We start from the raw sequence: 71,472 nt of genomic DNA, 5'->3' as shown, positions 1-71,472 counted from the left end.
TGGGAATTGTGATGGGTGTAATTCGGATGGCTCAATTAAAACAATGATTTAAATGTTTTTTTTTATGGTAAAAAAACATCAGTTTCAAACTCTACCCCTTGCAATGAATAACGTTCTCTGGGGAATTGTTTAGTTTGTTGAACCTTGTAATGACAAATTTTATTTATTTTGAATACTGAAATATAAACATTTATTAAATGAGATATCTACAATTTATAAACAATATTATTTAAAAGTTTTTAAAATGTACTTCTAAAGTAGTGTAAAATAAATAAAAAATCAAATTATAAACTTTATAGAAATATTGTTGATTTTAAAAATATAGCATGAAGTTCTAAATTTAACTTTTTGTGTTTATTAATGAGGTTTTAGCTCTAATCTGCATGCTAGTTTTACAAGTTGTATACAAAACATTTGTAATTAACTTTTTGTAAAGCTATTTTAATTATTAATTTTGATACCTCTATAGCTAATCCCCAACCTTATCCAAAAATAAATATCCAGAGTTAATAATGGCTGTTTAGATTTTGTTGAATTTTAATGTGGGTAAGTTCAATTTCTTAAATATGGGCTGATGGAGTAGGGGGGGGCATAATGATGGCTTTAAAAACTGTCTGAGTTGAATATTGCAAGATAGAAAATCATGGCAAACACATGTACAAAAATAAAACAGAAATTCTAAAAAAAATTAAAACTTTCACAGTTGATTATTAAAGGGTATTTTTATTCTAAATAATAAGCACTTGATTTTTGTAGGTTTAACTTAACTGAAATTAAAGTAATATTGGCAAAATATTAGTTTTTGTTATTTAAAATACTTGGACATTCTGAATTTCTTAAAGCTAACTTGAAATTAGTTTTTGTTTTAGTAGAATACTACTGTGAATTCAATTTAAATAAGCATTTGATTTTTGTAAGCAAAATGTTAAAATACTTTTCATTATTGGATATTTCTCAGTATTGGACAAGACATTTAAAGGTTTCCAAGTGGTGTGAGACTTGTTAACCAATAGGTTTTTTCATGCACCAGGTCCTAAGACCAAATGTTAGTAATTACCTTAGATGATGTTGCATCAATATCAAACTGAATTCTTAACTGTATTTCTTAACCATAATTATATGCTAAAAATCAATGTTTAAAGCCTAACACCTTTAATCTAAAAAGATACTTTGTTTTAAACAAGCCTTATGAATATATAATAACAATTAACTTAATTATGATAAACTAAGATATTTAATCTACTTTATTTTACAATATTATAATCAATATAAATTGTTGTATTGATGTAATCAATTTATATTGACAAATAAATGCAATTAAATGATAAGTTTTGTTAGTTTATGATAAATAAGTTTAATTTTGTTTATATATTTATAAAACACAAGTTTTCAGCCAAAAAATATGATTAAAAATGACATCGGATATAATATATTTTCAGTTTGATATTGGTGTGACATCATCTTATGTAATTACCCATATATTTTGAGCAATTTTATTTTTGTCATTTAATAAACAATTCTAATTAAGTAAAAATATGGAAAAATTTCTGTAAAAAAGAAAAGAAAATAGAGTTAGTTAGTCTTTTGTGTAGATTGTTAAATTGTTAATTTCTTATTATTTAAGTTATTTGGTTTTGCTTATTAGCAAAATGGATTGTTTGTAGGTAGTCTGCCTTTTTAAAGTAGAGATTGGACAGCTTTAAATATTAATGGTTACATGTAATAAACTTGGTTGAAAATCCATATGAAAAAACTGTATCAATTCTTTTACAAAAAAATAACAGCAGATACAGTGATCTTTTGTTTGTTATTTAAAACTTTTCGATTGTTATTTAAATACAGACTCATTACAGTTATTTAATTATTATTAATTAAATCTATTAATTTATGCTATTAATTAAAATTTATTAATCTAATCCTGAAATTTCTACTACCAAAATACAAAAAATTTTTACTTAAAAACATGTAAGAAAACAAGAAAACCTAAAAGAAACTTCTAAAAAACCAATGGCAACCTTGTTTAATGCTTAAGTTTTTATAAATGTAACGCTAACTTTTTTATTATACTGAACTCTTTTTTATATATCAAGAGTGGCAACTTTCTGAAATATGATAGATATTTTTAGTACTAAACACTTTTCAAAATTATTTTACAATATATACCAAACAATGAACAAAAATTATTTTTTTTTTCACAATTTGATCTTATTTTATAGAGTTTTAACTAAGCTACAAGATACTTTTTACAGATTTTTAACTCAAACTAGTTTTTGAGATATAGCCAGTCAAAGTAGGAGACTACAATAGGTTCCTTATGGAAGATACAAATTAAAACGGCAAAAAAAGACCATTTCACTAAAAATCTATCTTCTACGTTTTTTTAGATTAATACCTCAAACTTTCAGGAAATATTCCTTGCAGTATTTAGAAAAATTCTGTCAAAACAGAATTAAAAAAAAAAGTAAAAATTTTATAAAAAAACAAACATAAAAAACAGTTTTATTTTTGGTTTTTGTCATAAATTTTTAATTATCCTTTTTTTTTAATTTTCTTCCAACAAAATTTTTTTAATATTGCTAGGAACATTTCCTGAAAGTTAGAAGTTGTTTTCTCAAAAAACGTAGGAGGAGATAGTTTTTTAGTTATTTCTAGTTATTTGCTGTTTTAATTTGCGCCTCCCATAAGGAACCTATTTTAGAGTCTTACTTTGACCGGCTATATCTCAAAAATTATTTTGAGTTTTAAAAATCTGTAGAAGTCAACTTGTTGCTTAGTAAAAACTCAATAAAAATAGTGTCCTATTTCTATCATAAACTTAAACACCTTGAAGCCTAAACCAGTAATTCAAAATAAATATAAATTATTGTCCCATTGTGCAACCCTGGTCTAAACTTAATATATTTATTTGTACTAGTTAGAATTTCTTATTAACCTCAGTTTATATCAATATAAGTTTGAGATTTATTTTCAATTAAGTAGTTTCATAGTGATATTTAAGGCTTGTTGTTTAAATTTATAAAATCTAACTTTTAAATAAGGAGAATAGGTATGATAAAAATACAAATAATAGAATTAATTTCTAGTAACTATTTCACAGGTTTATTTTAGTTTATCACAAAGCAAGCAATATGACAACAGCCCACAGAGCAACATTTTCATCTGCCAAAGGAGGCAACATGCGTGGTGAGTCTGACTTGGGCAAGTTGTCAAAGCAGTACTCAAGCAAGGACATGCCTTCGCACACTAAGCTGAAGTACAGGCAGATTGGACAGAACGCCCCTGAAGAAATTAGAAGCAGAGATTTGCACAGAGAGCTTCATGACAGAGAAAGGTCTGCCAGGTCTGATAAAAGATCTTCTGATTCAAGCAGGTATTGTTTTAATTATAAACTTTTAAAGATTTTAAGCTTTGAAATGCTGCTAAGCTTTATTTGAAATTTATATAATAAAAGTATTTGTATAATGAACATTTTTAATTTCATAGATTGTTGTTGCATTTTTTAAGAATAGAGGTTTAAAAAGGCTTACTAAATGTTTAGTCCTTAGATTTTGTGATGATGAAGTTTTATAAGGGTCCTAATATGTTTTTACAACTTTGTCAAAGTTATTGTCAAGATAATTTATTTTTTTTGTTTTGATATATAAATATATATTTAAGTCAAATTAAAGTAAAATGTTTTGGTAATAATCCTTTTTTAATCAACTTTAAATCATCTGTTTAAATCATTACATTATAGTATTCAAATCCTTAATAAAATTGTGGATGTTTATTATATTTTTAAGATGTCAAAGTTAACTTACTTTGTTTTTGAGATTTTTTTTTTGTGAACTGATTAATAATAGTACTTAAAGTCTTATGCAAAGTTTTCTAAAAAGTTTTGGTACTTACCTAGTTAGAAAGGTTTTGTAGTGAGTTCCAGCTTATATATATCTAATACAAGTTTGTATTTAATTAGTATTTTGTTATGAGATGAATAGTAATCTAGAAAACTTTATATGTCCAGCAATTATTAATGTCAAATTTCAAACTTCATAACAAATCACGAAGAACAACACACAACCAAGGGAAGATTTGAGATACTTAAAACTATAATATTCTTACTGAAACTTCATAACTAAAACTAATAATTAAAAAAAGTTTCATGTTAAAATAAATTTAAAAGAAAAAGAACTAGTTTTTTAAAATACTAACAAAAGTTTTTAAATTTGTGCAAATAATCTATAAATCAGTTAATCAGGTTTAAATAAAAAAAACTTTTGATAGAATTGCTAGAAATTTTTTTGAATTTATTTGAAGTACAGTTAGAAGCTTTGTTCAAGTAGGTTTGAACTATAATTTACTGCATATATATGTATACTTAACATTTTAAAAAATCAAAATTAATCTAAACGATCGTCGATTAAACATTGTAAATTTTAAAATATTTGAAATAACTTTTTTAAATTCTATACAAAGTTAATTTATTTGTTGTTCATAGTTCTGAACTATTTAAGTAAATAAACACCAGTATGTGCACAGAAACAAATATTTTTTTGTAAAACAATTTAAGTTTTTTAAATGCTGGAGTCTTTTGACATAAAAAAAGTTGTTTAACATTACATAAACAATTTGTTTTGTAAAGCAAAGAACACTAAAAAAACTAACCCTTTTGTATAAAAAACATTACATACTAAAATAAAGCAAGAATAATTATTACCAATATATTATTTAAGTGCTGGTAAAGAGTTGCAACTGTTAAAAAAATCTTAGTAGATTATAAAATAGTAATTATTTGTTTTAATGTGGCAGATACATAATAGTTGTGGAATACCTAATATGTTTTATATAGCAATTCAATGTTTGTTCTGTACATAACATTTTTTCCTATAAAATGAAAAATTTAAGTTTAATTAAAGAAACACATAATTCACAAAAATTAATAACCACCAGGGGCGTAGCGTGGGGAGGGACACTGGCGCATGCTTGCCACCCAAAAAAAGAAAAATGTCAAAAAAAAGAATGTAATATCTTTATCCTTTATAGTTTATTTTTTCTGCTTAATTTGCCTTTTTTCAACTATGTTTATCTAGTATTCAAAAAGTTAAACGAAATTTTGAATACCAAATAGTGACAAGTTAGGAAAGTACATGTAATTACTCAATAAACTGATTCGGTGCGTAATTGCAAAAAAATTTTATAAGTTCATTAACTTCATAAGGCCATAGGGGGGGGGGGGGGTCCAACATTTTTTTTTACTAAAATTAACTTTGGCTTTTATATGAAAGCTTAAAGTACAAACTATAAGCCAGTTTTTATAGAATTCAAAAATATCATTTATCTTTTGAGATATTTAATTTTTTGTAAAAATTTTCCAATATAAACGTATGGACCGCAAATTTTTTGGGGTCAATTTTCTCGGAAATTTTAAAATTCACTAAATTCACCTAGAAACTTCAAATTTTCAGGAAATGTTCCTTTTAATATTTTGAAGAATCTGAATGTTGGAATTTTTGAAATTTTGAAAAATAAAAATTTTATCCACAAAAAACTAAAAAAAAGGGTAGTTTTTTGACAATATTTTTTTTTTTACTCGAAATTAAAAAAATTCCTACAATAGATCTCTTTAAAGTTTAATGATACACATTCTGTAAAAATTTGAGAAAGATTACTCAAAAAATGAAGGAGGAGATAGATTTTTAGTGAAATAGTCTTTTTTTGCATTTTTAGTTTTTGCCTTCCATAAGGAACCTATTGAACGCCCTTTCTTTGATCGCTTATATCTCAAAAGTTACTTTGAGTTTTTTTAAGCGGTTAAAAGTGTCTGATAGCTCAGATTAAATTCTACAAAATAAGATCAAGTTGTAAAAAACAAAGTGGACCCCCCCTATGGCCTCAAAAAGTACGCAACTAACCTAGCGCACCGCTGTAGTATAACCTTATGGCAGATTATTTTTCTACAAAAAGTTTACAAAAATACGTCAAGCTTAAAGAAAAATTGAACAATTTTACTAATTTTTTTTTATGCTACATTGTTAAGATTACCGCTAGTTTTCTGAAATTTATTTTTGTAAACATACAAGATAAGCGTGTCAGTCTATGAGAAATAAACTTAGTTTGTGGTTTCTATTTTAAACAAATACAATCAAATGAATTAAATTTAAAAAGTATACTTTTAACTATTTTACAAAGTTGTAATATACTGTAATAACAGTTATAAAGTTGGTCTATTTTAACTTCTGTGTAACTTTATTAAGATTATGTGCAATGAGGTGTTGTTATCACTGTTGTATTGTATATTAAAGAGATTGATATTTTTTTCGTAAATAAAACAGATACTTTCCTTTTATTGTATATATTAATTTTTAAAGATATTAAGTTTACTATAAGTAATAAAAACAATTTCTATTTAGTAAGTTTACATTTTTGCAAGTATAAGTAATTCTAATGGAATTTATACTTTTATTTAATTTTTTAATTTTGTAATATATAAATACTTTTTAAAACAGTTAATTCGAACTTATTTTATTTAATAAATTTATTTCAATTGTATTACTTATAAAAGGCTTTTATAGCTAATTACAAAAGTTTTAATTCAAAAGACTTTTTGAGAAAAAAATTTGCGCACCCCCTGACCAAAATACCACGCTACGCCACTGATAACCACCCTGATTATACTGTATGTAGTGTTGAAATTTATAAAGTACATTCTCTGTTAGTTTCATTTTGAGTAAAATTTCCAGTAAAAAATAAAACATTATTTTAGATCATCACGTGATGTAGGAAGTTCAAAGAGGTCACGAATGGAAGCGCTGACAAATTTGGACAAAGACGATCCAATGGAGCCTCTGTCTGACTCTTCTGATTCGGACTCTTCTGATGATGACGACGAGGAACTGCAAAGAGAACTCTCCAAGGTAAAATATTACAAATTTAATACAATTAAATACTTATTAAATTGTATCAGAATTTTCAATTGAAAGTTATTATTTGAAATGTATATATTTTTTACTAAAAGTTTGTTTTCAAATGAGTGCCAATTAGTGCAGTAAATCTATAAAGTATTAATTTCCTTACATTTTTAAATATTGACTTCATTTTGTGTACATTATAATATATGGTTTTAGTATCAGGAACTAATCTTATATCTTTTATTTGTATAAACTACTTAAAAATGTTTTTAAACCTAATACATTGTGAAATATTTCTATTTTATTACATCACAAAATATTTTAACACTCCGTGAATTTTTTTTTATCATTCATTTTTCGTTCTTTAGATCCGACAAGAGAGAGCTCAGGAAGCGGAGAAGGCCGAAGCGGAGCGGCAGGTCGAAGAAGAGCGAATCAGGGCGGAGAACATTTTGAGGGGAAACCCCTTGATAAAGAACCCAGGCGGGGGCGGCAGCAGCAACTTTGCGGTTAAGCGGAGGTGGGACGACGACGTGATCTTTAAGAACTGCGCCAGGGGCTTGGAAGACAAGCCGCGGCAGAAGTTCATCAACGACACTCTGAGAAGCGAGTTTCACAAGAAGTTCATGGACAAATACGTGAAGTGAACATTTCATACTGAGGGCATTATTTTTGTTTTAACATAAAAAATAGAATATTGGAACTAGATAGACATTTTTTGTTTGTGAAATATAAAGCTATTGTTTTTCTGCGGTTATTTTTTTAGATGCTAAACTTATGCTTTACAACTTTCTAGTGCTTTTTCTTAAAAAAAAAACGTTCAAGAGTATGTAATGAATAAATTTTTACTAAATTGTTTATAAACAATGTGTTTTTTATCTACGAAGTTGATGTAGTAATTACTAAATTATATAGTTGTATTTATTTTTCTTAGTAAACAGATTACATTATGAGGTTTATAACGAGTAAACAATAAAAGATTTTGTGTTATATTTAAATAAACTATTATACCATCTAGAAATTTGTTGCAATTACAAGGTATATAAATGATTATTTTAGCTAATAATATTAAAATTTTTTAGCTTTGTATCTTTCAAAATTAAAACATGCTAGCATAAAATTAGGACTTGAACTGATCACTATAAAAAGAGATAGAATTTAAAATACTTTTAATTTTCGCTGATATACAGTTCTAATAAAGCAAATGGAATTGAATTTGTTAAATTTGAAAAAATCCATAAACTTAAATACTTATCATTTAACAGCAATGTAACCATTAAATATGTGCGCATTATGTTATAGTTGTTACAATATTTTGTATTTAGTAACATTCTCGAACTGGGTTTTATAACTGTAACATTCTAATATTTTGTTTTTTGATAGAGATTTTACTAAAATAAAAAAGTTAAAGATAGCCATAAGTCTTGTGTAAGAATTTTTAAAGCGCATGACAAAAATGAAGGAAGACGTAGTTAAATCGAAAAGATCTGCGGAAGGTGATGCTGAAATCCAAGCGAAAAAATTGAAAAGCTGCGGGTTGCAGTCGTTTGAGGCCGCCAAGTTCGTAGAAGTCTTGAACGAAAACGTCGAAGATAAAATTTTGTTTCTCCTCGCCAAAATGCCATCTTCAAACGAGGGAGAGTTCGACGACGCGGTGGTGATCCTCGAAAAGAAAAAGTTTCCGCGGGGAGCGGGTGAAAAAATTTTAAACGCTGAAATCAAGCTGGACGCTGTGCAGCTGAACGATGTCTTCAGCACCTACTCCACCTTATTACCTTCCGATTATTGCCAGGCGAAAGTGACGATGATCTGCCCCGCCACCCAGAAGCACATTGACAAGTACCGCCAGTGTAAGAAGGTGGCCGTCTCGGAAACCAGCGGGGACTACCTGCGAATCACCAGGCCCATGCTTGAGGAGAATCTTGAAAAGAAGGTGTTCAACCTGCAGTGGATCTACAACATACTGGAGGGAAAGTCGGAAGTGGAAAAGGTGCTCGCGAGGGTGGAGGGGGAAACGGCGGGCTTTGTCGTTGTCATGGACTACAAGTGGCAGGGCGAGGACCCGGATACCATGCACTGCCTCGGGCTGCCCCTCAGAAGGGACTTAAGGTCGCTGAGGGACCTGAGGCGGGAGCACGTGCCGATGCTAGAGGAAATGAGGAGTTCGGCGCTAAAGGCCGTGCATGAAAAGTGCGGTTTGTCGGAAGGTGAGGTCAGGGCGTACCTTCACTACCAACCCTCGTTCTACCACCTTCACGTCCATTTCGCCAACGTCGGCTGCAGCAACCCGGGCACCGACTCGTTGCGCGCCCACCCTCTACACACGGTCGTTGAAAATTTGAAGATGGACGATTTGTATTACCACAAGATGACGCTCCGGTTCGTCTTGAGCGAGCGCGACCCTTTGCATTTGGAGTTTAAAAAGGCGGGAAAAGTTTAAACTGTATTTAGTTTAGTTAATTCAATTATAAAGTCAGTAATTACCTTGGAAGTCTACTGAACACATACATATCTTTCGTTTAAAAAAAAAATTATAAGTTAAAACTATCATTGAAATGTTTTTTAGCAAAAATTACCGAGGGAAAATCTAGTTTCAATCAAACTTTTGAAATTTTAATAAAGCTATCTTTCAACTTAGTTTCAAAATAAAAGAAGTCTGTAAAAGTAAGCCTGTAAGTTTTAAAGACTTCGTTTTGTTGACTTATTTGAGTAACTACTCCTTTTAACTGTCGGCGATCAGTACTGTGTATTTTATTTTTAAAATTTTGTTAAGTTTTTATAATTGCTGCTTTAAATTTTAATAAAGTTTAAGTAAAGTTAACTATTAAAAAAAAAATTAGGCACATCTTTTAGAACTATTTTGTATAAAAATGTTTTTATATGTTTTTTAAATGTTTACCATTGTACAAATAATTTCTAAAAAAATCTATTGTGAAATAATGTTTCAATCTATGAAAAATCTTCAATTAAAGTAGAATTTCAGTTAAAAAAAATCAAATAGAGTTGTTTAATATGGTCTTAAGTTGAGGTTTTATTCTTAAATTATTCAAACAACAAAATTGTTTACCAAAGTTTTGTTTAGGAAGTTTTGACATAAAAAAAAAGCTTTATCACGTTTTTACAGTTTGTGAATAATTAATGATATAGTTGTAAACTTTTATTTAACTTGAATAAAAAATACAAGCTCTTTTTTATAATTTGTGCTTTTTTAAAGTCAACAAACGAACAGTTGACCAACTTGACAGCAACTTTTAAACGCGAAATGAACAAGATAAAAAGTCACTTGATGGAGAAGGTGTGCGGTCAGGTGGGAGCCGTTCCGATCCGGGAGGACTTGCTGGAGTTGGAGGAGTACCTCGGAGGCATGGTGAGGAGGCTTGCCGAGTTCGGAGAACCCAACTCGCTGCTGATAGTCGGTCCACAGGGCAGCGGCAAGACGTTCCTCGTGGAAAAGTGCCTGGCCGAAGCGAACTTGAAAGAGGTTTTGGTGGTGAGGCTCGACGGAATTTTGCAAACGGATGATAGGTGAAATTTTTTTGTGATACTTTTTTCAAACACGTCATTTATTATATTTAAGAAAAAAAGAGTATAATTGATTGAGATTTGATTTATTTTTTAATCATTGTATACATTTTACATCTACACCTCTCGTAAATCTAGGCACATTGTGTTCACAGCAAAAGTGCGTAACTAAGCGAGAGAACGTAACTAAACGAAAGAGGTAGCAAATAACCTACTTTATTAGCTGCTTTTTTATTATGCATTTTGATAAAATACAGTTTAGAGACTTTCTCTCTTTTTGTGGTTACAAAAATATTTTTAATTTAAATTGTACAATCTACATATATGTGAATTTTTTTAAATAAAAATAGTTTATGTGTATATAAATTTTTTTTTCTACTTTGTTTCTTGCCCACCTAAGATTAAACTTGTCTTGCTTGGTATTAAAGAATTTTTTTTCTTCTTACCACACAAGACAAGTTTAGTAAAAGGTGTGCAAGAAACAAATTAACAAAAAATAAGAGAATCATTGAGTTGAAATGAAACTTTATGTCATAAAAATTGTTAGAAATTGAACATTGTACCTTTTTTAACTTAAAGGTATAAAGGGCGGCTAATACAACTAAAATCACAAAGTCTTAGAGTTCAATAAGTTTCTTATGGAAGGTACAAACTAAAAATACAAAAATCTCAACTTTATCGAAATTTATCTCCTTACTTATTTTAAAAAATATTTAAAGCTCTAAGTCTTTTTGAAATATATATAAAATTAAATACACTGTTGATTAAATGCATACAATAAATGTACAATATTAAATTTTTTATTTATTTTTTTTAATTTTAGAGAATTCTAAACTGCGAAACTATACGAGTGCGTAGATTCGCGAGATGTGACTGTACTGTTTAATTAAAAATCCACTTAGATCTTGCTGCAGGTAAGCTTTAGTTTTAATGAAACCACTAACAAACAGCATCGCGATGAAGGAAATCACGCGGCAGCTGCAGCTCGAGAACGTGGTGAAGGAGAAAGTGTTCGGCTCGATGGCCGAAACCTTCCAGTTTCTCCTACAGGCCCTTAAGTCCGGAAGCCAGCTGTCCTCGAGGCCCGTCCTCATCGTAATCGACCGCTTCGACCTTTTCGCACACCACAGCAAGCAGACCCTGCTATACAACCTGTTCGACCTCAGCCAGACGCCCTCCACCCCTCTCACGGTGGTTGGCATGACGCGGAGGCTGGACGTCTTGGACTTGCTGGAGAAGAGGGTCAAGTCCCGCTTCTGCCACAGGCAGCTCCACATCGCCAACAAGTGGACGAAAGACGATTTCGTCAACGCCTTTGTCCAGCTGCTTCAGGTGAAAAGTTTTTAGTTGATTAATTGAAAAAAGTTCTTTTAAGTTATGGATTAAATCAATAAAAAAAAAAAAAAAATCTGCGCGTAGGTTCCAGTAAAAAAGTACAACGCGAAAAAGTGGAACGAGCTCGTCAAAAATGTCGTCAAATCAGAAACCGTCGTCGGCATCCTTCACAGCTTGCACGAAATAAACCGGGAAGTCCCCTGTTTGCTGCAGCTCGCCGCTCCTCTCATCGCCCGGCTCGGACCCGACAAAAGCGACATCAAGTTCTCGGAAGTTTCCGAGTCCTTCAAAGCGATGACGCGCGCCGAGGCCAAGTCGCGGCTGCTCAGGGGCGCCACCATCGTCGAGCTTTGCCTCGTCGTCGCCGTCAGCCACCTGATTGCGTCACACGATGACGTGACGGCGTTCAACTTCCGGCAGATATACAACATGTTTCGCAAGTTCGCCGACAAGTCGCCTCTGCTGAGCAAGACCACCCAGGAGCTGGTGCGCCAGAGCTTCGAGCGGCTGGTCAAGACGGAGGTGCTGCGGCCCTCGAGCAGGATCAACCCGTCCAAGGTCAACCGGGAGTTCGTGCCCATGCAGCTGATGGTGTCGGGTCGTCAGGTACACGAGGCCGTGGCCCAGTACTACCAGTGCCCGCACGAGCTCAAAAAGTGGGCCGATTCCGCTATTGTTTAAGTTGTATTGGGACTTTTGTTAGCGTTTTTGGATTAGAAAAAGCTTGTAGTAGTAGCTTTGGTTGTTAAAGGAGTGTCTGTTATTTGTTGTACGATAAATCATATATTGCACTGTATAGACTTTTTTTGTTTAGTTGAATTTTTGAAATAAAGTGTTTTAGCAAATGCACTGTAAGAAGCTTTAATATATTGTTGCTATTAAAAATCAATAAATTTTAACAAGTGCTAAATACAAATTAGAAGTTGGTTTAAGTTTAGACAAGCTCTCGCAAGGATGCCACTGGGTCAGTGAAATGTAAGTAATTTTTTATAAGTTGGTATTTTTTTATTCCTGTTAGACTAAGGTAAATTAATCTTGTTTTTTGAATTTTTTTCTTATTTAAGTGTTACTAAGAATGTTATGTTCTATGGTAGTCTATGATCAAATTAATTAATTACACCTTATTACTGCTTAAAATAATTAATAAATAAGTTTGCTTAGTGAAACAGATTAATACTTGCACCCTATCATGAGCGAAGTAAAGTACAAAACAATAGTTTAATGTTTTTTCATGATAACTACAAATATTTGATTTTATAATTGAAAACCGATTTGCTTAATTTTTTTTTAAAGTATTTTGTGTAAGTGGTAATTTAGAAGGAATGTCACTAACTTGATAACTGGTTTAAGCAGTGGTAATTAGCTAATCAAGGATGTGCACACTAAACTTAAAAAATGTTCACCCTAGGTAGTAATTTAGTGGGCTTAAGGTGTAAGAACAAATAAACAACTTGATTTTGTTACGACAAATAAACAATTTCTGCGCCTTAACTCGGTCTAACTTAGCTTTTTTATATAGCCGAACCTATAGTTTAACATACACAATTAATGCAAACGAAAATATTTAAATTTTTACAATGATTTAAACTTTTACTTCTAATTATTTCATATAGTCTTTTTACTACTTGTTGTGTTCTTTAAAAAGTTTTTCAGCTTTGCAATATTGGAAACTTAACATAAATACAATTGTTATAAATAACTTTTACTTAGTTCAAGCTTTTGTATAAAAAAACAGTTTGCTTATTGTGGTTTTATAGATAATTTCGATTTAAACTAGATTATTTGGTAATATGATAAAATAGACTAGAAAGAGAATCATAGAAAAAAAATTCTAGTACTTGAGTAAAAAAGAGTAAGTATTTGTGACAGTAAAGAAGGCTTTTATTTATAAATGAAAGGTATCTAAATTTTAATGGGGAAAAAATACCTGAAATTTTTACTAATATAATTTTTGTGTAACTAATTACTAATTTATACGGTCAGTAGTTTTTTAAAATTTAGATATATCTAACTATTAATATTTATACATATTAGTAAAAGAATTAATTGTTTTTTAGTTATATTAGTCAAATAAAGAGATAGATAGAAATATTTCCTGAAAATTTGATGCATCTAGCTCAAAAAACGAAGTAAATACATTTTCAGTGAATTTTTAAATTTCCGAAAAAAATTATCTTGGAAAATTTGCGTTCTATACGTTTGTATTAGAAACTTTTACAAAAAATATCTCAAAAACTAACTAAAATTTTTATAATCTATAAAAACTAGCTTGTAGTTTATACTTTTAAGCTTTCATACAAAGCCATTCTTAGTTTTGGTTAAAAAAAAGATGTCGGAATCCCCTATGCTCTTAATTCAGTTTAACAAAAACTAACTAACTTATACAAAATAACATATTTATTCTATCAAGACTTTATTATGAAAACTAAGTTTCGGTCAAAGACCTCGTCAGTGCTTAAATAAAAAAGATATGTAACAGTCATGGAAAACAGTATTTAAACAGTTGATTAAAAACAAATTTTCACTTAAAAACAAATTAAATTTTAATCTTAATGTAGAATTTATGGTATGTTAAGTTTCAAAATCAGTACAATGATGAAAATAATAATAAATACCTATATGTATGCTTCTTTTCTCATTTTCAAAATAAGCTAGAAGAAAATACAAACATATATATAGGTTCTTTGACCGAAATTTTGTTTCCATAATAAAGTCTTGAAAGTATAAATATATTATTTCTCCTCTAGTAATTGAGATCTCTTTATTCTACCTTATATTTAAATATATTTGTTTTCTAAGATCTAAATATATAATATTATACAAATGAGAATTATTTTTAGATATATCTAAAATGTTTTTTTAGTTATATATGTAGTGAAACTTAAAATCAATGTTAATTGAATTTTTTTAGCAAGTTTTGTAATATAAGATTAACTTGTTTTGTGAAATAGGTAGCAAAATAATAAAATGTTTAGGTTCCCTTTTAGATAAACACATACTATTACGCATGTGCCACAAAAACACGGATCTAGTTAATAAGCAGTTTAATCTTCATTGAGTTTTTTGCACCTAAAATAATAAAACTATCAACACTTTCACGACTGCATATTGTGATTACTAATTTGCTTTTAGTTAATTTTTTTTTTGACTAGTATTTTCTTACAGTTTTCATTTAGTTACTAATCTTAAAGCTTATGGAATTATTTTTAAGAATCGAGTTTTATTATATTTTACCAGTTAAATTAGTTAAAGGTTAGTACGAAAAGTGTTTAATTTATAAACTTCTTTTTTCTTATAACTATAGTTTATTCAACGATAAAAAACCCTCAAAGATTTAATCATAGGACCTGGTTCATGAGGAATCTTTCGGTTATCTAGTCGTACACCACGGATACCTTTTAATGTCTTTTCCAGGATCATATAATCAAAAGTTATTAAAGTAACACATAAATGCTTTAATTATTAATTTCAAAACAAAAAATGTTAGCAAATACAAATTTTAGTTGTCATTTGATCTTTTATATAGACCAGGGTTTTCCAAATGGTGTAATATTATCCTTTTTTGGGCAGCAATCATTGACGTTAAACTTACTTCTCATACAAAATAAATGGTTTTTGAATAACGATATCTCCTTCTTAATTGCCCTTAATTTCTAGAAATTATTGAATTAGAATTTATATATAAATTCTAAAGACTAATACAAAATTAAACGAATTTTATTGTTGTTTATTTGACTTTATGTTAGAATTTCAGATCGGAAAAATTAGATAAAAACTGCCATCATAAATAGGAATCCGGTCAGATATGATTTTCAGTTCTTTGCAAAAATTCATTTCAATCTATCTATTTGATGTCTTGCTTTTGTATCTAAAAAATAGAAATTGATTTAGACTTATATGTAATGTTTGATAAAGTTTTAGAAAATTGCAAACTTAATTCTTTTTGAATAACATTATGTAAACAGCTTTTTTAAAAGCTAAAAAAAATATTTACCTAGAAAGGAGCTCAAAAAATATTTTGTTTGTAAATGTTATGAAGCTTTAATAATAAAAAAATTACAGCACTAAAACAAAAAATTTAATACATTATAAAAAAAAGATAACATAAAAGCTTGAAACTTTAGTTATAATAAAATAAAGAAAAATGATCATTTAGTATGTTTCAAAACTTAAACAATTAACAAAGGTTAACTTAGTTTAATGTTGACTTAATGAACAAAAAAAAATGCTAGTTGATACAGGGTTGCCACAAAGTAAGGAAAAACGAAACAAAAGTCAGGAAAAAATGGGGGTTTGAAAAAAAAATCAGGAAATTCGATAAAAGCATGCTTTTAATAAAAAAGTATACAATCACTAAAAACTACATTTTTCTTATATTAATTTCTAAAAAAAATTTGATTTTGCAATTTATCTACATTTCAGAGTTTAATTGAACTTTTGGTATAACTTTTAATCTTTAATGATCTAATCTTCGTATGTACTATGTAGTAGAAAATATATTTTTTAAGTTGTTTAATTAGAACTACTTGTTCAGAAAAAGAATACTTTATAAATAGGGTTTTCAAACTGAGACTTATCGGTTGTCGTTTTTCTTTTCAGATAAGTTTTAACTCTTAGGAAAATTTGTTATACATATACGATATTTTAATTATGTCAAAGTAAAAGAATAACATCTTTACAGAACTCCTGGCTTTCTTAAAAGTATTTTTCAGAACGGCTCATTGAAGATGATGATAGAAAGACTTTTATGTGCATGTGGTGTTCATGTACTTCGTCACTGTCCATATGACTGTTGCCTGACATAGAGATTAAAAGCTATGAGTAAACAAGTTTAATCATGTTTCTATAATGCTGGATCCAGTTCTATTGTGGCGTGAATCGTGAGAGCTGCGGCAGAGTAGCAAGTTGTGAGAGCAGTGGTAGTGGTACAAGACCATCAATAAGTTTTTTGAGTAAATCACAAAAAGTAACCGCTGAAATCTTATGGGCTTTACACGCTGTCAAGCACAATTACTCGGCCACTTCGTATGAAAAACTGATAGAGCTTAACAAAAAGATGTATCCTGACAGTCCGATAGCACAGTCGTGCCATATGGCCCGAACCTAATTGTCAGGTATAATAAATTTTGGCCTTTGACCACATTTCCAAAACACCTTGCTGGAAGCAATAAACAAATAAAAGTGGTACAGTGTATCTTTATATAAATGATACAATGAAATCATTAATAAAGCCCGAAGAGGGTATTGTGTTTAGCTAAATGTGTAATAATCAAAATACTTAACTTCAAAATTTTTGGGTTATGCCAAAGGCATGCTTTAATTTTTGAGAAATAACTTATTTTCGAATTGGAAACAGCTATAAAAATAAACATTGTTTATTCGAAGGAGTTAAATTCTTTCCAATGCCTATATACCGGCGTTTGTCTTTCAAATACGCGTTAGTTGAACATTCCATTCTGATGTGTGCAGTGTGTCGCAAAGTTACGATCAAATGAAGTTCGCATGATTAACGCACCATCAAGTTAAATTCAAGATCTAGCCAAGTAGCTACGAATTTAAGGATATCAATCATCTAATATCATTAATCTAGTTTCGAGCATTTAGAATGGAGCATCAATAATATAAAATAACGAGCATTAATTCGTCTAAACCAGGGTTAAAAAGTAGGCAAAGTGGGGGGCATGAGCAGTTAAGTGGCCACAGGAGGGCCATGAGGTCATAAATTGAAACTTACACTAGATATTCTGAAATTGATGATGAAGAGCAAAAAAAAAGGCCTTCGGCGTTATAATGGTAGTTTTTTGAGGAATGTTGGAAGGGTCCTTAGTATAATACCTTTAAATGGGGCCTTTTAAAAAAAGTTTAGTGAACATTTGTCTAAACTGTTAGTATTTAATAGAACTTTACGATAGTTAAGAGTTTCCATATTTTTTTTTGTGTAGTAATTTGAAACAGTTTCTTTCAGACTTGTTGTAATTAATATTTAATAATTTATCATCTAAATTGATTTTTAAGTGTGTTATCATTTATAACTTAAGAATAAGTTACTTTTAAGTAACATCAATATTTTTGATTTTAGTATTGTAAGCTGCTAGTAAGTAAGACACGTAGTTTAGCTTAAGTGCTTGGATACCACGTATTTAAGACCTAAGTACTATTTCACTCATAGAATAACAAGTACATACATATATATATATACATAATACATATATATATATATAACCTACAAAATATAGGTTTAATTGTTTGCTAACAAAAGATCCTAGTGAAGTAACTTCACTGGAATATAAATAAATCAAAACAAATTATATAGTAATCTTCCTTTATTCTACCAACATATGTTTCTGTGTGTCAACGAATCAACACACAGAAACATATGTTGGTAGAATAAAGGAAGATTACTGTATAATTGTATAATTTGTTTTTATTTATATATATATATATATATATATATATATATATATATATATATATATATATATATATACATTTTGGTGGTTATAGAGTCACACCACTGCTGAGGACCCCAAGAAAAACCTTCTTTGAGCTTTACAGCCCCTAGATCAGGATTTTGAAATTTTTTCATACGGCACTTTTTAAAGAAATAATAAAGCTATGCCACCTCCGATAATATTTTTCAAAAACTGCCCTTAAATACACCTATATATTTTTTCTCTTCATCATTATATATAAAATATCTAGTGTAAGTTAGAACCTCATGGCCCCCTATGGCCTCTTTACTACACATGCCCCACTTTAGCTTATGGACATTTCTGAAATGTTCAACTTCAGAAAACCTTGCCCTAGCTAAATCCAAACTGGTCCCGATGATTAAAGACGGACTCAACTCAGATTGGTCTTTATATAGAAAAATAATGAACCAGAGGAAAGAAGAGGACCTGAGTGAGCTTATAAATTGGTAGCTGCAGTCTCCACATTTCTTACAGAACTTTTGAGATTGGAGCTGATACTACCAATGAAAGTTCGATGAAATTAAAAAAAGTTTCCATAGATTGAAAACTTTATATGATCACAAGTTTTGTTTATGTGTTTTTAAAACGGTTAAACTTAAGAATTTGATTTAGGTAAGCAAGGAAAATTCAGGAAATTTCTTTCAGTTCGATCTGTGGCAACCCTGTTATTAATTTTCTAATTTTTACTAAAAAAAATTAACTTTATTGACGCTTTTTCTTTTAAACCTAAAACTTACATTTCAAGATAATAATTAAATTTCGCTGAATGTGTAACATGGTGGCTTCTATTTGACAGATCACTTCTACCTTTAAAAGTATCTCTTTATTAAAAACAAGTACTGTAATTCTTCAAATAAATTATTAAAAAAATTGTGTTTGTAAAGTGGTACAGATTAAATTAAAATTTATCAAAATTATTTGACCAGCTATTTATATTGATCTGACTAGATAAACAAACTACTAGAAACTGCTAAAAACTTTTGAACAAAAAGATCTATTTTCTAAAATTTAAACTGTTACTACATACAAGATATAGCGATAAAAGGTATATAGATGTTTTAGTTAAAACAAATTTATTGACTAATTTGTATACTTTAGAGTCAAAAAAAGTAAATAAAAGTAACATAAAAAACAATAAATACTTCTTAACTATAGATCTCTTAAAAATATTTACTTTGGTTGTATTTTTGGCTGTTTTTTTGAAATGCATCTTCTAAACTTTCTTCAAATATTGGTACAATTTCAGATGGCATATCTCTATTGTGTTTGTTATTTTAAAATTAAAAACTGAAACAAATTGTGCTTAATTAAAAAAAACGTTTTAAAGTATCTAAAACAGATAGTTAGTAAATATAGACTCACTTTAACGAATTAAAGATTAACCAAAGTAAACTAAGTGCTAATTTTATAGAAAATCAATATTACCGTAGTATTTCGGCTGTATACATTGCTTTTTCATATTTATAAAGTGGTGCTCTTAAAAACTGTGCCCATTCCTAAAAATTTTTATGTAATAAGTTCTACATGTAGTTAGTTTAACTATAAAAAGTTAAGGTTTTGAAAGTAAACTTTTTGGTTAAAACGAATATAATTTATACTTAAGTTTTCGAAAAAAGACAGTAAAAAGTGTATAAATATACTTTAAAAGTATGTACGTTTATATTCTTTTGACATAGACTTGGTTTTTAGTACAAAAGTCTTCTACTTAGAAAAGCCATTATAAATTTTATTAAAAACAAAAAGGTTTTGGAAAAGCTTTCTAAAATTTAAACAATTAAAAATATTGAAAAAAAAACATATGAGCTAACCACACTTTAACTACAAATAAATTATACTTTACCTTGTTGTTCGGATTACTAAGTCCATCCTCTAACAGCATGTCTGATACTTTTTTTATAATTTTTTCATAATTCAAATTTTTGTTATACACTTTGTTAATTTTTAAAGAAAATCCTAGTTTTCTTCTTGTTGACTTAGATGTGTTTTTGGCAATGGAAACAAAACTCAAAAGAGCATTGTTTAACTTTCTAGTATTTGCCACTAAACGAAACTGGTTAATAGGGCATTTCTCGATTAGACTTGTCAGGACCTTTTCAAATGCGTCCTAGAAAAATAAACAAAACGATTACAGATAAAAATTGCATAATTTTAACAGTCCAGTTTAAATCTTACATTACTGAAGTCTATGTCAAAAGACATTATGGTTTTGGCTGCTGAGTTTCTAACGTTTTCTGTGTTGTTAAACAGGTGTGGTATTGTACTGTTGATGCAAATTTTCTGTAACTCTCTTGAGAAAACGCTGTAGTTATGAAAGGTGTATAAATGGACAGTATTTAGTTACAGGATTTTATCTAAAATTTAGCTAAAAAATTATGTAAAAAATTAACTGACTAAAATCTTAAAATAATAGAGTATCGATCAAAATACTTAAGTACGCATAATTCTGACACACTATTTTTTTATCGTAACAGGTAAGTTTAACATATAAATAATTTTTAAATGATCGGATTTGAAAAAATACACTAAAACAAGTAAAAAACCAACAAGTTTGTAACAGTAAATAATACACTGTTTGGCTTTGTGAAGTTTTAAACAAAAAAAGAATAAAAGCGATAACACAAAACATTAGCTATAAAATCGGAAAAAAACGTTATATTTGTGAGAGATATTTTTTATAGTTTTAACTAAAATAATTCAACTTACATTAACTCTTAAATGTTGCGTTAAAATAAAAAACATTTTAAAATGAACAATTTCAGGTTTTGCTTTTATAATAAATATAAACTTTTAAATTATCTGTTTTGATCTTACTTATACCATACTAAATCAATTAACTACTTAACTTTAAAGAAATAAACCAATTCAAAACCCGTTTTTTGCTAACAAAAGTAGACTTTAGGTTCGAATTTGTTGTTTACTTAAATCTGAATAGTAAGACTGCATTTTAATATTAAAGTAAAACTTTAAGGTAGTTATGTTAAAATTTATATAAATTTGATTATATACTTGTTTAGAATAACTATGAATAAACTGCATACAAAGTATCGTTTAACAACTTACCAATTGAATTCCGATTTGCTAGGTATATTTTTCGCTGTTTTAAACAAAAGTTTAGTAATCTTAAAAATTTCATTTAACACTACAGAAGCCGAGTTCGGTAAATCCATGTAAATGCTTCCTAGATTTTCAGCAAAATTTTCTTGTGTTATTTTTTTTTTACACCAAGCTCTTCTGTTAATCCAGATTAAAATTTTTTTTAAAGATTTTTCTTCTGAATTTTCTCCAATTAAAAGTTCTTGAAGTTTTTCAAACGAAAATGTTTTTAAATTGATGTTTTTTTTCTGAAAGGTAGTTTGTTATTATAAAAACTATTGTTATGACTTACTGTTAGCTGGTTTAGTAATTGACTATATAAAAAAAAAGATAAAAACTCCTTTAAAACAATGTTAAGTTAAAACACCTTAACTTTTTAATTAAAAGCAAAGCAATCATAAATACGAAAAACTTAGTTATTTAGTTTTTTTTTTCTGCAGTTAGTAATTTTGATAGTTGCTTAGCTTGAATTTCTCGAAGAATCATTATTGATAACAAAATGGTTTTATTATCTAGTATAAGCATATTTTTAAATGTTTGTGTTAATTAAGTTTGAAGTTTTATCAAGTACAAAGTTATAATTTATACCATATCTTTACGGTCTTTTTCCATCTTTACATCTTCAAGGTATTCATGTATTCGTGAAACCTTGTTGAGCATAATTTTTCTGGTACTAAAGTCTTTTACATTTAGACGTAAGTATATTTTAATATCTCTGAATGTTGTATATTTTTGATGGTAACCACTGTATTTGTGAATTATTTTATCGAATCGACCGTATTCTAGAAAAACAACACTTTGTTAGTTGAAAATGTTTTTGATAACTATAAACCATTACTTTTTATATAACTTTAATTTTAAAGTTACAACTCTGTAAAATAAGTTAAAGCAAGTTTTATAAAAAAAGCAAGTTATTACCATACTTTCTTCTCAAATAAGACCGAAACTTTTGAAACTCAATCTTCATAAGTGAGGATTTAATCTTTAAATCAACTTTTAAGGAATCACCACGGCATAAATACTTTTCACGATCTGAAAATTTTACAACATTGCAGGGCTAAATCTGGATTATTTTTCGCACAAAAATGCGTACTACTATTTCACAACTTCTTTAAAACAGTTATTTTCTGTCACTACTAACATACCGATATTTTCTTTTATGACACTGTCTAAAAGTTTAAGCTCAATCCTAGTTTCATCTTTTACAGGACATTGATTAGTAACTGGTATATAACTGCTTCTTACGGTTGAGTTTGGAATCTCGCCGTCAGAACAAACTTTTAACTTCTTTTCTTTTGCCTTCAAAGCTTATAAAACATTTTTTAGAATTAGTTTTATGTAAACTTACCTATAAGATTTATTAATTTTGTTTTTTGTTAAAAATATTTACATTATATACTTTTACACAATTAAATGAATTAACAAAGTTATGAAAGTATATTAAAAACTCAAAATAGTCTTTGTTTTATCACTACTGAAAAGTTAAACAAGTCAATTATATTATAAAAAATTCAGTCACTATTAGAGAAATATTGTAAAAAAGCTTTTGGTCGTTACCTTTTTTAACATTTAATTAGTTTCTAAGTACTAAAAATATTTCTATCAAACCTAATGAACTAGCTTCGTCAACTATTGGACTAAAAACAGGCTTTTTAATAACATCTTGCTGAAAATCAACATTTTTTCTGCTTCTACACAGATTATGAGAACTAGTCGAGTCCTGAAAATTAAACTTTAGGATATAATTATTTGTACAACGTGAATAAATAAAAAACTAACTTTTACATCACTTTGTGCTTCAACTATCTCAAAAATCTCAACAGATGGACATCTAATATGACTCAACAAGCTTTTTTTAATGTTTAACATTTCTTTTCCTGTTTGAAGTACTTTTAATTAATATTATTTAATATTATTTCATAATGATTATTTTTCAAAACTTTGGTTCTTACAAACTATTAAAAGTTACAGCTTATAAAAAGAGCTTATAAAGTTTCTTAAGTGTTTAAAGAAATAATTATATAGGTTGTTAATTTTGTGAAAGTCATACACTTTATTGTACAGTGCTTCCTCAATTCTCAGGTCCCTATCTTATTCGGCCTGTTTTAGTCGAAACGAAGATTTATTTAATTCAGCTAAAATCAATGCTTTACTGTAAATACATTTCAAATTTGATTACAATAACTATGCAAGCATTTTATGGTAAAAAGATAATTCTTAAAAAATTAACTTGATGATATAATTTATACTTTTCGTGCTATACAAGTATAAGAATGTTAACCGAAGGCTACTCCCAACAATTTTTTTTTAGCTTAATCCTTAGCACACAACCGAATGGATAAAACAAAAAACCAGAAAGTGTTTCACAGCTTACCCGATTCCGTGAGTTTTGTGCTACCAAACAACAAAGTCATATCAAACAAAGCTCTATTCTTTCTTTTCTCGGAAATGTTTCTGGTATTAGTTAACTGTTTACGATGTAATTTGTTTCTTAAATTAACTTTAAACTTTACAGAATATTTTATTTTTGTCTGTTTCAATTCTTTGGTTCGTGGAAAAAAGTTTAAATAAGTTTAATTTAAAAGATAATTAAGGGTACATTTTGTTATATGCATTGCATAATACTTGTTCGGTAGATTATTATGAAAAACAATATTCTGTTCTTATCCGGCTATGATTAAAAAAAAAAATATTGCCTAACATGACCGGATAAGCGAGGAAGCACTGTACTACTTTAGTTAGGTAAAACTAAGTGCTACTTTTATCTGGTACAATTTCTTTCTTTTTGTTGTACACAACTTTCGAAATGTTATATAGAGGAGTCTCTGGCTTAGTGTTGTTCTTCATAGAACCTATCAGTACAATATGCTGCAGAATATGTAGAGGCAAAAACCTTTCACATTCTATTTCAATTATATAGTTTTTGTAAGTCAGCAACAAATCTCTTTCGTTTGAAAACACAATTGATTTGATTGAATTGCCAATTCTTATTATTCTTAGCTGAATGAAACACAATTTTTATATTTTGTTGTATAATACTGAAACGGTATATGTTGTAAAAAACTTCTGTTTTAGTGTTTAAAAGTTTAAGGCACTGCTAAGTAAACACCTTTAAAAAAACTTTCTACTAATGAGAGAATAAAAGGTCAAAGCTTGGTTATATTCTTAAATTGCACACTTTTGTTTTTACAATATAGATAAAAACATTGTCTTAAAATTAGAATTAACTTACGGCAAGACCTATAAGTTTCAACTAATGCTTAAAAAAGTTTAAATATAGTATCCACTAAATATCGTTTCAACCAAAACAGACAATAAACTGCTTTTTAAATACTTTTAACTCAATTATTTTTCAACAGTTTAATTATGCTACTTTGTTAATGCGCTACTAACCAGACTTCCGAAGACGCTCCAAATTCTGACAGTGCTGTCCAAAGACGCTGTGGCGTATATGCGGAGCAATTCGCTAGATGTCGCATCTGTCACCTTTCTCGCGTGGCTGTTGTAATCGCAAGGTGTCGCTATATCCCTCCTTGGCGCAACGTTCTCGATGTTCTGACGACAGTGGATCGTCTTCAGCGTTGCGTCGTGCGTTCCTGATATATGCTCTGTAAAAAGCAGATGAACGTTAATTAAAATGTTTAATTAACTTTAATAAAATGTAGCTTAAATAAACTGCTAGTAGTTTTTATATTTAATGAATAAGATTTTTTTTTGTATTTAAAAAAAATCTATACCCTTATCCCTGACCCACCTAACACAAAAATATAACAAACTTATCAAGAAAAAAACCTAACTAATTGAAATAAGAAAAAAAAGTGAAAAAATTGCTGACTCTAGCAAATATGCAAGTTATTAAATCATTAAAAAATGTGCAAAAAATATACCCAAATATTGTACAACCTGCACGGTATTGGTAGAAAAGCTTCCACTTCAGTGCGTGCACTTCTACCTGACCATTGTTGAAACCGAAAAGCAAAGAGTTCGAGCAGCTTGATATAACTGTCGGGTAGCTGAATATGCTGAATGTCTTTAACTTTTTCAGTCTCAGCTGTCGGTGTTGTTGTTGTGTGTGGTTAGATTTTTTCATAGTATTTAAACATTGAAAAATATTTTCAGGCTTTTTAGTAAGCCAATTAACTTTAAAACTGGTTATATTAATTAACAAGTTAACCTAGGTTAATTTGTTTTTTCAAAACTTTAACGAAAAATTGATACTAACTTCATAATTTCTTGTACTTCCAGTCTTGTTAACAATAATTTTCCAAGCTATTATCTTTTTGTCTCCACTCCCTGAAATTATCACATTTCGAATCAAATGAACCTCTTTACCTTGTTCAGAGTAAAATGAATTTTCTTTTGGAGAAAAAAGCAGTAAAACTTGACCAATGTGTGCCTACAATCGTTTGAAAACAAAAAGAGGTAAAGATGCTTTCTACAACTTTAAAAATAAAGCAATTAATAAATCTAAATTAATACTTTACTGTTTGAAAAAACCGACCATACTCAATTTGCATACAATATCATAGCTTTAATTTTCAGTTTATCAAAGTTAATTTACATTTTTAATATCAAAATGACTTTTAGTCATACTTACAAAACAATTTTAAGTATACAAAATATCAGGTCATAGTACATATATTAAAGCTTTTTTTACAGAAAAGAGTATATGTGAATAAGTCTATATATTTTTCTAATAACAAAATGTACCTACCTTGATTTAGTAGATTAAAAAACCTTACTATAGAAATTATTATAGTAAACTATATAATTATAAGTAGTTTTGTTGTATTTAAAGTATTGAATATCTACTTACTAAACATTGTACTGTACAGAAACGCGTTAACTAAAAAACTTCCTATAACTTTATAACAGCCGTATTCTTACAAATAAATATTTACTTAGAAACTACTAACAATAAAAATTAAAAAAAATCTCTAAATACTAGCTTTTCAGTTAATTATTTTAATATTTAATTAAAAAGTAATTATGCTTACACTAAAACAACGTTTTATACTTTTTACTTAGCTACTAGTTTAAGGGTGCTTACTTGAGTGTCGGCAAGTATAATATTAGTGTTGAATCTAAACTTTTCTTTATTCTTTTCTGTTGAAAAATAAAATAGTAAGTACTGTAATAATTTTCAAAACCTATTCAAACTTCATACAAATAATGCTTAACAATATTTTTTTTTAAAATCTTATTCACAAAAAAAACAACTGTTTCTACCCACTTACTTATTAAGTTATACCTTTCAAAGTCATCGAAGATTTTAATTGACCCATTTTCCATGCCGACAAATACTACAGGATGGTCAAAGTTTTGCGATAGTCTAATATTCACCAAACATAGACTCTTGACCTTAATTTTTTAGTTTTTTAGTCATCTAGCCTTAAATTCTAGTCTAGTTTCATTATGCTGTCGTATCAAACAAGTAAAAAATACCGTGAATCCAGTTTTGGTAGAATGCTTAAAAGTTATGTCGGCTGGATTCTTACTGCAGTCTACCCCGACAAGAGCACCGTTGTCAAGCAAGGAGTTGTAGTACTTTCCGTCCAAACTCAGCTGCACTTGCTTCATTTTGGGCACTACGGTGCGAAACGGGTAATTAAAGTGCAGCGTTTCAGCTGACAGCGGAGAAATGGCAAAGAGAGAGTTGTCGTCGAGAATGGTGACCAATCTGGTGGCGAACGTGCTCATTTGAAGGTGATGGTTCGACCATTGGTTTTCTTTCGGGTGAAAGTCGTTGTGGCTCAGCTTGTGAGCGAATAGCAGTTTTGATTTCTTTCTTTCTTTGATTTGGTCGTAATTATTTCTTTTGTCAAGTGCGAAGTTTGTCTGTTATTGTTTAAATATTACTGTCTGTAAAAACTAAGACTTATTGTATTATTCAACAACTGAAAAATGTTCAGTCTTAAAAATTGACTTCTTAAACTTTCCAAGTAAAAGTAGGCTACTTAAGTTTGTCGTTTTTAATCTTTTTGGTTATTTGTAGTGCGTTAGAATTAGCTAACAACATACTTTGCTAAAATTATCGTAAACATTTTTGTACAACTCCGGGGCACTCAAAGTGACACCTCCTAATTCTTCAAAATCTAAACTCTGGCCGTTGCTTTTCTCGAGTGATCCCTTTAACTCGGTAATTTCTTGTTTCCGCTGCTTCGCCTTTTCAAACACAATGCCTGCCAGTTCTTTTGCTTGCAACTTGTTCGGAGGAGGCTCGAACTGAGTGAACAGGAAACAGTTTTCATCCTGCATTGTCTGCAACAAATTATGTTGATGAAAACGTGAAAAAAACTGGTTTATTATAGGATTACAGTATATATAAAATGTCGAAAGAGTGTTATTCTACGCATATTGAATGCACTTTAAAATACAAGTTTATTTTTTACAAGTGAATGGTCATATTTATTGAGTAGTAATTATTTTTTATTTGAATAAAAGCATATTTTTTTTATGGTAGCATTGTTTTGACACGTTATAAATTTGCTATTATATGCAAGTGAGAAACACAGAGGCTGCTTTAAACATTAAAAAAAAACAGACGTGGTTAGTTTAAAACGATTATAACAGTGAACTTTTTTAAAGTATAGAGTTATTATTTTTTGATAGTAAAGCAATCTAACTCCTTAAAAAGTAAATTAAGTAGTTACTTTTCTATATACTGAGTTGTGTAAAACTTGACCCTTATCAAACTTCACTATTGTTGTTTTGTACGTTTTGAATATATTAAACAACAAATCAAGTTTATAAACGTGTATTTCATTTTCTGTTCTGCAATAAACTCTTTCGTTTTCTGTAACAATAAGTTCTTTTATTTTTCCCTGTTAGTTTTATTTAAAAGTAAATTTCTTAAAGTTAAACAAAGTTTAATTTTTGTTATTTTATAGAAAACATTTGAGTTTTCTAAATTTTGCTTTAAAAATTTTTTAAGTAGTAACTATTTAATTCTTCTATTTCTTAAGCTTTTCTTCATATGAAATGGATTAAAAAATCTGTATTTTGTAAAACTTTATGCTAAATGTTAGAAAAAATGCAGAGAAAAATGAAAATTCTATTGAATATTAAGAGAAATAATGTTCTAGAACTGACCTATTTCGTTTGAAACTTTTTATTCTTTACATAAAACTTAAATATTTTAATTATCTACTTAGGTTATAAAGTCATAAGGATAAACAAATTATATTGTTTTTGTATATAGTTTTGTGAATTTTACAAAACTACATTTTTCAGCAGTTTTTATACTGAAAATATAACTGCAATAATACGCAAATTAGTATAATCTTAAATGTACTTATGTGGATTAGTTTCTACTCTTTATTTAGATTAAAAAAATAAGTTGCTGAAATATAAAATTGCTTAAGTTTAGTAAGAAATACTTATTCAGTTTTGCATTAGCAGACTTTCTGAATGATTGAAGTTTTAAAATTATACTTACTTATATAATGTAAAATATTTTACTTGTTTATGAACTTACATCGTTACTTAATATTCTTCTCAAATGATAACAAAATAATTAAGTAAAATTTTGTTTCAAAAAACCTGAAAATAAGCAAAATAAACTTATAGCATGTTTTGCTGTTTTTGTGCAAAAAATCTAGTTATAGTTAAAGTTTTTAACTTTTAATGGATTGGTGTTTACCAAGCTATTTTTCCTTAATTTTTGACTTTTTGAATTTAACAGGATAATCATTTTCATTTTAAAGTATTCTACAACTACATATTACAATACTTTTAATTTATCTTCATGAGTTTTTCAAAGTATAAAAATTCAATATCAACTCAACGAAAAAGTACAATAGAAGCCTGTTATAAGTAACTTTTAATTTTTTTTCATAATTACAATATTCTCGACAGTGTAAAATATCTACTGAAACGTATAACAAATTTCAATACTTTAATTTGAACTTCTGACACTTTTTCAAAAATGTCTGTTCGCCAAATACTTAATGAGTCTTCTCCATAAATCCACTCTACAAATCCTGGACTGTGTTTTAACGCAACTAGTTTTCCACTTCCTTTTTTTTCTAACTTTATTGTTCTAATATATTCATTTCTAGCTGTTAAATATTGTGAAACTTAACAAAATTAAATCATAAGTATTAACTTTTTGTTTATGTGAATAAACCTAAATGCATGGTTTTACAAAATTTTTGTTTTTGTTTATTTGTAAAATGTTTAAAAACTAAACATAAGTTATTCGGACTGAAAAAATGTTTTACAAACGCTAACTAATTACCATCAACTTCGGTTTATCTACTATCTTCCGAATCACAAAAAACTCACATAAATCATAAAAAAGGATAGTTCCATCGAAATCTTTCAGTATAAGCATGTTTGAGGGTTTATGATAAGAAAATGATGTTAGGTTTATGTTTTCTCCGTATTTGTTTACTTTTTTCATATTTTTTTTTGTTACTATATCAAATATGTACAAAGCACACCTAGTTTGAACAATAATTTGCTGCTCTTCTTTACAGTACTTTGAGTACTGTATGTATTCTTCCTTTTCTGTTAAATTTCTAAACCATAAACCTTTTTTACTCTTATAGTGCTTCTGTAACTATTATCTAAATAAACAAAAATTAAATAATTCAAAAAAAGCCAAGAGTTTTTTTGTACTACCAAAAATAGTTAAAAGCTTAAATTTAACAATTAGAAATATAACGTATAATGATGCAGTTAAAATCTGATATTTTATTAATATTGTTCATTGAACGATAAAAAAAGCGCTCAAAAAGATTAGTCTAAGGACCTGATGTACAAAGGAACCTTTCGGTTATCGAGTCGTACACCACAAGTTAAAAGTTTAAATTTTCTGCTTTTACTAATTATTATTAATAAATATCCTTATTTGGTTCTGTGAAAAAGAACAAGCTAACAGCCAACCCAAGTGAATTGTGTCAAAACTTTCTTTACATTGGACTAGCTTTTGGTCCTGATTATCAGTTTTTAAAACGAATGCTCGTAAACCGATTCTGCCGGTTACAACCACCAAGCGATATTTTTTGACGTAAGTTATATTTACCAATCTTTGCTCTACGTGTATCTTTAATACTTCACCAAAACTTTTTCTATAGTCGTAACCTCGAATTTTTTCGTCGGTAGAATAGCCTATGAATAAAAAAAAAATTCAAATAAATTTGATGTTTTTATATAATTATCATTGCCTATGATAAAAACTATGATTGGTATATTTTAAATACTTCTTAAGCTGAGTTACATAACCAAGGAAATTAAGATTTTGTTCATAGTTAAAGCTATCTGGTTTTAAGCTTTAAAAGTTTGAATGATGAAGATAACCAAAGAGTTCAAATCTTTTGTTTAATTACATTTGCAACTTTGACTGAACTTAAACAATATCTACTTGTGCTTTTATGTTATGCAATAAATCTGCAACAATTATTTAAAGTTTTTTCAAAGTTTTATGTTTTACTTAATAAACTTTATTTTTAAAACGCATACCTATTATCAGTTTTTGCTCCGGAATAAAAGTAAAAAAAGAAAGAGGTGTGGAAATAACTTTTTTGAAAATTACTACCGACGTGTTATCTGAGTGGCAGTACTTCCAAAGCGTAAGAAAATGCGAGTCTTCTTTGTGGTTGTAGAAGTTGGCCATCAAATAGTCGAAACAGTTCGAGCTGTTGTAGCAGTGGGAGCAACTGTAAATTTTAAACTTTTCATTTGAAAGAGCGTGTAAATTCTCAAAGCCCGTTTTCACTTCCAGGTATTGCATGCTTTCAACAGCGACTTCGCTGAGCAACGCTTTTGACACGTTGTCCAGTGAGTCTTGCCATTTTCTTGCCGTTTTCATTTTTATTACCGTTTTATTTTTTTTTAAATCTTTTTAATAGAAAAAAAGTTTATTTATCAAAACCGATAACGTTACGTACTTTAGTTACCAAGCACTTTTATTTAAAAAGTTATAACTATTTATTAAACTAATAAAAAATTGGTTAAAAAACGATCGAGAAAAGCTGTCCCAAGTTTTTAAACAAAAACACTTAGTAAAAGATGTTTCGTTTATTTAAAATCATTTTCAATTCTGTTCAAAAATACTTACTTATAGAGAAACATGATATAGAAATAAAAAAAAGTAGTTCCTTGTTCCAACACTAATATTATATTTTTCCATAAGTAAGTATTTTCAAGCAGAGTTGATTTTTTTTTTATTAACAAATGATCTCTCGCTAAGTGCTTCTCTAAAGAATTTAGACAGTTTTTTTCAATAGTTTTAGGTTATTTTTTTATTTTTTAAATTATCAGAAACTGTCCGATTCTAATCTAAAAAATACCTGCATACCATTCGAGCTAGCAACTTATTTAACTAGTAGTTAAAGTTAAGTTTTGAAAAAGGTATTGAAAGAAAAATCTTAACCAATTTAATTACTTAAGTTTAAACTACAACAATAAGGTTCTCACTTTGGTTCAACGAGATAAATACAAAAATAGGATGTAGAGTGTCATTTTAAAAATAAACTAACTATAATTTAAGATCTCTAATAGAGTGAAATATTATTTTTAACAGAATTACAAAAATAAAATGCGTATATTTGATTTAAAAAAAAAAGTTCTATATCATTTGAAAAATTAATTAAGCTAAAACATACTATTCCTATTTTTTTATACTTAGGTTTTTTAGAATATAAAAAGTCGATAACTGTTAAAAATTAAATAATGGAAATAAAGTTTTTGTTAAAACCGTAGCTTAAAAATTAAATTATTGCAGGCAATTAAGCTTTAGTTAGTTTTAAACAATAGTAAAAACCAAAAAAAAAAAAAAAAAAAACAGTAAGTATTACAGAATTTTTTAATAAAAAATTACGAATCGTGGAGGCTACTTTACGTTAGACAAAAAATTAGAACATTTTAGTTGATCATTTTAGCTGCCAGTTTTAAATTATAGTTTTACGTTTTGGTTAAACACTTTAACAATATATATTATATTACAATATAAGTTTCAAGTATTATATAACCATTGGGTAAAAACACAAGAAAACATTTCTTATTTTATAAAAAAATGTATATAGGAGAAACCAAAGCGTTAGTCCCTAATATTTGTTTTATTTATAATTAAAACTATTAACTTTTAAAAGTATTATAAAAATTTCAAAACATTTTAGTATGATTTTGTAAGTCATTTAAAAAAAGTAAAACTATTTAGAAATTAACATGTCTCTAATAAATACTTCAAATATAACTAAAATTAAAATATTTTAAGTTATACAGAATTTATAAGTCGAAGTACAGTGAAGTTAATGCTAGGAAATCCATAAACCTCTTATTGTTTAAGAAAATTCAAGCTTAATTAATTTAACTTTAAAAACTTTTTAAGCTGTAAAAATCTTTTAGAACTTTTTACACTCTAGTACGCTATACAATGCACTATAGAATATTTAGTAAAAACAAAAACAAGACTGTATACAAAATGGAAAATGTCGAAACGATTATTTTCAATCAAGTATCAACATTAGAACTAAAAAAGAAAAAACTGTTAAAGTAAAAAGGCTAAAATATGTCTACTTTTCGTTTCTTATTTTTTTAATTCTTTATTTGTCCAAATTTTGCTTTTAAAAATGCTTTGTTGAAGGTGCTTTACTTCTCGCATCATAACTAGAAACAGATTTCTGAAGGTCGTGAGCCTGGCTACTTATTTCTTCGTGCTATAAATAGTCGTAAATGTTTGGATGTGTTGCAATACATAATAATAGTTTTTTAAACTTGTGCGGAAATGTATTTACGTTCCACAGAACAATTTTATACATACTTTTAAAACTTAAGATTTTTGTTTTATTTTTTTCGTCTTAAAAAGTTTTTGCTACTTTATGTGTCCTAAGAATTTTAGGTAATTAAATGTTTTTAACAAGTGTTTTAAGCTTCATTAAAAACAGGTATTTAAAAAAAAAAATTCATGTCAAGTTTTAACATAAAGTTTTAAGATTGTAAAACTATTCAAACAAACTTTTTTATTGTAAGTTTTTTTCCCAGTATCAATGTTTACTGTTACCACCCCACCCAAAGGCTTTACAGATTGATTTTCGTTCGTAATTTCATGAATGGATTGTCTATAAAAAGTATGCCGTTTTAATAAAAATAAATGCAGTAGAGGTGTACAGTGTCTATTTATTGAAAAATAGATTTATTAAGTAGCTTTTTATAGCACTGATGTTTTAAAATTGCTTTATGCAAGCATAAAATAACAGCTTAGAAGAAAAATATCTTTAAGAAAAAGTTAGTTTAAGATTATGTATATTTTATAAAACTTTTCATTTTTAATGTTTGATCCAAAATATTTTTACTTTTTCAATGTAGATTGTAAAGTTGTTTTATAGGTGCAACTAAAATTCATGTTTTAAATTGAGAGCACTTGGAAAATAATTTTTTTTTTAAATTTTACTATAAATCAACATTCACGTAACATTTCTTTTATTTTCAAATGTTGTAACTTTTAAATATTAAGACAAAAATCAAAAACAATGTTTTATTTGAACACTTTTGTTGTTGTGTGAGCTTTTTTATCAACTTTTATAGAAAATCTATTAAAGAATAGTTTATTTATATTAAGTTTTGATTTAAAAAATCAAACTAGTAAAACTCATTATTATTTATGACTAATTTTACAATTAGTAGTAAATTTAGAATGCTAGCTAGAATACTTAAAAAAGCCGCTAGTCAATTTTTAGTTTTTTCTAACTTACTACATTCTTAAGATTATCTTTTACGAAAACTAAAATCAACAGTTTACAGTTTTATTTAAACTAAGATAAGTTTATATTATGTACCTTAAAACTTAATTTTCAAACACTAATCTACAATTGTTTTAATATACGTATTTGCTGTTGTCAACACACATGTCAAGTTGATCCACTGATGCTTTTTCATTAGATGACGTACTTTCTTCTATACTTTTATTTTTTGTATTTGATGTGGCAAAGCAGTATTTCTTTTTTCTCATGCAGTCAATTAAAACTGAAACCAAAACAACTTTAATAAAATTCAACCAAGTTTAAGTTTTGCAAATTATAAACAAGTCAATACTCTTGCATACAGGCTGATATCAGTCTTACAGTTAGAAATAGTTTGTGGTTAATAAAAAAATTATTAAAAGTACACTTTCTGTGTTTTATATTCCCTAAAATTAAAATTTTTTTTGTAACGTACTTTATTGCGTTATTTTAAAATAAAAATCTATTTGGACTAGTTTTAAGTCTTTTAACTTGAAATTTAAAAGTTAACTTGATATCGAACTTTTTTTTTTTAAATTGTTTTGTTGAATATGTTTAGAACAACACTTAATAACGAGGTACAATTTGTTGAATAAATTAAACTAATCTGTTTCAATAAAACTAAAAAAATCTACTCTAACCCATTATAGTAAAAAGACCAATCATTCCAACAGAAAGACCAATTATAAGTGGTCCATAAATGAAATTAACTGTTGTGTCAGGATTGTTTATTTCCATGTCTAGATTTGTGTAGTTTACTTTGTATGAATCTGTAAAACATTTGTCTTTTAATTGACTTAAAACTGCATTTGAATTAGTTAAAAGATTTTTTCTATTTTCGAATAGTTTTTTTATTAATAAATCAAATTAAAAACTAATGTATCAAATTAAACCTTCACGTATTCTAGATTAGTTAAACCAACTACTACGTTAAGACATGGTAAAAAATAAAGTTACTAAAACTATAACAAGCTATAACTGGTTCTTATAGATATGTATAAAATGTATGACAAATTATGAAAAATTTGTAAATAAGCTTTTTCTTTTATTTTAAAGATTTTATTTTAGTCGTTTGAAAAAAATAAAACAGTTTTATCACAAATTTATCATGAAATAATTTTATTGCTAAATTAGAAATCTAAAACTGAGTTTATATCTACTTACAATTTCAAGATTTTTATAGTATATTTAAAAAAAAAAGTTGCTTTTCCAACGTAACGTTTTAGATTTAGGTGTTATTATATTTAATTAAATAAAAACACTCTTAGCAAAATAGATAAAAATACTAAAAGAAGAGTATTTTTAGAACAAAAGTTTGAAACATTTTTCAAAACAAAAAAAAAACGAGTTAAACGCACAACTTTAAATAAAATTTTATCGTATAATAGCAACATTTTATATATTTTTTTTTAAGATTACACTCTTATAGCTTGTCTTACGATGTACTACTGTACTCAAAATTGTTTTAACAGTTCCAAAAACATTTATTGGTGAACTATGTAATTAATGTCTTAACTTAGGTTAATGTAGGTTAAGATTGTTAAAACATAAAGTAATAGTGATGTTATAAAGTACAAAAAAAAGTTTGTAACATATTTAAAAGCTGTTTTAAAACATCATTCTACATTTAGTATTTTATTTGTCAAAAACAAAAATGACGGTAGTTTATGTTCAGTACAACTGTTTTTTAAAGTTAGTTTGCACAAGCTAATTAACTCAGTGATACGCTGTAAAAATATTTCTAACATTTCTAAAGCTACTTTTTTATTTTACTGTTAATAAGTAACGATTAAAATTTCAAAGCAAAATGTTACTATTATACTAATTTGATGGAATTATTTTAAAAATACAATTTTTTTAACATCACGGCTTTTAAAGTATTTTCTAATCTAAAGTTTATAAAAACCAAATTAAAATTACCTGGACATTTGGTGGCATTGCAATATTCGTAAAAATTTTCATTATCAACATAACACCACAAACGATCACTATCTCTGGCTGTTAATTGAGTTTTTTTAGTTTTGTTTATAATTATAGATTTAATATTCTTATTACTTTTTTAAAAACCTGTAGTTAATTTTATAGCAGAAATGAGTTAGCAAGAAGACTGATTAGGTGATTAAACAAAAGTTATTTTAGAATAGAAGGGTAAATTTAGTTTAGTTATTAGATAACACAAATAAAAAAAAGAAACTAAAAAAATACAATAGTTTAAGAATCTTTTGTACAAAGAATTGTTTTAAGTAGATAACTATAAAAACGAATTAAAATGCCAAAATTGTTGTAAAAAACAAAAACAAAGTTATACCAGGATTCCTGCAAAAATTGTGCACCCCAACACCATCAGTGTAAAGATCGTATAGACCGTTGTTACTATGAGTCCATAGAGCGCAGGTGTTGTTATTCACTGTCTTCGCTAAATAACCTCGATAGTTATAACCGTCGTCAAAGTAACAGCGGTGGTGTTCTGTTTTAATTAAATAAATTAGATACACTTTGTAAGTGTATAACACTATTTTTTATCTTTATTATACTTATGTTTAGTTTAATTATACTACTTATTTATCACAATTGTGACTTTTACAAAAAAAAAACATTTAAGATGTACAAAAATAAAAACCTCTACCTCTACAAACTGAAATAACTGAAAAAAATATTATGTTAATTAATTAATAAACTTTCAAATCCTAAAGTTTTTAAAACTATTAAAAAAAAGGTTAAAGTGACTTAGTTAGGTTTAAATTTTTAATTTTGAAAAAGTGACATAATCTTATTTATATAAAACAGTTTTGTAAAATATGCAGTTAGTATCATAACCTTTAGACGTCAAGATATATCGTCGATGCGTAAAGTCTTGTAATAAAAGTTACAACAATATACGTTTTGCATTGAGCATACTTTATACTAAAAATAATTTTAAAATGCTAATTCGTGCTTTTGTCAAAGAAAAACATTGTAGATATAACGATAATTTAAAATACCATTTCCTAAACGTTACTTCAAAAAAAAAGAAGTTTTTTAACTCAGATCAAACTTTGTTTACAAGAAAAAAAAGAATAAAGCAACTTCGGCCCAGTGTATAAGTTAACTATTGTATCTGTTTCATAAGTTTTTTTTGGTAGAAAAACATCAGAATTACTCTTCTCTCTACAACGATAAACGTTTTTTGAAATAAAATGTCAATAACTGAAAATTTATTAATAATTGTATTTTTAAACCTATGTTGAATCATTTTACAAGACTTTTAAAATTACAAAACCAGATAGATATTTTATTTTATGTACTTAGTTAATATTTGTATAATTATCTTAAAAGCGTTTTAGTAAAACTTTTAATATTATCAACTACTATATCTTAGCATTATAAAATTGTATTTAAGAAATATCAGATACAAAACTTACTCCATTTAGTACAATTTCGTCCACTCCATTGATACTGACAAAAACACCTGTTTACAAATTTAATTTTACAAATTTACGGCTGTTTATTTTAAGTATTATTTCTTAAGGCAAACATTTTATGGTTTCCAACTAAAAATATGTTTAGTCTGAGTTTTGGCTTTAAAAATTTATTTTATTAATTTGTTTGTACCTTTTATGTTTAGTACTCCAGACTCCCCCGTTATTACACACGGGTTTATTTTTCATGTTTTTTATGAAGTTTTTGAGAGATAGTTTGTGTAATTTTATCTAGTCTGAAAATTCTTGTTTAGTAGTTTAAGAATTATAAAGAAATTTTTTAAATTTTGTTCTTACTGAATTTTCAATATTAAAATAATTAAATAAAGTACAAGTAAACTACAAGAAAGCTCATTTTCGGAGAGTAAACTATTCAAAACTTTAGATAAGTTAATACTTCATGATAAAATTCTAACTCAATATAAAAGACTATTTATTTAATTTTTATCTATGAAACATTTTTCGGTCTTTTTAGTTAATTCATTTTACAATCTTTTGAGATAACGTATAAAAATAAATTTTTGCTTTGTAAAAAGGTAAAACAAAAAAAAAAATTATGCTTGAAATTTCATGTATAAAATATTAGTAAGAATTTGAAGTTCATACATTTGAAATGTTTTACACTTTTAAATAAATGTATAGATAAGCTTAAAAACCAAGACAATAGCGATAAAATAATATAACTAGCAAACTGATATGACCTAGCAAACTAGCAAACAATTTTGTTATACCATAAATACTAGTTACAAGTACTTTACTTGTTTTAACTTATTTTTTTTAATTTTCATCAAGTTTTCAGAGGTTAATTTCTGTGATCTATAAATTGAGTTTTAGTAAATACTTTAATTTATGAACTATTTTGAATATTTTATATTCCTTTTTTAAGTTCGACTTTTTATACTATATATTGTTTATTGAACGACAAAAAACGCTCAAAAAATTTGGTCCAAGGACCTGGTGCACGAAATATATATATCGAAAAGTAATATATAGCTTTTTTTATCAGTTTAAAAAAAAATGTTTTAGATATCTCCTCATAATTATTAAAAGTTGTAAAACTAAAGACAACTAATAAATCTACTTACAGCAAATACTTACTCTTTAAATTGCTTAGTACAACTGTTCTTGATCTTATTTCATATTTTACCCTTTAGTGAAAGGTAGTTACCATATTTACTCCCAATATACAAGGTTGTATCTAACTTTTAGAAAAAATATATTTTTTGAATTAAAAGCAAAAATTTAAGATTAAATTTAATTAAGAAAAATACAGTTAGGTACTTATTTGTGAATGAAATAGACAAGTGTTATAAATAAACTTACATAACTTTTAAATGAAATAAAGTTACCCACTAAAACAATGGAATATTACGTTTTTGGTACATATTTTTGTTAAATTGTTATTTAGATTAAGTTGCATAAGTAAGTATTTAATGCTTTATAACTTCTTCACAAAATACTTTTTTAATAAAAATAGATTATCCTACTTTTTTATATTTAGTTTCAATTTCATTAGAATGACTTGTTCAAAGTTAAAAGATTTCTATAGACATAACTGCGTATATGGGCTCACTTTAAAAACACTACTTAGTAACGTATTTAGCAATTACGAAATTCGTTTTCTACTATACCTTACTTGTTTTTATCGAAAGTTTTTTAAGAAAACTCCATAGTAATTTTAGAATAGTTTTGACAAACTTGAATTAATTCCGATACAAATTGTTTGGAATTTTAACTAAGGATTACTGTTTATAAGCAAGCTGCGTCATAAAGTCTAAAGACTTCCTCATAATATTTTTTTCTATAAAGTCAATCTCTACAATGTTTAATAAAAATATCTAGTTGTAATTCAGTATATACATATTATGCTTTACAAAACTTTTTAATGTCTAAGAAATACGTTAAAGCATATTTTACTTATTAAGCTAAATATATATAGATTGATTTATATAAACTTATAACAATCATTTGATTTTTTATAAATACTTTTATAAATGTTTTTTGTTAAGAGCGTTTTAGTCCAGTAAAACTCTATAAGAGCGAAGATATAAATCATGATCGTATTAAAAAAAAATTAAATCGTCTGCTTAAAAGACTTAAAAATATGTTAAACTAACTTTTTAGGTAATTTTACTGACTTAAACTTTTTCCTACCATTAAAACTCGATCTAACAACAAAGCTTAAAATAACTCAACTAACATATGCTTAGAATCCTAATATAAATGTTACTAATTGTACTTTCTATTACCTTAAAACAAATCGGAAAAGTTATTGAAATTCAGGAATAATGTAAAAAATACCGAATTGTAGAATACATCAAAAATGAATGTGCTGTAATCGACAGTAAAGCATTATGACATCACAACGAACCGCCTGTAAGTTTTTAAACTTGAAAAATTGCCTGAAGGTAGATATGTAATATTAGACCTTTCAAATTAAAACATACGTTCGGGATTACTTGACTTATATTAGTATAAAGCGGGTCGAATTAAATTTTGTAGCTTAAATAAACACATTTTTGTTTGAATTATCATAAAAAAGATATTATACATTTCTAAAACTTTAAATTTAACAATTAAAAAAAAATACTTAATTTAAAAAATAGTTTATTGAAAAATTTAACTTTTAAATATACTGGTAACTTGTTAAAAAAGCAAGTCTGATTTAAAAATAGTTTACTTTATTTTATTGGATCTAAAGTTTATATGTTTTGTACTAACTCAGCAGAATGAAGAAAAAAACTTAACATACATTTACTTCATGATGTAGGTGCAGAAAACCATAACACTTACAACCTTTATTTCAGGGTTTTTAAAATTAGGCGATATCGCACCTTTTGGGGCATTTTAGGCTATCAAAAGGAAATAACTAATAAGGAGACAAAAATAAATAGGTAATTAAATAGTAAGACGCTGATATTTATCAAAAAGGCAATTATTTTAAAAATTTATTCTAAAGTAGCGATTATGAAACTGTGCTATTGATTAAGAATAACTAAATTATTGTAACTATGCTTGGTAAAATTCTGAATAACTTAAACAGCATAAGTTTAACGAAAGTTTCAAATCTATAGCAGCTTTAATAAACTAAAACTCAAAGTACTATTGACTTTTATAAACAGTAGGTAGAATTAAAAAATTTAAATAAACTATTTTTTTTTATAAACTTAACTTTATAAAAAAAAAAGTAGTTTTATGAACTAGAAATAAAGAATATAAAAGTTTTGAAATAATTGTTTTTAAATGCTAAATGTTTGGAAAAAAAAACTTGAAAAACAGCTGTGATTTTTATAACCTTAAACCGACTAAAGCATCTTCAAAAAAATTTAAAACAAATTACAAAAAAAAATGGAATGCATTAGAATAAAAACAATATTAGTTCATGAAAATTTAATAAAAAAATACAACTCTTAAACAACACCTAAATAAGTGTTTTTTAATTGTTTATGTAAGTAAATTCTATATATAAATGTCAAATTATAACAAAACAAGCTAGTACAACAAGTTTCATTTTTTAAGTGCTTTCCCATGGTTTGTGAGAAAATTTTTAGGTAAATCTAAATATTAAGAAATTTGCAGCTAATTTGTTTAGGTAACAATTTAATAAAAACAAAATTACATCAAAACTGTCATTAGAATAAAATTAATTTATTCTCAGCCGGCAAGTTTTAAGAAATTGTTACTAGTAAAAAACTTAATTAACACTGTAATGATTAACTGATATTTACATTTAAACTCCAAAGTAAAAAAAACTTTTTATGATTCACTTTTCGAAAAATTATGTAAAAGTTTGCATTTTTGTAAGGGTTTTTAAAAGTAATCTTTAAAGTTTAATTTTCGATCTTAAAACTTTTTTTAATTTTTAATGTTTTTAGTTTTTGCTGAAAAGTATAACAGTGATTAAAAGTTAAAGAAGAAGTATAATCTAAGACTAGAAACTACAACACAATTGAGTTGCAACTAGAAATGTTTCATTTTTGAATTTTTCATAGTAAATTGAAAGTCATAAAACCAAGACTCTAATACTTTAACTCAAAACAAAAATATCAAAAAAGTGTCTGTCCTAAAAACCGTGAAAAATTGATAAAAATTTAATATTAAAATTTTTCATTTCTTTTCAAAAAAGTATTAAAAACAAAAATATAAGTTTTTTATTGATTATAAATAGTAATTAAAAAAGCAATCTATCGATTTTTTTTGGTTATTTTATGCATAAATAAAACATATCATAGAAACTAGAACTTTTTTAAACAGTTTTTTGACCCATCATTACCTGGTAAATCTTCAAAAATTGTAAATACACGGCACACATTGACCATATACAAAATAAATATGCAATAAAAGTATTTTATAAAGCATATTTTATAATATTAGTAGAAATTGCTCAACTTGTGCCTTTTTTAATGACTAATATTTTCTTTTAAAGACATTTATTCACAAAATACCTTATACTGTTTAAGTCTTGTTTGATATTTTTTTGAGAAACTGTTAATTTATTTATTATTTACAAGTTGTTTACAACGTGTTTTTTTTAAACATAAATCTTATATTTATAATTTACAAGCTGTAAATTAAAAAAAAAAAACTACTACTTAAAATCTTATAATTTATGGTCTAAGAAGATTAGAAATTAATAATTTGAAAAAAGTTATTGTTATATTTGATTATAACTTAATATTTAACTAAATAAGTTTGGTTTTTGAAAAAATTACAAATACATATTACATATTTTGTATAAAGTCTCATTAGCTTTAATTTTGATTCAGTGCATTTTTTGCCAACTGTGTACTATTTTAAAAGTTTAAGGTTTTCAGATTAGACTTGAGCAGTGGCGTAGCGTGGTATTTTGGTCAGGGGGTGCGCAAATTTTTTTATCAAATAATCCCCTAAATTAGAACTTTTGGGCCGCAAATTTTTCGGGGTCAATTTTCTCGGAAATTTAAAAAATTACTAAAAGTCTATTTCCTACTTCATTTTTCAAGCAATCTTCTTCATATTTTAGAAAGTGTTCCTTACATTACAGGAAAAAAACGTTACTTATGAATTTAGATAATTAAAATAAATAAAAATTTTATAAAAAAAAATAAAAAAAAGTTTTTTATTTCAAAAAAAAATAAATTTATACTACAAATTTTTAATTTTACAAGTAATGTTATTTGTTATTGTATAAAGATTAAACTGTTAAAGTTTGAGAAGATTGCTTGAAAAATGTAGGAGGAGATAGATTTTAAACAAACTAGCCTTTTTTCGCTGTTTTAGTTTTCCCTTCCCATAGGTAACCTATTATGCGGCCCGACTTTGACTGGTCATATCTCAAAAAATAATTCGAATTTTCAAAACAATAAAAAAAATCTTAAAGCTTAAAAAAATCTTTAAAGTAAGATCAACTTCTAAAAAATATGGCTTACCCCCACCCCCCTATGGCCTTAAACTACAAATAAGTAGTCAACTAAGTATAATAATTTATACCTCAAAACATTTTTCTCTGTGCAATTTCTAAATTATGTTCAATATCTATTTCATATCGACAAAAAAGTATTGTATTACACTCAAAATAACTTATACTTTTAGTTCGTTACAGCTTTTAATATACTATCTTTATCTTTTGTATAAAAATGTTAAATCTTTAGTGTTAAAATTGAAAGTTTTAAATTTTTTGTAGAAGAAATATAAAGAGCTAGTTTTTTTTTAACTTCTTCATTTTTACTTATGTTACAATATAAAACTGTAAAAATAAATCTTGACAAATGGAGAAAATCTGAAGTATAAAAGAAATTAAAAATAAAAATTTCATACCACTTGAACTGTATTGAGTAATAGCAATATCTGGTGCTGGTCTACTATTTTTCAATTCAAGCTTTTGAACTTCAGATAATTTTCTTATCTGACATATTTTTAGACTTGCAACATTCCATTCAATATTACTTTGCATATTTTTTAAAATAATAATTTAAAAATTAATGAAAACAAATGTTTAGTTTTTCTTTAGTATTATAAAACATATTTTACAAAAAAAAACCAAAAACAAGTAACTTTGAAGATATCAGGATTGCCTTGCCACTCTTTGAGTCAAAATAACTGTCCTGAGTTAATTTAAAAATGTCATGTGTCACTATAAGCATTTTAATTCTTTTAAAGACTTTTCTTATTATTCTTAAACTAATAGAAACTAGGCTTTATAACAAAGCTTTTAAAACCACTAAATCTACCCTGAGTTAAAAAAAAAACAAATCTATCCTTAGTCAGCCTGAGCTTCAAAATACTTAAAACATTCTGAGTTATCCTGATTTTTACTGAGTCATACTAAAGTTTTCCAAAACTTCATAAAATCCTGAGTTATCCTGAGTGTGTGGAAAGATTTTACTAAATGTTTCTGATACAAAACAAAATGTTTAAAAGATAATTTTTTAAGGTCAACTATTTATATGCTTTTAAAAACTCACAAGAAATATAACTTTTCACTTATCTTAAAATCAGTTATTCTAAAATCTTTAGGGAATAGCATTTTTTAAATACTAAAAACAGTTGGTGGAAAAAATTTTTTTTTAAATACCATTTAAAATTTGATTTAAAACTAAATAAATTTAAATTTAAAATTAATCAATTATTTCTTTTAGACTAAAAATTGATTGTAAAAACTCTGTTTTACAAGTTGCTATTAACTTATTTATGATGTGACTAAAGAAATTTTAAAATAATTTGCTAAAAAAATTGATTAATTTTTAAACTTTGTGGCTGATTGAATAACAAAGTTTGATTTGTTTGTTATCTTAATAAAAAAAGAAACTACTTTTAATGACAATTTTAAGTTTAGATAATTTAAACAATACTTTTTGTATAGTGAGATTAAAACTGTAATCACAGTACGAACTGTTTGTTTATTATTTGTTTTAATTTTTTTTTCTGTTTTTTGTTATTTATCTTTTAAAATATGTTGTTAATATTTTTTATTCTTATCATCAATCTATTTTTATTTTATTAGCAGTTGTTTATTGCTATTTTCACTACAATTTGTTTATTCTTGAATCATTATCACTATAAAGCAGGTTTAGCTTTATGGTTTGTTAACAAAATGTTAGCATTTGTCCTTGTAAAAAAATCTGTCATAAGGTTATACTACTGCGCGGCACTAGCTAAGTTGCGTACTGTTTGAGTCTAAATTCTTATGAAGTAAATGAAGTTATAAAATTTTTCCTTATGGAGTTTTTCATCAACATCGGTGCGCATTTGCAATTACGCACCGAATCAGTATACTGGGTAATTTCCCTAACTTGTCACTAATCTGTATTCAAAATTTCGTTTTACTTTTCGAATACTAGAAAAACATAGTTAAAAAAAGACAAATTAAGCAGAAAAAATAAACAATAAAGGATAAAGATATTCCTTTTTTTTTTTTACTTATTTTTTTGGGTGGCACGCATGCGCCAGCGTCCCTCCCCACGCTACGCCCCTGGACTTGAGTACAAAAAATTAGCAATATTTAATACAAAGTTATTATAATCGATCATAGCCATAATAATTAGAAACTAACTGTCATTTAAACTTTAGAACTACAAATAAAAAAACAATATCACTAACTTTATTTATTATTTCAAAGTTCATACTTATCATGTAAAGTCAAACAACATTATGATTTACATAACAAAATTTTACAATTGTGTTTGAATTTTTTGATTAGAGTACACTTCTAAGGATCCGAATCCGATTGTAATATGACGGTTTTTATCCTAACACTTGATAAGTCAGCGAAGTTTAATAAAGCTTTTTTTTAATTTTTTATTAAACTTATACCCTTATCCCTAACCCATCTCACCAAAACTAAAAATTATCCAAAAATAAATTTTTAATATCTAAATATAAAAAAGTATTCTTTTGCTGACTCGGCAAATATTAAAAAAAACACCGTGACATTAAAACAAGACTTCATTTTTTAGAAACGGGTCAAGATTGCAAGAAGACAAAATTGCACAAAGTTACTAAATTGCACGAGTGCACAAATTTGCAAGAGGGCATAAAAATGCACGAGGGAACAAAATTGCACGAATACTATTTTGCACCAACGGTCAACTTTGCACAAGTTACATTTTTGCACGACAGTAAAAAAAACAGAAAAAAAAACATATAGAAAAACTGAAAGATAAGTTAACAAAAAACAAAAAAAAAAGCTACTGACCAAGGGTAAGGGGTAACAGTGATAGTAAAATTAAAAAAATAACTAATAAAAACTATTATAAAAAAAGCTATAAATAAGGGTAATGGTTAAGCTTAGGGGTAATAGTTATAGTATAAAAAAATAATATAAGTTACCGACCGAGAGTAAGGGTCAGGTGTAACAGTTAAAGTAAAATAGAAAATAATTAATAAAATTGATTAAAAAAAAATTTTACCCGTGCAAAAGTGTCTCCGTGCAAAATTGTCTGCTTGTGCAAAAGTGTCTTCGTGCAAAAGTATCTTTGTGGAATGTTATCCTCTCATGCAAAAATATCTTAGTGCAATTTTGGGCACTCGTGCAAATTTGTACGCTCGTCAAATTTGACAGCTACCCCCATTTTTATGTCTGAAATATATATATTCAAGTTTTAGATTTAAACTTTTAAATATGTTATGTTTTAGTTTTTAGTTTATATTGTTAAGTAAAATTTATTTTATTGTATACATGTGACTTTACACTGAACGACTCAGTGAGTCTTTTTAATTAAGAATTTTCTACCCCCTTAAAGAATGTGACAACTGTAAATACAGATAGTCTAAACACAAAACAATTTAAAACTAATTTAGTTTTTTAAATACCATTAACTGTAAATCAAAGTTTAATATTTTTACGGTACATTCTTTTAGTTGATTAAAGTTGTGTGATATAAAACTAAGAATTTTTAATACTTTTAAAATTAGTTCAACCTACAGAAGGTTTACTATTGTTTGTTGAAAAGACCAAACTTAATAATTGTAAATTATTTATAGGAAAAATGTAAAAAGTTACCATTGTAAAAGCAATAACATGTCTAGAAGCATGGCAATTTTTCAAAATAATTGTCGTTTATTAAGGTAAATTGAGTAATGTTTTAACGTTAGAAAATCTGATACTTTTTTGAAGTACTTTCTTGAAGTTTTTGCCCAGACTGTTTGAGTCATATGCCTTAACATTATTTTAAGTGTTGTAGGGGATTATTGTTGCTACAATGCCTCATTTTGAAACATCAAATTTAAAAAAATATTTGTAGCACCTTTGTTTTTGTTTTAATTCCTTTTTGCTCACAAATGAGTAGTAAACATAATAACTTAAGGAAAATTCTAACTAATTATGATACAAATAAACAATGATATTGTGTTATAATTGTGAAAAAAGAATATACGGTAGAATATTTTTCAGGTATGCTATTTTAAGAGCTACCTTTTATACTAAACATAAACTTTTATAAATTGAGTTAGAAAAGTTATTTCAATTTAAAAAAACTTAGTTAATAGATAAAGAATTAAGTTTTTCTAAATAACTTTCAAAATAAAAATCCTAATCAGTAAGAGCTTCTCATTGTTTTTATCTTAAAACTTAATTTCTATATATATACATTTGTTCTTTTTTATCATCTTTTGATCCAGTGTACAGTTTTTGTTCTAGGGTACTAGAAAATTTTTAAAAGTTAAAAAAGAAAATTTTAAATACTTCTATAATTTTTTTATTTAGTTGCTACAAGATGGAAGTTTAAAAAGTTTCTGATATATGATTTATGTGTTCTGTATGTTGTGTACACCAGATTTATTTGTGTCTCTTTTAGTGATCTATGCAATATTTGTGTATAATTTTTATAGTACTTATGCTTTAGTAGTATACCTAAATCAAATACCAAATTTAAGCCCGATCTAGTTGTAGCATGTCAAGATTTAGAGGGTCAGATTTTGTTTTGAAAAAAGAATCAAGCTCAAGTTTAGCCACGTTTGGATTATTAATCTAAACAGAGATCTTAAAAGAACCATAAAGGACCTTTATTTCAAACAACATTCCTGTATTATATTAAAATCTATGTCTGGACAAATTATGACCATTTAGAACTGGTAGACTATTTATGATTGTTTCAGTTTGGTTAAAAGAAAAGTGATTATTCTATATAGTTTGTACAAATTGTATTTTTTAAACTCACTGTTGAAATAAATTTTTATTTCAGATAGTAGGTGTTTTTTATTACTCTTTTTGTATATTTTATTTATTTAACAAAAAAAAAATCTCTAAATAATTTGTCCTAGGACCTAGTGCACAAAAAAACTTTGTTATCACTGCTTAAAAACTTTTTTTTAACTTGTTGCACAAGACAGTATTTATACATAAAATTATAGGTTTAAATTTATCTCAAGTTATTAGTTTAAGTGTTACTCTTAAATGTTTTGCATTCTGTTTTTTATTATTATTTTATTAAATATTAGTCAATTTTTGTATTAGTTGATTTGAATTAGCAACAGCTGATTGTGGGTTCACTTTGGTGGCAGTGATAACATAATTAGATTATTGATGAATTTTATAACACAATGTTAGCAGATACTTGCCTTTGAATTTGTGCTTCCTGACTTTCCCACATTTTGTGGTTTTCATGTTTGTATTTAACCTTTTGAGTGTTTGCCAAAGAATGTCACTAATGGTATTTTTTTATTCTGCTTTATTTTTGAATAGTTTAAATATAATTGTTAAAGAGTCAGTTTTAACTGGTGCCAATAATATATGTTTAGTCAAACATCCTGCAACTACAAATAAACAAAATTATTTATTTGGGTTTTGCTACATTTTCAAAGTTTGTTTTCTATCTGCTTAGTATTCTGTACAGTGTTTCACATTTTGTGCAGTTTAAATGATATACAAGATAAAAATGTGTAGTTCAGGAGGATCAAACTTATTTTAGATGTAATAATTAGTCTAAAACTACTCAGTTTTTTAAACATAAAAGTAGCATTCAGCTAACATGTTTTAAATTATAAACTAACTATTTTTTATCAATTTTATTTAGTAGTAAGTAAAGTTTGTGTCATTTATATTTTTAGGTTGTGTTTACAATATTTAAAATGTACATTTATCAAAATTCATTTAAACTCATTCTAGTATCAGCTCTAGGGCTGAGGATGAAGCAAGAGTATCAGAGTTTAAAATTACATTGTAAAGCAAATCAAGATCTTAGAAAATTTAACTTTATTGCTGAGGTTGCAAAAGAAGTTTTTCCTGCAATTGTCAACATTAAAGGAGTTTCTGAGTTAGTTATTTTTTTTAACACATAATAAAAAGTAAATTATTACAAATAAAAAAGATTCAGTTGTTTTGTATTAAGTAAGATTATAGCAGAGATAGATTGATGGTTTGTAGTTCAATTACAGAGATAAAACAAAAATAAAATAAATGAGAATAAAAAGTTTCAATCAGATGCATACTGTAGATCAGAGTTGCCACACATGGCTACTCAGGCTAGTTTAAAATTGAAAAAAGGACACAGACTGACACACACTAGTTCGAATATTTTTAAAACTCAGTCTGAGTTTGGCATTTAAATTTTTTAATTAAACTCATGCTAGTTTGAATGTTATTTATAATCTGAGTTAATTAATTAAATTTTAATTTTATTTTATTTTTAGTTGTGGTTTTATCAAGTCCTTCTGTTATTGTTTTCTTCTTTTAGGTATTTTATATTAATTAACAATAATGTTTTAGCTCATAATACTATAATTTTTAGTTTTCTAATGAACTTAGACAACTAAGGCTACTTTTTGATCACTAAGACTGAATTATATGACTTTAAGAGTGGCAACTCTTGTAGACACTAGTGTTTTGGCTTTGTTTTTATAGCTGTTACAAAAATTTTGTTGGTAAACAATTTTTTTACTTAACTAAGAAGTGTAAGCAAATTTGAGTACGAGCTCTGTAAAGTTTTTCTATAAAAGTTTTTGTAGTTGAAAAATTTAAAATGTAGCTGTAAGATAACAAAGGTTTAGGTTTTTCGTTTAAGTTTTGCTACACAACTTATAATTTATTCTGTCTTTATAATCCTAAATTGAATATCTATTTAGAGTTAAAAAAAATTGTTAATACTTTTATGCTTTAATGTAAAGAAGTATAATTTAAGATTTTTTTTTGCTATTTATTTTAAGTAGAATTCTTATTAAAACTAGTTTGCTTTTTAAAATAACTATTAAATTAAATGATAATCTTTCAGTGATATATGCTTAGTTTTCTTTTAAAAAATACAAATTGCACATACTTTTTTGTTTCTATTTAAGTATACTATTTTCCAAATTCAATTCATACTGTTATTTATATAGTTATAAAATGTTAAACGTTAAACAGAAATTCAAACGGTAAATCTATGGTAACTACAGGATCTGGGTTCATTGTTGACAACAATGGGTTAATAATAACATCAGCTAGTTTAGTCGGAAATCATAAAAAGTTTTTGGTAATTTTTAGTTTTCTTAAAGTTTTTCTTAATTTTTTTATATAAATATTATATTCTAGAATTTTAGTTTATTTAGTTTGTATGATAGCTATAGTTACTAAACTTTTTGTAACTCAAAGTTTTTTTTATTTATAAAACCAGACAAAACGATCTAACACTTTATTAAGGGCATAGGGGGGGGGGGTAAACACCCTTTTTTGGTTTTTGATCTTATTTTATATAGTTTTTACTAAGTTACAAGATGCTTTTTACAGATTTTAAAAATTCAAAATAATTTTTGAGATATAGCCAGTCAAAGTCCTAGGCAACAATAGGTTTCTTATGGGAGGCGCAAACTAAAACTGCAAAAATAGACTATTTCACTAAAAATCTATCTTCTCCTACGTTTTTTGAGATAACTACCTCAAACTTTCAGGAAATGTTTCTTGATATATTTAGAAAATTCTGTCGGAAAGAATTTTTAAAAAATTGAAAAATAAAAATTTTATAAAAAAATAAACAAAAAAAACAGTTTTTTTTTAGTTTTTTCATTATAAAATTTTTATTTTTTAATTTTTTTAAATTCTGTTCCGACAGAATTTTCTAAATATTGCAAGGAACATTTCCTGAAAATTTGAGGTAGTTATCTCAAAAAATGTAGGAGGAGATAGAGTTTTAGTGATTTCTAGTTATTTGCCGTTTTAATTTGCGCCTCCCATAAGGATCCTATTGTAGCCTCCGACTTTGACCGGCTATATCTAAAAAAATATTCTGAATTTTTAAAATCTGTAAAAAGCATCTTGTAGCTTAGTAAAAACTATATAAAATAAGATCAAAAACTAAAAAAGGGTGTTTACCCCCCCCTATGCCCTTAATCATTTGTCCATAGTTTTTATCTGTACTTTGTTTGGGAACTGCTCAGTTCCAACTCTCACACAATTTCCACCTAATCAATTCCAACCCAAACAATTCCCACTTGAATCAATTCCTGTCTAAATAATTTCCCACCTGATCAGATCACAGCCGAATCAATTCCCACCCAATCAATTTTGCACGTCAATTTTAAACAGCATCACTTTTGCAAGGAATGTTATTTTTGCAGACTATTAGTTTTGCCTAGGTGTCACTTTTGCATGAGTTATCACTTTTATATGACTGCACTTTTCACAAAGCGTTCTGTTTGCATGGCATGAATTTTTTACTTGTGCCATATTTCGCACTAGTCGTTCATTTTTGCACGGTTGGCTTTTTTTCAAAAAATTTGATAAAACTAAGTTGATGAAATTTATCTAAATACATCAAAACAAAATTGAATTAAAGTTCTATTAAATTTAAATCTTACATGTTTAAACATTAGCTACGCAACTAAACTTGAATATAAATATAAATAAGTTTGACATAAAGTTAAAACAAGACTAAATATAATTAATCCTATTTTAAAAAACTATTTTAAGTAGAATAAAAATTATTAAAATTTGTTATTATAAGAATACAGGAGCAAATTATTTAATTTATATTTTTTCCGACTAATTTTTCTATTTCATTTTGATATTCATTGTCTTTATTTTAACAAACCTAAATATCCACACCACACTTAATTATACGTTGTTAAATAGCAAATTTTTCAAAAGAGAGTCTGATTACATTATAATTTTAAAGACAATTTAACTGCTGACAATAAAAGCAATACAATTTTTTTATTTCACTTGAAATTTAAACTTCAAAATTTATACCATATTTTAAACTTAGTTTGAATTTAAATTTTTAAGATTACTAATACTACTTGCTAAAATAGTTCTAAAAAATAATATAAACAAGTTTTAAATATTTTTAGCCTATAATTTTAAATGTTATTTTTAATATGTTTAAGTATGAATAATTTACAAGTTACATTGACTTTTATGTATAACAACAAAAACTTTAAAGGCAACCTAGAACAAAAATCAGTATATACATTCTACAACAAATAACTTTTAAGTTGTACGATAGATTAAGCTTGTAAGACATAAAGTTATTATAGTAAAAATGTATAAGAGTATTTACACACAAATCTTGGTAAAAAATGTAACAAAACAGTAATATATTTAATTTATGCTAAAAACTGCACTTACATACGAGGGGGCAAACAGTTATAAACTAAAATACTTTAAACTATTTTTTTAGACCAAACATTACTTTTATGCTAAAATACTAACATACACTAAGAGTTTTCGATTAAGTCTAAAAAGTTGTAACGTTAATTAACAATTAACATGCAAGTTTAAACAAATTTTGAAACTGTAATAATAAGTAAAACGATTTTTAAAAATAAAGATTACTAAAACTACTATAAGGTTAAACTAGCTAGAAATAAATAAAACTATCAAACTGTTGTTTTACTTTACAAAAAAAAAGCTTTCAACTAGAAAAGTTTTCTAAAGACTCTTGATATTTGTACAATTAAGCTCAAAACAGTTTAATTTTACAACATTGTCAAAAATCCTGGTTTGTGGGTGTTTTTGTGCATCTATGTATTTTATGTTGGTTTTTTGACTTAGAATTGCCAAAGTCATCTTTAAATTGATTTCCACTAAAGATATTTAAAATATTATACAAAACAAAGATTGTATGATTTTTTATTAAACTTTTTAAATTTTTTACTTAAAAACTAATTTTAATTAGTAGTAAACAATTTTTAAAAGTTAAGTTTTAGGTAAATTTTATTTGGATTTTAGTATACTTTATACTAAATAAATTAAAGTTTTTGTACTATCGAAATTAAAATATAGTTTTAGATTTATTTGATTTTTGTAAGGTTTATGAAATTTAAAATTCACTTAGTTTAGTTTATTTTAAATATATTTTTATATTGATAAAATTCCAAACTGTGCAAAAGTGTCATCCGTGCAAAAGTGACCACTAGTTCAAAAGTGACGTCATGCAAAAGTGGATACTTGTCTAAAAGTGGCGCTTCGAACAAAGATAAAACTTGTATAAAAGTAATGCTGTGCAAAAAAAAATCTTGCGAAAAGGACGATCAACTTTGGTGGGAGTTGATTTTGGTTGGAATTGATTGGGTGGTAAATAGTTTGGGTCGGAAATGTTAGTTTACCATTTTTTCAATGCTCTTGGCTCGAATTTTTATTTGATCTCGATTCAATACGAACTCAGTTTAACTATCCTTGGTCAGAGTTGCCATCAATGAGAGCTTTTCTTGATCTACATGCTTAAACATGTGGTGTACTATTACATTTAATACTTTTCTACAATTTTAAGGTGTTGTTACTTTTATTGACTGTTACTATAAAATATAAGTGTATAAAATGCAAGGTTTAGCAAAAATTTATTTATGAAAAGATGCTTTATGTTAGTTAGAGTTTGCTTATCAAAGGTGTCGCTTTTAAAAACATAACCTTAAGTCTATTTCTAACTAAGAAAAACATCATTTAAATAAAAAATAACTCTGATTTTTTTTTTAAATTAAACTTTTCATTTAATGGAGCATGTGAAAAAAAAATCTTATTAAAAAGCTTTTGTCATTAAACTAATTTATCTAAAATACAACAAAGTTTAATTTTAAATACATGATTCTTACAGATTTTTTAAATTAGTGTTTGCAAACATAATCCCTTGTAAATCAGTTTAAACTTGATAACCTTGTATTTATTTTATACAAAGGTAACTATTAAAAATGAGCAACACTTTAATGGAGAACTTGTGGCTATAGATGGGTCTACTGATTTAGCTGCATTGAAGATAAACTCTGTTAGTTTTGATTTAGTATAGCTTGTTTTTGTAGACTTTAGCTGTATTAAAAAAAAAGTGTATGTTGTTACGTTATAGCTTTTACAAGTAAAAAGCGTTTCTGAAAGAATAAGGTAAGATTTATAATTTTTTTGTGACCCTTTTTCAAATATTTTAAATACTTTAGAAAGTATACTACCATAGTTAAAAAAGGTAAAATAAATTATTTGAAAGTGGTAACACATGATAAAAAATAGTTAAGTTTTGTTTTAATGATATAGTTTTTTAACTTAAGTTATAAAAAAAGTAAAAAAAAACATATTTTTAAATTGATATAATTAAAAATCTAAACAGTTAAAAATTTAATTAGGACACAGTCTTATGTAAATTTCATGTTACAAGAAAAAGTTTGATAGCTGTTTTGTTTTATATTTACCTATGCGAACAAACTCTTAAAGTGTTTACTTTTAAAAAATAGTAAATATTTAAAGTAGTTACTATTTTGTATGCTTTAAGCACAATAACTAAGAGCATATGAGGGATTTAAGATACTTTTTACAAAAAACTAACATTTGCTATTATATGAAAGCACAAAGTACAAATTTAAAGAATGTTTTTATGGAGTATAAAAACTATTATATTTATTTAATTATTAATAACGGACGGGTGGGTGTCAAAATAGCACAGCAACACTTTAGCACGAGTTGTCACTTTTGCACAAATTAATTTATATAGCATTTGCCATTTAATTTTGGAGAAGTCAGAATACAATCAAAATATCGTACAGCTGTCTACCTAAGATGACCTTTTAAAGGGTGTATACAAAGCTATTGTCAAAGATAAGGAATACATTGGTTTGAACGGAAGTTTCTTTCAAAATAAGATGGAAACAACACAAGTACAGCATCCTCAAGAAATCACAAGCAACAGCCCTGGCAAATTCACTGTATCAAATAATATCGAATTCTCCGAAATTAAATGGCAAATGCTGTATAAAATCACTGCTCAGTACCTAGAAAGGCAGATAATTGCTCCATTTGCAATCTAGAAATAATGGTCGTTGTCGAAGCTGACAGAGTTAAAGCTTTTATTAAGAAAAGAATTAACTTCCATGTGCCCCCATAAAGATCTAGTTATTTCTAATTTATTATCTATTGTTGTAAGATATGTAAATTATATGTCTTGATTTTACTACCCTAATTTTTATTTTTTATAATTGTAATTATTACTCTTGTTGTCAGTTTATTTATAAGTTTTATTTTATTTTGACGAGTGTTTTTGCTTAGTTTTTATTTTCCAATAAATTAATCTCCCTTATATTTACTTCAGTACACAATTATAATGACTACTTGATTACTAATTAGTTAATTACTATCTCATTACTTGATTTTATTATATATATTTGTGTGCTTCGTGTTACTTTATTGTTGTTATTCTGATATGATTAGTTGTCAACTTAACCAAAACACGTGTCAGAAAGGTTTGCCGAAAATAAAGTTGGACGAAAGAGGTGACGTGAGGGTGGGAGAGTGGGTGATGGCTTACGGCAGTCCCCTGGCCTTGAAAAATTCCATCACCGTTGGAATTGTGAGCAATTCGTCGAGAGTGAGCAAGGACATCGGCATTGTGAAAAACCAAGATGTGTCGACCTACCTGCAGACTGACGCTATTATAAACGTGGGTTTTTGTGAATTGTTGTTGTAGAGAATATAATGTATTCATAGATATAAGAGGTGTATTAAGTATATTTTTGTACGTAAATCTAATGAAGTAGTCATTGAAGTATTTATGAAATGCGAGTTAGTTGTTTTACACAGAAGATTAGTCAACAACCACAGTATAACTTTGTGTATCTCACAAATTTTCATTCATCTTTTTATAAATTTAGATTATTTTTATCGGTTTTATAACACTGTTTCTTCTTTATACTTGTTTGAACTACTTATAAAAAGTTTATAATGTGGGCTTGCTGACAAACAACTATTATAGTTTTATAAATTTAAAACAGTTTAGTAATAAAGTGTACATAAAAATTAATTTTTAAACAATCCAAACTATTTTATAGAAACAAATTCTAATTTATTGTTTATTACCTTTTTTTAAGTGTGATTGAATAATTTATTGAATTATTTGTATGTTTAGTAAATTTGCTTTAGATAAGCTTTAAATTTTTGGGAGAATAAGTAATTTAAAACAATTAAAAGTTTTTTTACACAACTATTTATAATGCTTAAATGTTTAACATGTCATATACTTACTTTCTGTTGTAAAAACGTCTAATTTTTCTGACAACAATTTCACAAGTTTAAACTATTTTTTTCTGAAATAAAGCAGCGTGTATAACTTTACTTCAAAAAATCAATAATTTTTCTTAAAAATCGATAACAGATTAATTTTATATAGTAATTTAAAGAAAAACTAAATTGCATTTTCTAATTCCCTTAAATACGTCTAAGTTTGTTGGTAAAAGTTTTTATTTAAGTTGTTATACATTTTTAAATAAAAATACTTATTTTTTTTAATTTTTAACTAGTAAATAATAGTGGTTAAAAATCTGAGAAAAATAAGTGGTTTTAATTTTGTAACTAACAAAATTTTTATGTACTAAAATCATGCATTATTTATGTAACTTTAAGAAACTTGTTTTTTTTTTTTCGAACATTACTTAAGAACTTATTCCAGATACAAGATTAAAAAAACTATAAACAACGTATTACAAATACTGAATAAAACTATAAATTTCAAAAAGCACAAATTTATATTTAAAAAAAAAAATGTCTTGATTTTTGATAAGTTTTTGAATGAATCGAATTAATTCTAAATTGAATTTAAGATGCATTATTTTTTTGCACGTGACATATTTGAAATTCCAAGAAAAGCTCATTTAATAGGCGAAATTACTTGACCTTATGAGTAAACTGTATCTAAACTCAATAACATTTGCTGTCAAACCTAAATAAATATGACACTATTTATAATTTATCTAAATCTATGATTAAAAAACCAATAGATAAAAGTTTTTTTGGTCTTTATAATTTATCTAAGGTTTTATCAAAAACCAAATGATAAATGTTATTTTGGTGTTTAAAATTTATCTAAAATTGTAACCAAAAGATAGTTTTTTTGTGATTAAATTTTATCTAAAGCTTTATAAAAATACCAAACTAATAAAATGTTTTAGTATTTATTTTAATTTATCTAAAACAATGTAAAAACTTTTTTGGTATTTATATTTTTTAGACTTTAAACTAAAGTAAAATTGAAAAACAACAATAGATAAAGATGTTTATAAATTTATACACCAACTGAAGTTACACTAAAAACTACTGTTAGATAAAAGTATTTCGGTTTTAAAATTAAGAGAAAAAAAATTTATTAATAAAAACAAAGTGTTTTATACCAAGATACTTTTTACATTCACCCTACCAAAGCAAACACTTTTTTTGTTATTTGAAACAACTTTTCAAAAAATTAACACATAACTATACATTTATTACATCTAACTCTTTTTCAAACAATATTACCAAACAGTTAGGCAACTCTGGAGGTCCTCTTGTGAATTTGGACAGTGAAGTCATTGGAATGAACACAATAATTGCGTCCACTGGAATTGGATTCGCTATTCCCGCTCATCACATCATTAACTTCCTCAGAAAAATCAAAAGTTTTCAACACGATAATTAATTGATTTTATCGATAAAAATTGTAGCGTAATTTTTTTCGAGTGCTTTTTGTTTATGACCGAATATTTAAAAATTACCTTTAGTTTATTATGTTATAAGTTTAAACAAATAAAATTTAACAAATTATGTTAAATTTTGAAGCTTTATTTAGTTTCCCTTAACTTTTGTACCTAAAACATGCGTACTAAGTAACTTGAAGTTGATTCATGTTTCGATAGGTAAAGAGTACACGCAAGTGAGACGCAAGTGGATCGGAGTTCGCGTTTTAACGCTGACAAACGACATTATTTTGCAGCTGACTTACAAATACCAGGATATTGAAATACCCTACCACGGGCTGTTTGTTGACAGCGTTAATGACAACTCTCCTGCATCTAAGTTTGTGTGAAAATAATACACTTAAAAAATATTCCGAAATAAAGTTGTTTTTAATAATTAATAAGTAATAATGTTTAGTTTTTGTAATCTTTTTTAAAGAAACTTGTTTAAAAAAAATAAGTCGCTACCTTTCAAAACAATTTTATTAGTATAAAAACGAATTTTAATAGTTTATGTTGTTTTGTTTGAAGTATCGCTTATCTAATATGTATAAAGTTTTGTATTGATGTTTTCAAGAAATATAATTGCAATATACTGTTAAAAACTGGTTATTTTTATCAATTAAAAAAAAATTCAAAAATTAATCTCTAAAATTTTTTTTTTAAGTAGATTATGTATGTCAAATTTTTTTCAGAGCGGGGTTATTGCACAGAGACATCATAATTGAAGTTAATGGTAAAGTACTTAAGTCGTCAAAAGATATAGCTGAAGCATTATTGAAAAATTTGGAAGTCGAATTTACAGTTTTGAGAGCCAACAGCAAAATTAAACTGAAAGTTAAAGCCGAAGAGATATCTAATTAAAGTATCTGGGCTACTGCTGTTATCGATTCTTAGACAATAATTTATAAATTGATTTTTATAATGTATTTACCCTGTAAAACATATGCATAGTTTTATTTTTTTAACAAATTCAAAGTCATAGTTTAAAAAATAACTTTGATTAAAGTGCACATATTACTTTACTTAAACTGTTTTTATAAAATGTTTTAGAACAAACCAGGATATTAAAGTAAAATTTTTTTTAGGGACTTTGATAATATGTTGTGATAAACTTAGAAAAGCTTAACTATTTTTTGTTTAAACCTAAGTAAATAATGTCTGCCGTTAGAAAATTGACTGCTTTAAGTAAAGTTTTCAACAAGTTCCCTACTTCAAATCATTTAGCTTCAAAAACTCAAAAAGTATATCATTTTCGCAAAACACTATCTTCTTTATTGCGTCATAAACAAACCAACTCAGACGGCGAGGACAAAAAAAACAATGGCGAGTTAAAAAAGATCTTTATGGCTGTTCTGGTCGGATTGTCTGCCTACTACAAGCTTCACAACCCGTCTCTAAAAGCTTCGAGCGGTAAATACCAAAGTAGAAGGGAAAAGTACAATTTTATAGCTGACATAGTTGAAGGTGTGAGCCCGACAGTTGTTAACATTGAACGAACATATTTGTAAGATTTATGGTTATTGTCATTAGCACATACTGAACTAAATATATTAAAAATGACTACTGGTTATTCAATAAAAAAATTAGTTAGTTATTTACTTTTTTTTGTGCATGCACCATTTTAGTTGTCTGGTTTTATATTTTAAATTGGATTTTATTTATTTTTTTGCTTTTTTATTTTTTATCATTATAATTACATTTTAGAGGAAAAAATGGAAAACCTGTGATATCTACTGGTTCAGGATTCATTGTAGATCAAGAAGGCTTAATAATCACCAATGCGCATGTTATAGGCAATCAGAGCAAAGTCAAAGTAAATTATAATTGTTTTATATACCTGATTGAAAACTTTTTACAAAAATTTAAACGAAGCACCTCAGAAATAATTAGAAAAACTTGAATTGTAAATTTTACTAGATGCTATCTTTAAATAAACTTCATTATAGAACACTTTGTGTTGTAATTCTTTAATAAGTACATCAATTGATAAATAATAAGTTTGTGTTATTCATCAAACAATGGTAGCTTGTTTGTATGCAGATAAGACTATTGGACGGAAGAACTTTCGAAGGTCAGGTTGCGGCGGTTGACGAGTCTCGGGACATCGCAGCTCTCAGGATAAACACGGTACATAAAGTATTGAACGATTTAGATTACAACATTATTAAGTAGCTTTCAAAAAGCATTTGCAAATTCGACTATGGTTTAACTTTGAAATTGATAAATCTAATTCACATTTTTATCATGATCCGCGTAAGCAAAGCTCATACTAAATAATTTATTTTGTCATATTTAAAACTTTAATTGATTTCTAAATAAAACACTTTATCTTTTTGCAAACAGAACGGTTCCAGTCTCCAGAAACTGGACTTCTGTCCACTGTCCGAGCTGCGGGTCGGCGAGTGGGTCATGGCAATCGGGTCGCCGCTGGCCCTCAAAAACTCCGTCACCGTGGGAATAATCAGCAATCTGAAGCGGCCGGGCAAGGAACTGGGACTGACGGACAACAAATCGGACATCGGCTACATACAAACTGACGCAATAATAAATGTTGGTTTGTTTTAATTACAGGTTGCCTGTTTTAATTCTGTGCGTAGTGTTTGTACGTCTGTCCGTTTTTTTTTTGTTTTTAGGATGATTATTTTACATAGAGTTTTAAATTTTGTATCAGTTGTTATGGAGTTTTTAAAGGTATTTCAAACTGGAGTTTTGACAAAATATTCAAACTACTTTTGCTACTTATGCTTGTTAAAATTGTAACATTTTTATCAATTTATGTTTTGAAATAAAATCTGATTAATCCTACTTTTTAATGAAGGATTATGTATGTTATAAATATTACATAAATACTATTTTGTTTAATTATTCTAAATAGATTTTTCTGTGCACATAAACAAATCTGTTCACTTTTGCACACTTTCATAAACGCTGATGTTAACAAGTTTTAAGAGCTCGTATAATTAATTGTTTATAGTTTCTGTATATTACAAATTCAAAGCGTAGTATTGGGTAACATAAATTGTTTAAATATTTTTTGTGTATATGCACATGTTTTGGTCTAATAACAAAAAACTTAATTAAATTTAAACAGATCTTCTTAATTGTTTGTCATATCTAATTGCTTAAGCTTAAAACTTTCATAATTATTATTATTAATTTGAACAACCATTTATAACATGACTTTGTAGATAGCCCTTCTTTTGTTTATAATACTATTTATAGTTAGAACAAAAATCTGTTATTGTTTAAAAAGTTTTTTTATATTACAACTTTACGCTAAATTCATGACTGTTTTATATAAACTTGAGTTAGATTTGACCAACCGTTTTTTTCTTCTACAACTAAAAACATTTATAATTTTCATTGCGTTTATTTTTAAATACATAAATGTTGAACAAAGGTCGATTTTAAGTTGTGCGTTTAGTTCACATCATACAACGTTGATAGAGCAGTTCATTTTAAGTGGATTTTTGAAACATATGGTGTAGTATTGTAACGAGATTTTTTTCTACTTTGTGACATATGCTTTCACAGATTTTTAATAAAAAATCATTTAAGTATCAAAGTTTCTCCATTTAAAAACTCATGTTTAATTAAAGTCTTATAATGAAAATATAGGAACTTATTCATTAAAAATAAGTTGAATATGCTGTCTTTAAAGAATAAACGTGAGTATGTACAATTTTTAAAGTTTTGTAAAAAATTTGTACTGTATAACATCGATAACTAGGACAATTTTATTTTACGATGTATAATGAATATATAAGTGTATTTAACTAATTATGATTAAAAAGTTAAAAAATTGTTTTTATAGAATCTTATTAAGATATATTTTTTAATTAAACCCACTCCTAATAAAGAACAGTCTAAAATATATTTAAACATTTTGTTGTAAAATAGTTTGTAAAACTTTTATTTGTAATCAAGTTTTTTTTTTGTAAAGCTATAAAAGTTTCAATAGTTTACACCTCAGTAATTATTAACCAATTTTTTTACAACTATTAGCTAACAGTTAAATATAAACATCTAACTTTGTTAGAGCTCGTAAAAATGCACTCTTAATTTTTTTATGTGTTTATATTTAACTTAAAACATTTTTGTCGTTATTAATATATTTTCAAAAAGCAACAAAACAAAAGTTTAAAAGAATTTTATTTGCTTTATAAAACAATGGCTTCCTCTTAAGTTTTTTTGAATGTTATTTAACTTTTTGTCTATTATTTTGTCAATAAGTTTGCCTTGAAATTGTAAAAAGAGATTAATTTGTTAGAAGCATTGTTAAATTTTGGTAGAAACAATGAACGATTTAAGTTTGTTCTTATAGTGCACTGTCATTTTTTTTATTAAAAATTCATTAAAACGAATTTTAGTTATCATAATCTATCTCCAACAGTATGTATTTTTATAGTAAAAAATATCTACTACTAACTTTTAACCAATTAAGTTTGGTTAAAAAACCATACTAACTTTGTTTTATTTTTTTAACACAAAAATTTAGTTTATATTTAATCTTGATAAAGATGAAAATAAGGTAAACCATAAATGTTTTATAACTTAAAACGACACTTTAAAAGGACGTATTTTAAAAAACACACTGTAATATAATACATTATTGATTTAGATTAATAAATCAATTATTAATATTGTATATATTAAAAAATGTCCAGAAAGTAATGTTAAAAGTCAGTTTTGAATTGAATTTATACTTATATACGTGTTGAATAAATATTATGTTTTTTATTTTTTAATACTATTAATATTTAATTTTTAATATACTTTAATAATATTTTTTTATTCTTTAATATTAGAAGCTAAATTGTATAGAATTTTTTTATTATTAAAGATTGACAATAAGTTTGATTTTTTTGAAAGTTTTGAAACTTTATTTTTATGCGTTATTTGGAAGTTATCTATTTAATCATCAACTAAACTGTTTCGCTGTATGATATTCAATAGACAGTAGTAAAAGATAATAATTATTTTTTTTTTCATTTTACTTAACACATAACTGTGTTTACTAATAAAAATTTCCACAAAAGAAAACAAGATCATTGCATTTTGAATGTAGTTTTTACATAAAAATAACAGATTTTATTACATCTTAAAGAAATTTATTAAAGTTATTCATACCGCTTTTGTAAACTATTATGAGTTTTAAAAACTTTATGTATCATTTTAACTTCTGTTTTACAAAATGAAAATAGCAAAATAAAACCTGATTGTTCTGCGTTTTTTCAGATAAATAAACTCTTTTGAAAATTAAAAACATTAAATTTTATAATGCAAATACAAACAAAACTTTGAGATTACATGTATATACAAAAAAAAAAGTTTTATAAACACTAACGTAAGTAACTTGCTAGTAAATTAATGAAGCAAATTATGTGACAGGTCGGCAACTCAGGTGGGCCATTGGTCAATTTGGCCGGTAAACTGGTTGGGATGAACACAATGATGGCCTCAGCCGGCATTGCCTTTGCCATACCCACCAGCACCATAAAGTACTTTCTTGATAAAATAAAAAGTCTGTTGTTTAATGTCAGTAGTATCCTTAAGTATATATGTATTTCACTTTTGTATGGCTTTTAAAACAATATGATTAGTTAATGCAGCTTTGTAAAATTAAGTTTTCAACTAAAAAAAAACTAAATGTAAAAACACTATTTTATTTTATTACAATTTGAAGTGGGTTAATCTAAGATCTTATTTTTTTTTAATATACAAATATGCTTATAGAATCTTAAACAACAATGCTCTTCAGTCAAGTAAGTGTTAATATTTAAATTTTAATAAGAAAAAATTGTTTTTTAATGTATCAAAATTTATTTAAAATTAACTGCATAGCTAAATAGTTTGATTTGAACTGTGCAGTTTTTACAATTTGGTAAAATATAAAAACTAATAAGTTTAGAAAACTTGATAAACATAATTTACTCGGATAAAAATATACTCATACTGATTGAAATTTATAAACTTAACAGTCTTTTTATCACTTAACTCTATGGACTTTGTATCAACCTAGATATACTTTATCCAATTTACTAGCTTCGCGGTAAACAAGTTATTTTTGTAAACTTTATGTATTTCCCAAACCCTAGGGGAAAATATAATTACGTATACAATAGTGCAGTAAATAACGTTTAACTTCTTATTTGATAACTATTAAATAATGTAACTCTAGTCAAAAAAAGTTACACTTAAACTTTAGTTTTTTTTTACTAAGGTGAATTAAGAAATAAAAAGTGCGGCTAAAAATAGTCATACAATCGTATATTGACAAAAAAGCTTTAAACCATTTTAAGTATTTTTTCAGGTGGTGATTTAATCGGTCACTGGGCCAAGAGATGGTTGGGGCTGCATGTGTACAGCTTAACCAAGGACATAGTTGAGCAGATTAGACTGAGCAACCAAAACAACTCGATTAATGTCGACAAAGGACTGTTTGTTGCAACTGTGGAAATTAATTCTCCCGCATACTTGTAATCATTACTGATAATTTAAAATAAATTACTTAAGACTGGATACCTTTCCTTATACATTAAAAAAATATTGAAAGTAATATAAACTTTTAGTTATCTTTTATTATTACTTTCAGTAAACTGATTTTTTTCAATGGATTTTTTTTATCAGGGGAGGCCTAAGAAAAAACGACATTATCACAAAGGTAAATGGAAATTTAGTTGAAACGCCGAAAGATATGTACGAGATTTTGAACAAAAAGGAAGAGTTGGAACTGTCAGTTTTAAGAAACGGTGAAAAAATTACCATAAAAGTTATTGGTCTTGAAATGGATTCTAAAGTCTAGTTGTAAATAAGATGTGTTTATTTATATGTTTACCAAAGCAATAAATTATAGTTTTTTTTTACGTTATGAGTTTTTTTTAGTGTCTAAAAACAGTTCAACTTATTTTTTTTTTGTTTATAAGGTAACCAACTACAATGTTAGGCACTATATTTTGATTTAAAACATACATTTTAGTCTAAAAATTTAAATATTTAATTATTTTTAGTATACAAAAAACTAAAACTCATCAATGCAACCAAAGTTTAATCGAAACAACATAATCGTTAAATATTAGAAAAAAAAAAGAACATTACAACAAAATTAAACATGTATTCAATAAATTATCGAAAACTAGGTAGTATACTACAGGTTGTTTTTGGAGCAGCGAAGTAATAAATACAAAATTAAAAAACTAAAGGAACGTATAACTCTCAGCGTGACTCTCTTGTACTTCAGTGAATGAAAAAGTTTCACAGTTAAAGCTCCTAATAGCGGTAAAATTATTAAAAAGTCTTAAGTACCGTGACATGTGTTATGGAAAGATGGTTTTTGTGAAAGCGAAGCAGCTTTTTAGCTCGTCTGTAGAGCGGTCGATGATTGTGACGCAACAATTAGTGGTGGTGGTGGTGATGATGATGACTACGTCGTGATTCCGGCATCACGACGGTGCAAAGGTGTTGCTTCCACTGATCTCTGAATACCACTCTGTAAATGAAAAAAAAAATAACGAATGCTTTTCAAAACCATTATTTACAAAAAAAATTCAATACCATAAATTTAGTGTAACTAAAAAGGTTTTACGAAACTTTAGAGTCGAAAAGTTGACTTAAGTTAGTGTTATCTATCTAAAAATATTAAAACATAAACTGGCACACACTTTCCATCGCTGTCCTGGAGAACGAAACTATTCTTCTTCAATCTTTCCAACTCCTGTTCGAACGTTTCACTCTGGCAATCGAAACGGTTGTTGAACAGCTTGACTACTTGCAGGTTCGGGCTGTGCTCGAACCAAGCCGACTTCAGCTCGTTCAGGCCTGTGGTGTTTTCGGGTTGGAAAACGCTCAAATCAAGAACTTGAAGATTGGGGCATTTTTCGAAAGCGTTTTCCGGCAAGTGCTTAATAATACGACCGTAGAAGTTTGAAATGTTCAGCTCTAGAAGGTTCTCGCAAACTTTGGTGTTTAGAACACCGTCGTAAAACGCGCTCATGCTAACGTTGTCCATTAAGTTTAGGCCTATGTTTAAGTATTTCAAGTTTTTTTGAATTCTTATTAACTTTAAAGCTTCGTCGTTGTAAGCATCGTACAAGTGTAACCTTTCGAGGCTGTCCGGTATAGCAGTTGAATTTCCATCAATTCCGAGCTCCTCAGCGTAAAGATTCTTTAGGTTTTTCAAGTACGTAATATCCTCACCTAAAAGACCTTTAAGTAAGTCAAGAGTAACTAGACTTTGAGGAATATATTTTGGAGAGCCGAAGTCAAAAACTAAGTGTGCTAGATTAAGGTATTTAAGACTTGTTAAGTTGGTAAGGTTATAAAATGGATACTTCTCGTATTCGTCAACATATGTTCCGCCTAAATCAAGTTCTTCAAGATTGATCAGCTTTTTAAATTCTTCTGAAAGTTCTTCGAAGTCATTTTGACTTAGGTCCAACCTGAATGTTAACGCTTTAGTTACATAAGTAAGATTTTGTACACAATGTTATTTTTGACTTAAATAATCTATATAATTAGTTTTTATAACCTTGACAAACGACTACTTCAAAATTTAAAACCTATGTTTAATCATATGTTTTGAAGTCTTTGTGTAATTTACATTTTTCTTAAACTACTATAGTCAATTGTTAGATAACACTTATTGTTTTGAAAGTGACAACATTTGTTAAAAAATAACCAAGTTTTTTGTCTCTCGCATGTACGAAATTCAAGGTTTAAAGGTATAATAAATACCATTTAATATTGCAAGACTATTTTTTATTACCACTAAAAACTTAAGTTCAAACTAGTGTTAATTACTAAAATATCTCCGGAAATAAAATTGTTTACAATAGCTTACATCAGGGTTGCCAATGATTTTTTCAAAATTTTTTACAGGTTTTCCAAATTTCTTCTAGGTTTTTAAAAGTTTACATTTTTGGGTCTATTTCAGTTTTAAGTTAATTTCTATATAAGAAAAAGTGTTAAATAGTATAAAAACATCGAAAAAATGTAAAGTTACTTTAAATGTGTTTTCTAATAAAAAAATTTTTGATGATGACAAAAAAATCTTATTCATATGATAGATTTTTTGTGTCAAATCGAAATTTTACTACTGTAAATGTTGAAATTATTAAAAATTCCAGGTTTTTTCAAAATTTCTCAAATTCCATGTTTTTCCAGGTTATTTTTGCCTAAATTGTCGAATTCAAGGTGTTTCCAGGCAAAGTGGCAACCCTGTTACATATACTTTAAAATTTAAAAAATAAATCTAGAATGTTTTAATTGGCATATAGAGCTTACAAACTAATATAGCTTGATAGTTAAAACTTTAAAAACAAATGTTTAGATTTTTCAATGGGCCCTGCTTGTTTGAATTTCTAGGACAACTTATTACGCTTTATTTTATATTAGAAATAAAAATCACAACATTAGAATTAAAACTAACATGTTTATATAACTTATGAAAATTTAATAAACTACTAATCTGAGATAAGTTTTTTTTATAAAAATATATATTTTTATACGTACTTATTCAATAGAAAAATTATTACACATTGTAGTTGTGTTTGCATAGTACTGAAATACTCGCAAAATTTCATTTGAAACTTTCAAAACTTTACTTTATATATTAAATCATAAATTTTGTTTATTGAACAAATAACTGTTGTACTTTTTAACTTAAACAAAAAATAATAACCTTTTGAGGTTTTTCAAGTCGTCGAAAGCACCATCAGAAATAGTCAACAGTCGGCCGCCTGCAAATTTTAAAGCTCGTAGATTGTGAAAACCTCGTAAAGCTTCGCTATCCAACACTTCGAGTTCAGTGTCGCTGTATTAGTTTTAATTTTTAATGATTTTTTTATAAAGTAATTATTACTTAGACTGAACTGTTATAGTCTTTAAACACAAATAATCTCGTCTATATGCACTTGTCAAACTTTAAAAAAAATTCTCCAAAAGAAATCGTTGACTTTTAACGAAAAATAATAGAGAAACAACTCGCCTAATTGTCAACGACTTTACGTCCGACTTTTGCGCGGCAGTTAAGTTTTGAAGTTCCGCAACGTCTTTTACGTCAAGCGAGAATGGATTTTTTGGTTCCGAGGTGGTGAGAAAGTTTTTCTGGACCGGTAGTTTTTCTTCTTCTGCTTGGGAGCCTCTAGTGGCGAGAAAGCTGACGAAACCGGTCAGGACGAGCATTGAAAAGAACACTCCCGTCACTGTGGCTGACTTTTTGTCCATTTTAAAAGACTTGAGTATTTAAACGTTCCTATATGGGTATTTGAACAGGTATAAAGTTATTTAAACAGTTTGAAAAATTAAATAGGCATTATTAGCTTTAAACTTTTAGAAAAGTTTTAGCAGAAATACTACAAGTGAATATTGCTTTTAAAGCATTCTCTAGGTATTTAAAGTTTAAACTTTGTGCTGATATCGCTTTATGTCAATTACACAAATAAACTTTAGAAAAAGAAATAAATAGGTAAAACGTTGAGCAAATTAGCATAAGAACACTACTCTTTTATTGAGCTTATTGAGAAAAGTTGATTTGAATTGCTTGACGGTTTTAATGCTCTCGCTTGTTTCTTTTTGAGGATAATGTTTAATAATACAATTTCTCCTAATAGACATTTTGAGTGAGTTATACAAAAAGTTACTTTATCAATACCCTTATGTACGTGTTTTAGACAATATTAAAAGTATGCATATATGGTTTAAACTACAATTGAAATTACCATTTCTAGCTTACAAATTTTTTAGGCAGCTTGATAGATGATGAAATGTTTTAATCGTTTGATATAACTTCAACATTTGTAAATAAAGTTTTAGTTAAATATGTATACTTTTAATAGTTTGTAAAAAATTGTGACAAGCAGAGAAATTTGTTTATGACAATTGGTAAATTAAAACTAGGTAGATATTACACTAAAACTAGGTACAAAAACAGGCTTTTGCTTTATTTGCTATAGAAATTGTACATAATTACAGTAAGAATTTTTCTAATAAACAATTTAGAAGTAACCTTAAAAGAGAGCTTGCAAAAGAACCAAATTTCACATGTTAACTGAATAATTAAATCGTTTTTGTCTACTTAAAGTTAATACATAAATTCAACTAAAAGCCGTAAATAAAAAAACAAAATGGTCATTGGTAATAATATACTGTGTGTAGAAAACTAGCTAAATTTAAGTAACAAATAAAACATCCTCAACAAAAATGGTTTGCCCAGCCAAACAAACAAGCAGTTTTTAAAAAACCATTACACACGGTTGGCTAAAGAAAGAGAGAAGAACAGTTTCACGCTCAATATAAGTGAACCATTTAGCTTCTACTCCCTTTTTTGTTTCGTTGGTTTCTATCAAACAAAGTTTTTTTGAATGTGTGTATTTTTTTTACGAAGCACAAAGTTCAACATTTAAAGAGAGTAGTTTTTAACTGTAAAACTACACTTTGACTTTACTAATTACCATTGTTATTTTTCGGTTGATGAAAGTGATTTTTGGATTTTTTTTGCTGCAATATTTATTAGAATGTAAAACAAATATAAAAAACTTATTAAACATATTTTTTAGACCATTAGACAACAAAGATGCACTTAAATTCTCTATTAGCAAAAAAAAAAAATTGGTCATGATTTGCTATAAATAACACAAACAAGATTTTATAGTAGTCACACGAAGCTATGTTTTAATGACAACAAATTTTACAAACAACAACTATGTCCGTTAAAACTTAACAATATATACACTAAACATGTTATTGTATTAAAATAGTTTAGTTAAATATTTAATTTTGCTAAATATTAAACCTTGATACAATTAAAGTAGGAATAAATACTAAAAGTAAAGTCATAAGAAATATATTTTTAAAAATAAATTATGAATCTAATAAAACAACTTCTTAGTTGAAATTAATTTTGTTAACACCATACACTAAATAAAACTACTTGTTGTTACTAGAAAAAAAAATCCTAAAGATTTTTTTTAAGTACAAAAAATAATAATTTAACAAAATTACAAAAAATATATATCAATTTAAACATTAATCTAATTTGAGAGTTATAAAATATTTTTCTGTGCATATAAAAAATGTATGTAAATATTATATGATAATAATATGATATAATAATATATGCTTATTGCTTACTTTAAGAGGTAATGGTAAAAATAAATCGCCAGACTAACCATTTGAGAAGTATTCACGTAAATATATCTATATACTAATTTGTGTAAAAGATATAAACCAGCACATAATTTTTTAGAACAAATAAATAAATGTACTTACTTAGAGATAAGAAGTAATTATCAAATCTAAAACAAACTATTTACCAAACTAGCATCAACTAGTTTCAGTAATAACTTAAATCGAAAGATTAATTCAAAATTTGTAGCCATTAATATAATTTGTTTATAACTTTAGATATGTATTGAATTATGATTATACAAGAACAAAATGTTAAAATACTAATACTATGGTAAATAGCAAGAAAAATTAAGATCATTGTAAAAAAAATTATACTACGTGCCAAACTTTTTTTTAACAAGTTTAGTTGCTTAAATCATACTGAAAATTACACAAAGTTTAATGAAAAATCATGCTCTGAAGTCATAAGTTCTTTGGCAAACTTGTTTTTAAGGCCTTTTAGTTTAAGATTATTTTAACTTTTTTACAAATTATAGACTCTATATAAAAAGATTTAGCTGAATCATTGTTTTTTTTTACTTTTTCAGCTTTAGCTTGTAAATTAAATTATGTTTGAAATTGTAAAATGTGTGATTGTCAATAATCGTTTATATTTTTTTTAGAAATTACGTTAAAAATTTAGGCTTGCAAAACTCTTTTTTTACTTTGAACTTGTAAATTTTTTTGTATATGTGTTTTTTTTTAGAAAAAAAATTGATAAAATTATAAATTTTATTTTACAATAAGTGAAATCTTAAAAGTAGTCCATTAATGACTATTTATGATATCAAAACAAAACGATAATTTAAGCTTTAAAACGTTAGCAGATTAGTATATTTCAACTAAAACACCTAGACAAAGATATCCATTTTACTAAAAACAATAAAACTATTGTTCCAAACCATTTTAATCTTATAACAAAAAGTAAAACCTTTATTTTTTAATCTGCAATCCTGTGTTAAGCTCTTATTTACTTTATTTAAAAAGTGTTTTATTTAAAACATTATCTATTAAAATTTCTCTCAAAACTATTCAAATTAATTTATTTTAATAACAATTAAATCAAGCTGATATTTAAAGTAAAATACCCAAGAGATTTAGTTTAATAAGTTAATAAATTCAGGTGAGCTAACTAAAGGCTAGTAAACTTGAAAAAAAAATTTAATCTATATAAACTTTTAATAGATTTAAAGCTATTCCTGTAATATTTCACTACTCAGATTGTTTTTTTTTTCACTATGGTCTTTACGTGATTATGAGTCAAATTAAATTTTTACAAGCAAAAGTTCCGATTGAGCTTTACAAGTGTCACATTGAAAAACAATCAGAAAAAAACCGTCACCTTCATACTAAGACCAGCACCTTTTCTCTCGCCTTTGCTTAATGGTGTAAGATAATCGCAGTAAAAACCAATTTAGCTTTTATCTAAGAACTGTAACCTTATACAAAAAACAAAAGAATATAAGAAAGAGTTACAAACAACAACTTAAAAACTTTCTTAAGCTTTAGTTCATAAAATTTCAAGTTGGGTGACATTCAACCATAGTTTTGACAAATTAAAAATCACACACCTTGTTTTATTTTTAACTTTATATAATTACAACAGCTCTTTAAGTTTGAAAATCTACAAGTAAGCAAATTGATAAAAATAAAACAACATTAGATAAAACAGCTGTTGTAACTAAAGCTGATTCAAAAAATTTATTTTTAATCATAGATTGTTTTGGGAGTAAAACATGAGTTAGAAATTAAACTAAAAAGTGAAATTAAATGTTTTTTGAAAACAATTATTTTCGATTTGGGTGAAATAACTCTTGAACTTAAATATCCAACATTTTAGTATAAATGTTTGACTTTCGTAATTATACTTTAATAGACCATACAAGTAAATTGTAAGAAAATATTATACAACAAACAACGTACTCTTTAATAAACGATATATAGCTAAATATTTACTTTTTAC

General features: G+C 26.7%; 7 protein-coding genes across 7 annotated transcripts; 5 read left to right on the top strand and 2 right to left on the bottom strand.

Annotated features, from left to right (window-relative positions):
- Positions 1-3,101: 3,101 nt before the first annotated feature.
- On the top strand, positions 3,102-8,271 carry LOC145835274 (spliceosome-associated protein CWC15 homolog). The gene is made up of 3 exons (XM_082942847.1): positions 3,102-3,370; positions 6,743-6,893; positions 7,256-8,271. The coding sequence occupies exons 1-3, from the start codon at positions 3,129-3,131 to the stop codon at positions 7,532-7,534; spliced, it is 672 nt and encodes a 223-aa protein (XP_082798973.1). The 5' UTR covers positions 3,102-3,128; the 3' UTR covers positions 7,535-8,271.
- Positions 8,272-8,274: 3 nt separating this feature from the next.
- On the top strand, positions 8,275-9,723 carry LOC145835273 (m7GpppX diphosphatase-like). Its single transcript, XM_082942846.1, has one exon. It carries the CDS (start codon positions 8,335-8,337, stop codon positions 9,325-9,327), a length of 993 nt encoding a protein of 330 aa, XP_082798972.1. The 5' UTR covers positions 8,275-8,334; the 3' UTR covers positions 9,328-9,723.
- Positions 9,724-10,088: 365 nt separating this feature from the next.
- Positions 10,089-12,530, top strand: LOC145834003 (origin recognition complex subunit 4-like). The gene is made up of 3 exons (XM_082941304.1): positions 10,089-10,412; positions 11,360-11,741; positions 11,829-12,530. The coding sequence occupies exons 1-3, from the start codon at positions 10,150-10,152 to the stop codon at positions 12,423-12,425; spliced, it is 1,242 nt and encodes a 413-aa protein (XP_082797430.1). The 5' UTR covers positions 10,089-10,149; the 3' UTR covers positions 12,426-12,530.
- A 20,283-nt stretch (positions 12,531-32,813) lies between these two features.
- On the bottom strand, positions 32,814-37,731 carry LOC145834971 (uncharacterized). The gene is made up of 8 exons (XM_082942501.1): positions 37,627-37,731; positions 37,437-37,483; positions 36,344-36,502; positions 35,956-36,033; positions 34,677-34,805; positions 34,162-34,279; positions 33,273-33,375; positions 32,814-32,973 (listed from the first exon to the last, which is right to left on the bottom strand). Exons 1-8 carry the CDS (start codon positions 37,680-37,682, stop codon positions 32,881-32,883), a joined length of 783 nt encoding a protein of 260 aa, XP_082798627.1. The 5' UTR covers positions 37,683-37,731; the 3' UTR covers positions 32,814-32,880.
- A 10,808-nt stretch (positions 37,732-48,539) lies between these two features.
- LOC145833308 (serine protease HTRA1B-like) lies at positions 48,540-58,205 on the top strand. The gene is made up of 8 exons (XM_082940493.1): positions 48,540-48,724; positions 49,810-49,918; positions 53,555-53,641; positions 54,435-54,566; positions 55,097-55,301; positions 57,156-57,284; positions 57,522-57,681; positions 58,037-58,205. The coding sequence occupies exons 1-8, from the start codon at positions 48,540-48,542 to the stop codon at positions 58,203-58,205; spliced, it is 1,176 nt and encodes a 391-aa protein (XP_082796619.1).
- Positions 58,206-58,687: 482 nt separating this feature from the next.
- LOC145833307 (serine protease HTRA1-like) lies at positions 58,688-64,149 on the top strand. The gene is made up of 7 exons (XM_082940492.1): positions 58,688-58,848; positions 59,049-59,157; positions 59,385-59,471; positions 59,688-59,894; positions 62,736-62,868; positions 63,658-63,784; positions 63,975-64,149. Exons 1-7 carry the CDS (start codon positions 58,688-58,690, stop codon positions 64,147-64,149), a joined length of 999 nt encoding a protein of 332 aa, XP_082796618.1.
- Positions 64,150-64,484: 335 nt separating this feature from the next.
- LOC145834832 (uncharacterized) lies at positions 64,485-67,591 on the bottom strand. Its single transcript, XM_082942345.1, has 4 exons — positions 67,330-67,591; positions 67,024-67,155; positions 65,006-65,782; positions 64,485-64,833 (listed from the first exon to the last, which is right to left on the bottom strand). The coding sequence occupies exons 1-4, from the start codon at positions 67,566-67,568 to the stop codon at positions 64,740-64,742; spliced, it is 1,242 nt and encodes a 413-aa protein (XP_082798471.1). The 5' UTR covers positions 67,569-67,591; the 3' UTR covers positions 64,485-64,739.
- Positions 67,592-71,472: the final 3,881 nt, after the last annotated feature.

Source organism: Thalia democratica, chromosome 4 (genome assembly GCF_965202585.1).
Source record: "Thalia democratica chromosome 4, ktThaDemo2.hap1.1, whole genome shotgun sequence".
NCBI lineage: Eukaryota > Metazoa > Chordata > Thaliacea > Salpida > Salpidae > Thalia > Thalia democratica.
The sequence above is the reverse complement of the archived record's forward strand: the minus strand, read 5'-3'. Positions and strand labels throughout refer to the sequence as shown.

What these genes read in the sequence shown, in the direction of transcription:
- LOC145835274 (XM_082942847.1), top strand. Translation starts at nt 3,129, where the DNA reads ATGACAACAGCCCACAGAGCAACATTTTCATCTGCCAAAGGAGGCAAC. An exon ending in AGATCTTCTGATTCAAGCAG is followed by an intron (nt 3,371 to 6,742) that starts GTATTGTTTTAA and finishes ACATTATTTTAG; the next exon opens with ATCATCACGTGATGTAGGAA. An exon ending in TGCAAAGAGAACTCTCCAAG is followed by an intron (nt 6,894 to 7,255) that starts GTAAAATATTAC and finishes TTCGTTCTTTAG; the next exon opens with ATCCGACAAGAGAGAGCTCA.
- LOC145834971 (XM_082942501.1), bottom strand. Translation starts at nt 37,682, where the DNA reads ATGAAAAATAAACCCGTGTGTAATAACGGGGGAGTCTGGAGTACTAAA. An exon ending in TGGTCTTTTTACTATAATGG is followed by an intron (nt 34,280 to 34,676) that starts GTTAGAGTAGAT and finishes TTTTGGTTTCAG; the next exon opens with TTTTAATTGACTGCATGAGA. An exon ending in TCAGTGGATCAACTTGACAT is followed by an intron (nt 33,376 to 34,161) that starts GTGTGTTGACAA and finishes TACTTTTTATAG; the next exon opens with ACAATCCATTCATGAAATTA.
- LOC145834832 (XM_082942345.1), bottom strand. Translation starts at nt 67,568, where the DNA reads ATGGACAAAAAGTCAGCCACAGTGACGGGAGTGTTCTTTTCAATGCTC. An exon ending in GTAAAGTCGTTGACAATTAG is followed by an intron (nt 67,156 to 67,329) that starts GCGAGTTGTTTC and finishes AAACTAATACAG; the next exon opens with CGACACTGAACTCGAAGTGT. An exon ending in GACTTGAAAAACCTCAAAAG is followed by an intron (nt 65,783 to 67,023) that starts GTTATTATTTTT and finishes GTTAACATTCAG; the next exon opens with GTTGGACCTAAGTCAAAATG.
- LOC145833307 (XM_082940492.1), top strand. Translation starts at nt 58,688, where the DNA reads ATGGCTGTTCTGGTCGGATTGTCTGCCTACTACAAGCTTCACAACCCG. An exon ending in AAACTGACGCAATAATAAAT is followed by an intron (nt 59,895 to 62,735) that starts GTTGGTTTGTTT and finishes ATTATGTGACAG; the next exon opens with GTCGGCAACTCAGGTGGGCC. An exon ending in CTTTCTTGATAAAATAAAAA is followed by an intron (nt 62,869 to 63,657) that starts GTCTGTTGTTTA and finishes GTATTTTTTCAG; the next exon opens with GTGGTGATTTAATCGGTCAC.
- LOC145835273 (XM_082942846.1), top strand. Translation starts at nt 8,335, where the DNA reads ATGACAAAAATGAAGGAAGACGTAGTTAAATCGAAAAGATCTGCGGAA.
- LOC145833308 (XM_082940493.1), top strand. Translation starts at nt 48,540, where the DNA reads ATGTACATTTATCAAAATTCATTTAAACTCATTCTAGTATCAGCTCTA. An exon ending in CTTCCTCAGAAAAATCAAAA is followed by an intron (nt 57,285 to 57,521) that starts GTTTTCAACACG and finishes ATGTTTCGATAG; the next exon opens with GTAAAGAGTACACGCAAGTG. An exon ending in GACAACTCTCCTGCATCTAA is followed by an intron (nt 57,682 to 58,036) that starts GTTTGTGTGAAA and finishes AATTTTTTTCAG; the next exon opens with AGCGGGGTTATTGCACAGAG.
- LOC145834003 (XM_082941304.1), top strand. Translation starts at nt 10,150, where the DNA reads ATGAACAAGATAAAAAGTCACTTGATGGAGAAGGTGTGCGGTCAGGTG. An exon ending in ATTTTGCAAACGGATGATAG is followed by an intron (nt 10,413 to 11,359) that starts GTGAAATTTTTT and finishes ACTAACAAACAG; the next exon opens with CATCGCGATGAAGGAAATCA. An exon ending in CCTTTGTCCAGCTGCTTCAG is followed by an intron (nt 11,742 to 11,828) that starts GTGAAAAGTTTT and finishes ATCTGCGCGTAG; the next exon opens with GTTCCAGTAAAAAAGTACAA.